We start from the raw sequence: 72,089 nt of genomic DNA on the forward strand, positions 1-72,089 counted from the left end.
CAAATGTTTTGTAAAATGAATATAATATAAAATATTTCATGGTAAAAAGCCTGATTTGTACGCTATATATAAAAAAATCAGTGTTACTGTAAATTATCGAAGTATGTTAATACCATGAACATGAATCATTTAGACAAAATTGCTTATAATAATTTGGAAATGAAGTAATTGGTGTGTAATTAATAATTTGTTTAATGTGGTTTAATTAGAGTAGATAAAAGAAGTAGTGTGATAGTATTTGTGTTGGTTTGGACTATTTGAAATGATCTGTTGGCAGTAATGCCTTAGTGATTTGATTCGCTTGTGTGTGATGCAAAGCGGTAGGTTAATTTTGTTAATAAAGTCCTATACCGGGTATACTGACTAATATTTACTTTACTAGAGTTAGTTGACATAAACAGACATAGCCATTGCGAAAGGTAAATTACAAAATTTCCACTCGAGAGGAATAAAAATGCTTCTTGTTGAGCATCAAAGCCGCACCGAATCTATATCCAATCATGTGGCAGCCACTTTAGTAATTGACTGCATCCTTTGCGAGTACCGCGAAAATAAGGGGTGGTAGTAGTGGTGGCGGCGGTGGTCGTTTAATCTTGCAGCAAATACGATTAAACGGAGAGTGGCGACCCCTGAGATTTTCCTATAATTTGTATTTTTTGGGGTAGGTAAATGAGTGTGAATCTCGTTTAGTTTTCGTGAGAGTCGTTTTACTTGTTCACCTTCGTTAACGAACGTGCAATTTTTCATTACGTGCCTGGATCAGGACGAAGACGTGATCAGATTTCAGGCGAGCCGATATTCGGGCGTCCAGGGCGTCCAGACTAGGGCCTAGTCATCATTTAGCCCCCTTCAGCCCATTATAATTTTTAAGCTCCAATCTTCACCATTATACATTTAGCTTTAGTTGAGAATCGCAATTTTTACCGCGACGGCACGTCTTAGCAGGCTCAGTGCCTCGCAAATGCTTAAATCAACACGAAAAATAAGTTATTCAAATTAAAAATGTAATTTCAGCGTGCAGCGAAGTTATTACATTTTAATCCTCGACCCCTGATACGGCGTCTAAATGCGAGACTGTTAAAAATATTAAGCAACCGGAACAAATCGACGGCCGCGAACCGGAATGCTTTCTGAATACATTAGACGATCAACGAAAGAGTTGCCGTTGCCGGATCCGAGTTGGAAGAATTACACAACCATTATACGAGGATTAAAGCGAAATCACGAGCGCGTCCTCGGCGCGTCCTCTCGTCCTTAGCTCCGGCATTGTCTCGGACCGAGTCGTTTGGAAAAACGAATAAATATTCCCGAGATACCAAGATACTTCTGCCATGCCGACTAATTCCACGCGATGTGCCATAAGACTATTAAAACTCTAAACGCAATGCGAGCCGAGCTTTCATTATTTGTAATCTAACGGGACTTATGGAAAAAGTTTCCATTTATTTTTAATTCCTTATATTCCACCCTTTTATTGAAAGACTAAGAATACGCCTTACCTTAGACCCCAACGTAAACCTCGATACAACGAATTTATATCTTTTTAAGTGCGCGACACTGCGCAAATTTAAAACAACCAAATTACTTCTTTCACCCGTAATTTCACACCAAATCCTCCTCACTTCTACACCAAATCTTCACCACCACATACTTTACGTTAAATTCAACATTTTTAACGATTGGAAAATGCTACTACTTTTGTACGAGTTGAGCTCAATAAAGTTAATTAAACAACAACACCCCGTCTTTTTCTTAATAAAATCAACCAAATAAAGAGTTTAATTACAATTCAAGTTAACTAAGTTTCAAAGCGTTGTATAAATAGACGAAAAGCTGAAAATAATTGAATAATGAAAGTACGTTTCTTACGTCTTTGGCTGCACGATAGAGGCAGCGCAGCGTTGCTGATTGACCACAATGTTGATGAATGAATAGACCCTAAACTAGCGAACTACTTAATGCATTAGTGTGTTCAAATAGTGTTGTTTGTATGTAAACGTTCCAGATTCACCAACATGTTGAGAAAACTATTACTATAAGAAAATTGTAGTAATTGCAAAGGTTAGTATAATGTTGACAATTAAATATGCACGCAATTAATAATTCGTAAAGTTAATGTATAATAACTAATTTTCACTACGCTCGTTGTTTTTATTATTGTAGATGTCACTTGATAGACGATAGGAAACTCAGTAATGTTATAAATTGGGTGCATAGTCCTTAACTGTTAAAGATTCAAGTGATATTTTAAGAAACATTGTCTATTTAGCCAAGAATGGAATCAAATCATCGAAAAATATCGTCTAAAACAAATCATAAACGCACTTATGATGTTAGATTAACCGAGGACACCACTTGTGGTATTTGGTTTTTGAAAGGACCTTGGCTCCAAAGATTCGCAAATAAGAAAGCTTATGTCTTCTTGTATGGATTACTAGGATGTGTATTTTCAGCAGCATATGCCTATTTTAATGGTACTATTACAACACTGGAAAAAAGATTTAAAATACCAAGCAGAACAACAGGTAAATTTAATGCGTCTCTTGTGCAAGTTGCTTTTCCCACACTAAAATTTAATGTGCTTAATGTTTCAATTACGATCACACCATTCCAGTGGGATGTCTATTTTTTCGAACAAATAATGAAACTGTCAAATTTACACACAGAAAACCAAATGTTTTATCAAAATCTCCTTAAAGTATTTAATGTTTCACCATGAGCCGACCGCTAATTCTATTATTAAAGAGACGTTTTGCTTTTGGTGTAATTCGAGGCGAAATATCGAATTCCTTCATTCATTTTTCTATGTTATAGGCATAATTACCGTTGGAAATGACTTAAGTCAGTTATTTGTCTCCGTAATTCTGAGTTACTACGCCGGGAGAGGGCATAGACCGAGGTGGATGGCTCTTGGGATGTATACTGTGGTCCTTTTTTGTCTTTTAACGGCATTGCCTCACTTTCTTTGTGGAGCTGGATCCGACGCTCTCACACTCACGGTGGAATACCGAACCCACGATCGCAATTCCACCATTGACGCTCTAGATCGTGTGCAAAAGAAAGCTTTATGTCACCGAAAAAATTCGACCACATCTGATTGCGAGATGGAAGGAGGGAATTACTCGCCTCAGTTAATTCTCTTTATTGCACAGTTTATATCTGGAATTGGAGGATCACTCTACTACACTCTTGGTGTCTCCTACATGGATGACAACATCAAGAAATCCAAAACACCAGCTTTGTTCAGTAAGAAACACAACGCACTCTGAAGATTTTTAATTATTTTGAAGGTTTTTCGTATTTTATTCGAATGTTGGGTCCTGCGGTTGGGTATGGTTTGGCTTCGTTTTGTCTAAAATTGTACATTTCGCCAAGTTTGACACCAACTATAGACAATAATGACCCTCGATGGTTAGGTGCTTGGTGGCTTGGTTGGATAATTTTAGCTATAGTGATTTTCATTTTTGCATCTTTGCTCGCCTTGTTTCCTAAAACTCTTCCACGAGCAGCTGTACGAAAAGAGTTACTCAAAAAACAAATATCTAAAGTTAATGAAAAATTTGAACCGGAACCAGAATTACCAACATCGTTTAAAGGTGATGTCTAGATTTTTAACAAAATGCAATTTTTATATTTCAGATATGTTGGTGACTTTTAAACGTCTAATTTACAATCCGACTCTAATGTTGAATAATTTTGCGGCAATTTTCTATTTCTTGGGATACATGCCGTATTGGATTTTTTTACCGAAGTACATAGAAACGCAATATCGTCAATCAGCTTCTGCATCTAGTTTGATAACAGGAAGTGCCGGTCTCGTATTTTCAGCAATTGGTATTCTACTATCAGGACTTATTATTTCCAAGTATAAGCCACGTGCACGATACTTAGCGGCTTGGAACGTAATTGTGGGAGCGATTTCAGTTCTTGGTATTGTTTCATATGCTTACTTAGGATGTGCTGAAAATGACAACAGAGCTCCTTTACTACCAAACGGAGAGTAAGGAACAATAATTATTAATAGTTTTCATCATTCACTAATGACAAGCTTTAATTCATTTTAAATCATCAATTTGAACAATTTTCTGAGTAAATTAAGCACTCTGAGAGCATGGTTTACACATAAGACAACTTAGCGAGCTTTACCCTGCGTTACTAATTACTGTTAATGCACAAACTTTGGAATGCCAAGTGGCGTTAGTGCAAATATTTAAATTATTCATTTCAATCAATTTAGATTTTGAGTAGTGTGTGRACTGGGTGGAAAATAATCCGTTATTTATCTAACAAATTCAAGTTCGCACCCGATTATCTGTTAATTAGCGATAATTTATAGCATGCTAGTAAATAAAGAGCATTTGTTTTAGATTAAATCCAGTAACTGAATGTAATTCGCATTGCTTTTGTGATTATGTAAAATACAATCCTGTGTGTTCGCAAGATGGGACGACGACTTTTATATCAGCGTGTCATGCTGGTTGTAGACAGTCAAGGAAAATCAATGGGACCGAGATCTTTTCCGATTGTTCTTGCATCCTAACGAATCAAACTTATTTGGTGGATTTTAATCACACATTTCACGAAGGCGGGTTTGCGACGCCGGGAAATTGCTCCGTGGATTGTTTATCGAAATTTTACATTTTTCTAATTGTTGTCTGTCTTTTGAAGTTTAGTGGGGCYACTGGACGGGCGTCGAATTTTTTAGTTACAGTGAGGTGATTATTAATAAACAAAATTGGTTTTGATTTTTTATTACAAATTCTACTACAGATCTCATTGATTAAGTTTTTAGGTGCGTGGAGGAGAAGGATAAACCCGTAGCAATGGGTTTCGGTTTGATGCTAATGAGTCTTTGTGCTTTCGTTCCCTCACCCATCCTTTTCGGAATAATCTTAGGTAAGACAAATAATAGAGAGCGATATAGAACGTTGTCACTTTAAGAATTCTTTCCAGATAAGGCCTGTCTGGTGTGGGGAAAGACTTGTACCGGAAATGGAAACTGTTGGTTATATAATGGAAAAACCTTAAGATACACAATGAATTTCACAGCGGCGACATTCGTTCTGATTGGAACACTCTTCGATGCTGGCGTCTGGTTTTTTGTCAAAGGATTAAAAATATTTGACGAAGAAATTGAACTTGAACTAGAAGATTTAGCTAGTTAACAAGTGCCCAGTTATGTTTTCTCCTCTCAAATCTTTAGATTAGACCTTGTAAATAAATCACAAATTGCTCTCTAGTATCCTATTTTGTTTTAATCGCTCTTGTGTCTCATCTAAATAAGGAGCCGAATCGATCGAATCATGATCATCACCAACATTTTCCATATCTAAAAGTGACTCAGGCATACTGTTAACTGAATTTGCTGAACCAGTTTTCCGATGTACACCTGAATCAACCTCATCTTGTCCCTCTTCACTCATTAATCTTTCTCCCTCAACTGGTCTATGCACCTCTTCAAGTTCAACAGGAACATCATCTTCATCTTCCTCCTTATAATCCAAAGGTTTCAATTTTAAAAGAATTAAAACAACAATTGCCAAGAGTAAAGAAAGAATCATAAAACCCATCGAACACAGAGATAAAAACGTCGCATAGCTTTTCGAGTATAGCTTACACACATTATTTTCACGATAAATACAGTAGTGTTCTAAAAAAGTAAGATACAACAAGAAATCATATTTTTTTACAATACCTGCCACAGCTCCGTAAATTGCTTTCACAGGTAAATAAGGAACTAGACTAGAAAAAGTCGCTTCAAGACCTAACGCCATTGCTTTATCCCTTGGTAAAATACATCTCATATTTATTATTATGTTTGTTACAATTGTCGATGCAAGTAGCGCTGTTGTAATGACTCGATTTGCTTGAGACAAGGCGTAAAATAAGTCACAATTTGTTTGATCACAAGGACCTTCAGCAGCTTCCAATCCCAAGAAACAATTAGTATAAACCTAGAAAAAAATTAGCATTCCATAGCAAAAAATTAGCATTACCTTTCTAGAGTTTTTAGTTGTGACACTCTGACAACCAGCACAACACGGCGAATAATATGTTTTTGTTTTGATACAAACTGGTTCAAAATTATTAAATGTGCAATTACACCTTTTACACATATTTTTATCAAGAAGATCCTCATATTTGGTTGTAGGATCACACTTTAAAAACGCTGTACTTCCAAAAAATATGACAACAAGTATTATTGCAGCGATGTTCCATTTGGCCAAAGATTTTGAAGTTGAAGCTTTGGCAGTTAGCAATCCGGAAGCAATCATTGACAATGCCACTAAAGGTTGTTTCAAAACATTTGTTGTAATCTGAGTATATGATGTATCGTTGTCGTACGAAATTTGAAAACGAGATTGATTGAAATATTTTTCGAAAATATTGAAATTGATAAGTCCCGACTCCATTATCATTATYCTYGAGATGTTGACCATTAAAATAGGATTTTTTAATAGACGAAARAAWGTTTTGAAAAACCCATCAATGATTGGTTTTTGACGCACAGTTTGATGCCCAGATGCAAGATCAACAATCGATGCCGACATTGCTCGTATCAAAGTTGAAGGCATATATTTTGGAAACATTGAAATTAAGACACCTGAAATAAAAGTCACAGAAGCTATAGAAAGCCAAACTAAAAAAACACAAAATAGTTAAKAGTAATTAATTATAGAAATAAAACCTGGGTGAATAAAAATTTGACTAATCGTTGAAACGGTAGGAATCCATGATAGATATAGTCCGACTTGTTGGCCTAATTCCTTACAAGATAATGCAATTGCTGATAAAAGAGTTAATTGACGTTGTTTTACTTATTTTTATTTTGATATAATTACCTATATATCGTGGACTACTCCGGTGTGATGTGTTATCATCCAAATATGTTATACCGTGTGATATAAATGAAACAGAAACCATAGCAAAAAACATTTGAAAAATACACAAAACAACCAATGCTATGTAATTGACTTCAAATTCATTATCAGTTATTCCTCTTGTATTTTCTTTTGAACACAAAGCGGGTCCTAAAATTTGAAATAAAATTCTCTGTTATTGACAATAATCAATCCACCTGGCATTTCTTTCGTTTCYTTGTAATTTTTCCGATAAATTTCTGGTATCACTAAAATCCCAGATGAAACGGCTTGGAAAATCGTCAAACCGCCAATCCATGATATTCTGTGTATCCTGTTACCATAATAGGCCACTAACAAGGCACAGAGTCCGACAAAAAATTCATTGGTATAAATTAGCCATTCTAAAATTGGTTATTATGACAATGAATTTTTTTATTATTGTACTTACCAATGTTATTTTGTGAAATATTGTAATGCTCTCCCCAGAATTTCGACGTTTCACGGAAATACTTAATTGTGATCCCTTGTAAAAGTCCTACAAGTGATAAAAATACTAGAAACACTTTTGGTGTGGCTAATCTTTCTAAATTGCAACATCGTTTTAAAATTGGTAAATTTGTTAAACCGCAGTCTAACTGGTTTTCGTCTACTGCGTTTCGCGGAGCGGAAAAGGTTCTTTCCTCGATTGAATTTGTTCGAAATAATTCACTCGGATGCACCATTGTAAACGCGAACCTGTTGACGTACTAGGTGTGACTTAAATATTTTCATTTGAGAGATAATGTGAGATAAGTTTATCAAAGACGAGATATCGGGTAAACTCATTTGCTTTCACCGAGTATGAATAACCTAATAATTTGTTTTACTAGTGATGAAATACCGAAGTTAGGTTTGAGATGATGCAAATTGGAAGATGGAAGGATTATTATCTTGCTGTTTACTTTTTCTAGACAACCCTAAAGTGGAAATGAAATGAGCGAAATCCTTTTATCTCAAATTCTATCCTATCGTGGGGTGCATCGGCAGATAATAAGGGGTGCTTCTCCATTTTCACCCATATTACATCCTATTAAAACTATCGAATCTCACTTTTCACCAAATTTTGCGTTAAAAATGTATAGTGACACAAAAGTTACGGGAATAAGTAGTCTCAATGCTTTCAGAGGCTTCAAAAGGAAGGTATTGAGACGAAAGAGTTACATTATAATAATCGTCCGGAAGATGGTCTTTCGATATACCCCTGATTGAAGGGTTAATTTTATTAGTAAAACTCAATTTGCTGAGATCTATCAGGTCTCTTATTTAAGAGTTTCCTGTTACTTTGAAGTGATTATTAAAAATAAGCTGCTGATGAATAATATTTCAGCCAAGTATTTTATTCTCAGTAAAAGATCTTAGAAGCCGATTTCTTTTAAATTGCAATTCAACTACAAATGAAACATTTTTAAAGACAGCAAATATCATTACTTAATAAAAATATCTTTTAAATTCACTGCTATTTTAATTCCTCGGGTAATTTGTGCACGAAACCTTCGTATTCATCTTTATGCAACGTCTAATATTTATTTCCGATATTCGAAAACGTGAGAGACTAGAGTTTGTTCTCTTTTCTTAATTATTTTCTCTTTATTTAAGTCAACAAAAACAAACATAGTTAATTAAAACAAATTATTTCAATGCTTAGACAGAAGATTCTAATAATAGATAATTGAATTTTGAATGGTGTTACTTTCACGTGTGTGGTGTATTGATTTTTAGAGGGCAGCACAATACGATTCTCTGCTTTTCGCTGCGCTTTCACAACTGTGCTTAAGCTTCGTTAGATGGCGATATATAACACCTTCAATTTCTAAAATCATAAACGCCTTTTTTAGATAATTAGCATGAGGGTAGCAATTAAAAAATACCCACATAATTGTCACTTTCTCTTGTGAATAATAAATAGAAATACTTCAGTCACAGATTTGTAACGATGAAAGATTCACCAGTATTTAATTCGTCCGCGAACAATAGTAGTAGATGTGAGTATAGCTAATTTTGAAAAAAGAAGTAAGAAAAAAATTTTAGTGCCGGTAAAATTCGATAGTATGGTGGAAACACAAGGTCGCACTTTTGGACCTTTGTTGGGACTGTTTTTGGTAAATTTATTTGCGAAAGTTGTGACTGCGAAATATGAGTCTTATCTTCCGTTTCATTTAACATACGATCCAAGCCCTTGGTTGCCCTCTTATAACAAACCTTTAGCAAATTACAACTATCATTCGTATTATCCTCATTGGTACCCGGTCAAAAACCCTTACAATTATGCACCTCCCTCGTATCATACGTACCCTACATTAACAACAACAGCTGCTCCCTTTGTAAGTAGTGAGCAATTACCGGCAGGTTATGATAATGATTATTATCGTGAGGATTACWCTTATCCAACTCAGGATCCTAACAATTACGAAAATCTAATTCCTGCTGAATCTAATAACGTGCATAAGCAATCAAAAGAAACAACTACTGTTATTCCTYAAATTAGTACCCTTCTTCTTGAAACAACTGTGGTAACTGAAGAACCGGAAACTGCGGAATCTAATCGTAAAACAAATAGAAAACCTACTCAAAGAAGTAGAAGGAGAGGACCTACAAGACGTAATAAGTACCCTCAAAGACGTAGAAGAACAACAACCCCGCCTCCTGAGTACTATGATAGTTACGAGGACTATACTGAAAGGTACCAACCCAACAGAAGAAGACGTCCACAAATAAACAGACATTCTTCTGAACAGTATTATGACGATGACGACGAATATTACGATTCGTTTGAAACAAGTACAAGGTTTATTAAAAGGCCGAAACGTCCCACAAGACGAGTAACCAAAGTACCAAGTTCTATAGAAATTGACACAAGTACTGAAGGAATTAACCCAAATACTGAAATTGTGATAGTCAGGCAAGCTACAACAACTACTACTAGTACCACAACTGAGCCATCTACAATTATCACCAATACTACAACCCCTTTGCCAACAACTGAGGCTTCCAATACGACCTATGGTAAAATCGTAACTTGCACCATTTAAAACCGAAATTTGTAGTAATAATTTTAGGCTATGGCCCATCGAATGGCAACAACGACCATGTGTCGTTCACTTATGGTCCACCCGTTGGACCCAACAAGTACCAGTACCAAGTGCCTTTTTTCGATTGGTACACTCATGAAGCCACCAAAAACGCAATTGTGAAACGAGTCCGTGACATTGTCAACACAACGTGAAAAATATAAATTATTTATTTGTAGAAATTTTGGTGTAGGGTGTTTTTGTACAATAAACTTTTTCTGTTTATGATTGTGTTCCCAGATTCCCGCTGACAAAAAAAAAACGTTATTTATTGAATGTGTGGAAACCAAAGTATTATCTTTAGCGACAGATTTGTGCCAAGAGACGGAATTAATATACCGTGTGCCTACGCAGTCTTTTAAAAATTTCAAGCACTAACTTAATTTTTTCCGACATTTACTGCGACGTCAAAGGCGTCAAGCCACGGAAAAATTCGGACGATTTATCAATATTTATTTTTAAAATAAGTTATTCTGTAATGTAAATCGATGAATTAAATAAAAAGAAATGGTAGAGCTCATTAAAAGTGCGATAGAAAATACGGGTAGGTAATAGATAGGAGATTAGCATTAAATTGTTGGATTGAATTTGTCCTTCATACTATATCCTCGTAATGTCCTATATTATCTATATATTTAATCGAATACCGAGCACGAAATGTTAAAACAGAAAAATGTTCTACATTACTTCACTTCCATCTACTGGTCATTATACTAGACTCATTTTATTCCCCACTTAATAAAACTTTAATTCACATTGAAAAGCTTCGATTCTAGTAACAATTTTTTTGTTACAATCTGATAAGTCGTAAGCACTTTCAAATTATTGATGATATTTATAAAAAAGTCTGTCCAACTTAATCACATTTCCAGCAAGGGTAAGCGTTAAAAAAACGCCCACTTCTCCCCTAAATTTATGTTTTTTTCATGTAGTGCGTGTGAATTGTAAGGGTCGGAACTTGATTATTTCCGAAAACTATAGGTCGTTTCCTGACAACTTGTTATCTTTATAAGGAAATTAAAAGCACACTTAAACAAGCGCTTTAATTACTTTACTAACAATAAGACACTTTCCGGGGAGGGGACCTTTAAACTTGCGCTTTTTTGCATTTTTATGAATCCGAACTTTTCGAAAATTACGTGAAAACGTTGAATTCCCGGGAATTAACCAAATTTTACTGTGGCTTTTGTGTTTTTGCATTCCGTGGAATCACTCCAGCTTTCCAAAATCTGGCGCTTTTGACTTTTGCAACGTTTGATTTTGGTGTTTGTGTGGCCTAGGTGGCAAATCAAGTCTTAATTTGATCGTCAACTACCGCTAATCTCGATTTATAAAACTGATGAACGTCCAACAGCTGGATCTATTAACCGTGGTTTTACGAAAATAGAATTTTCAACTCTTTTTACTCGGGAGATAATTAGAAACGAGAGAGTACATCTGCCCCCATATTCCGACGTCTCGACGCCGCTTGCGCTAAACACAATTCTTACTTCCTCCTCCGAACCAAAATAACGTCCCGAACGTCATCGTGTTAACAACGACTCAAACTGAAACGGCTGATTTGAAGAATCGGGAATTTTTATTAAATTAAATTAAATTTATAAATATAGGCTTAAAGGTTATTGCACTCAAGTGTGAAATACTGAAAGCAAATGGCACAGCCGCATATAAATATATCAGGGGCGTCTCACGCCTTGAAAGATTACTGATTAGATAGTAGTAATCCGTCAATTAACACTAAACTTCAATAAACTAGGAAAAACTAACATTTTCTCAAGAAGTAAACTTAATAAACACTTAAACTCTGTTTTGATACCCACCATTGAGCCATCGTCAAATTTGTTGGCCGTATTTGAGTACTTGTGGCCTTCTGAAAATAACTCATAGCCTTTCCCGCTGAAAACTCTCCAAAAGTTACATTTCATTCCACCAAGGACGCAAATTATATACTTCAGTTTCAATTTTACTATTTATGTACCTAAGTTTGGCTCAGAAACATCCTCTTCCTTATCTACAGATCATTAGTGTCGCAAATGCGCATCTTTGAACTAATTTGGCACACAAAGTACAAGTTCTTTTGTACTTTGTCCAATATAAATAGCTACGAAATATTTTTGGGCTGCTCTCAAGGAACAAAAACTACAATTGTAAATTTTGCAATATCTACTAAGTAAAAAAACAGTTGCAAAAGTCAGTAGTATTTTTTTAATTGGAAACTTCTTAGACCAAATCAGATAGGATGAACCACTTATCTTTCGGTTCCGTCAACAAAATGTTTGTCAAGTTCTCAAATTTTGATTTCGTTGGGTTAATGTAATAGTCATGTTTAAAAATTTTGACTGATGTGACAACTGGTTGCGATGTTGATCTACACATTTGGCATCRTCACAAATTCTATTTACCAACTTCCAATTTGCGATGTCATTTTTCTATTATTTTAACGCCACGTTCTCCGGTGACYTGGTTACAGTTAATTTGCTTTTGAAATTTGGGTCTGTCACTCCTCACTTTATAAAAAAATCGAAATATGTACACAGTAAATGTGACAATAGTATAGCGGTAGGTTGACTACCGTCATAAACAACTAATGAAAGTTTCAAATACTCTTTCTAGGCCTAGTAAAATATAACAGCTTCATAAATCAGAATGTCTTTATAACGAAAATTTTTCAGACAACAAACGTTTTTCAAATTAGAAATAAAACATTTTATTTGATTTAATACCACATAAGCATTACTATAGCAAACAAGAAAAAAAATGATTTTAATGCCCTGTTTAAAATCTTTGTTCCTGTTAAAACGTGTCAGTGGAATACCAATCAAAAAACATGTTTACTTGTGTTACATTTTGTTTGTGGTATGAAATGACTATTGATTAAAATTGAAATGGCGGTAATTTATTTATTTAACAATGCCTCATTATTCTTCTTTAAATATCGATAAGCACGGTTTTATTATTATTATAGTTCGAAGTGATTGATGTTGCGATTTTAGCGATTTGGTGTGTAATTAAAACTCCATTTCCAGGTAGCTGCTGTAGCATTTTAGTATAAAGTTATAATATAAATGTTTGTTTTGTCACGAAGATCATAAAGTGAAAAATAAATAAATAAAGCAAGAAACAGTTGTTATTGACTCACATTAATCACTTAAAACTTGTGATTAAGAAAATGAAACAAACAAATGAAACAATAATAATTTTAATTATGGTAAGCTAGTGACGATGAAACACAAGTAGATATACCAAGAGTCAAGTTCAAAAAATAGCTCATATAAAACACATGTTTCATACTGTAGGGAGCTGGTTTTTTGTACATTTCATTTTCAAGTCTTGCTAATGATATGTAGAGTTTATTTTGAGTCACACTGAAATACGTTACTTTACTAAATTAGACTTTCTTTGTTGATTGAAATTTCACCTATTAGCTTATCATAACAACATAAACAAATTGTCAGTTATTTCGAGTTAAAATAACAAATACTGGAATAGAATTTAATTGATTTTTTTGACACACGAGTAATAAGAAAATTTTTATTTGATTCGCCCTAATGGTAGAAAAGGGGAAAAGTGAGGAGACGACCCTGAAGGACAATGGCGTAACATAATACAACTTCCCGTTAACAATACCTGGTTTAGGGATGGCCGAAGCCATGAACATTACGCACTAATCTATATTTAAATTTCACAATTTCTTTATCCTTAATGATCCGAACTTTTCTACTCTAGTAAATTCCTAACGATTGATTTTAGTTAATGCACGAAATTTTCTCTTCTGGGTAGTGTAAAAGAAACGCAGCTGTTGACAATCATATGTTACCAGTACCAAAATCCCGATTATTCCTTCAATAAAACTGACAAACTCGAGATAAACGCTCGAAATAATAACGGCGTTATCTCAAATAAGAAGGGTGCTAGACCAGGTGTGCGAAGCTCAGTATTGCAGCACTCGTCAAGTGGAACAACGGTGAACAGTAATGTGGGGTGGCCCTCAAACACGCGCAGATGAAGAATAACGCACAGCACGCGTTCCTTCCAGGACCGGATCCGAAAACTCAAATCGCAATTTTGTTATTAATAATGCCAGTTTTAAAATAATAGGGTGACCCAGGTTCCGGTGAACATCTGTCGGAAACGGTCACAAATCACGGCTCTAAAGTTAGCTATTTCGAAAATAACTGTTGACTTATTGATGAGATTGTAAAATAATAATCAAAACATTGATGGTTCACTAGTGTTGCATTTTATCATCCTCTTAACGGGAAACATCAATAAGCCGGATTTTATAGAACGAAAATTAAAGTACACTATGAAAACGATTACTAAAAATCAGATGGTTTATTACTAAAGCTCGGATTATATGCAAAATGCATATTTTTTATTAAGAGGTATATCAACAAAATGTTTTTTGATTAAAAATGCATATTTTGGCAACTTCGTGCATATTTTAGCAAATATTGCATATTTGTGCATGTTTTCTTCAAATCACAAATTTCTGATTAAAAATTTCAGTTCAAGTTAAAAATTAGACAGTTTAAGAAAAAAGATCCAATTACAAAATGTCTTAAAGAGAAAACAACCGGTAATTCGTAAGCCGGACTCAAAAAATTAGTATCCTGCTCAGTGTTTCCTTTTTGAATTCGTTTTATACAGGGTGAATATAAAGTATGGAACTAAGCGTTTTTTTTTTTAAATCATTTGCCTCTAGAAAATAATACTTAATATTAATTAAAGTAATATACAAATGTGATCTTATTTTGAGAAAAAAAAATTTGTTTTTGAGATGCATTTTTTTTGTCAAAATTGCAATATATGTAAAAAATACTAAAAAAAAAGAATATAAACTAGATAGTTGTAATATTTAGATCATAACCTTAATGAAAAAAATGTTTTTTTGCCTTACAAAGCCCGTTATTTAATATACTATTTTTTTAGGGTAATACAACTTATTATACATTTCATTATTTTAATTTAACTGAAGTGTTTTANATAACCTTAATGAAAAAAATGTTGTTTTAATGGGTTGTCATTTAAAAAAAATATTTTTCTAGAACTTGAAAACAAAAGAATATTTTGAAAAAAATTATTTTTGATAAAACATCACATTTTTATAGTACTTTATCATTCATTAATTAGTTCTTCTAAAAAATATATAGTTTAAGCAAAAAACGTTTGGTTGCATACTTTTTATTTACCTGGTATGGCTATAATCCTTCCATTCGGATAAGTAGTTGTGTGCAAGTGAATTTTTGTGAAATATTTTAAAGTGATGTGATCTGAAAGTAGAGATTTCTTAGAAAAGGTTAATTACTAGGTTATTAAAATGAGGCAATTTATTGTTAAAAGTCAATGCATATTTGGCATATATTGGAGCATATTTCTTAATATCTTGCGTGCATATTTTTGCGAAAATACGTGCATATATAATCCGAGTCTTATTTATCACACTTCTACCAACGGCAGATTCAATATTTTCGAAAGAATTTACCCCGAAACGGGACAAAAATCGTTTTCAAAAATTTTACAAATTACTTTTGTATTCACTGTTTCGTATCTATGCAATAGAAACTTTTGCCTAATAAATTCAGAAGCGATTAAATTTTGACATTTGCAAATAATCGCTGTAAAATGGCTTGTCTGAGGCAAAACCAATTTATTTATTTTGTTTCGTTCAAGATGCCGAAAATAGAAAGTCGGGAATCAAAATGTATCACAACTTTGATTTTTTATTGTTAAAAGTTTTGTAGATCAATGCATATCCTGTGCATCTATATGCGCATATTTTACGAATTTTTCGTGCATATAATCCGAGTCTTAATTATTACCTTTATTACCAAAAAAATAACTTGTTTATCGAAACAAAATTAGTGTTGGATTTAAAGCAACAAAGCAATTATTCCAAACACCGTATAATTAATGAGTAATCAATTTTGTTGTAAAAAATATTACTGTCGCTTGAAATAACATGGCTGCTGAAGCACAATCGATACTGAATAAGGGTTAATAAAAAATTGTGTACCACCACGTGGAATTTTTAACGCCTACCAGATGGTAAATGACTAAATTAGTGTAATTTATCCCTTGGTGACGGTATATTTAAGTTTGCGGTGTTTGTCTTGAGGTTGATCTATTTTGGCAATGCCCATAGTAAAGTGAAGAAAAGTTGTTGGTACGTCTATGTCGTAGTAAAATGTCGTAATAGAGTTTGAAATGGAATAGGTGCGTCCCCACCACAATTTGACCAATCCAGGGGGCGCATTTCAGCGCTTTAGTTTTATTCGTGTCAGAGCGTTAGTAGTAGTCATATGTGTTGAATATTCAGCGTTGTCGTTAGTTTTGAGTGAACCCTTAGCTCCCTTCAGTGCGATTCTCATCCAGCCGTCTGGTTCATCAACACAGCTGCAATACCGCAAAGCTAAATTTAGTGCAACTCCTCACACGTGCTTTCGCCGCGAAGTTGGTGGTGTGAAAACGCGTTTAACGGAACTTTATGTGCAAAACGGCCGGACCTGCATACCTATGCGAGATCGGCGGAGTACCTTCACCAAAGAGTATATAAACAACGTTGTTAATCCCCTCGGAAACCGTCCCAGCAGACCAACGGAAAATCACAACAGCACCTCCCGGAACGAGGAGCGCGCCGCAGCTTCTGATCCCTCCGAAGATCAGAGTGCGATAATGCTGATGCCCAGCGCTGGACTTCCGGCCTCCAACGAGGCCGATAGTCTTGGACTCGGAGGCCTGGGCACTTTGGCCAACACCAATTCGAATGCGAACACCAACAATGGAGTGCAACATAAGGACACCACGTGGACGAAATTGTTCGTGGGAGGATTGCCCTATCACACTACGGATCAGTCTCTAAGAGAACATTTCTCGGTTTATGGAGAAATCGAAGAAGCAGTGGTCATCACTGATAGACAAACGGGGAAAAGTCGAGGATATGGATTTGTAAGTTGAGTTTTTTGAAAGTCGTTAATATTCACCGTACAAAATAGGGAGCTTACACCCCACGGCAGCTGCTAAAATGGGGTCGGAATACTTTCACACCGAATTTACCCTATTAAATTATAGATATAGCCCGGAATAAATGAAACCAAGAGCCCGGCGCTATCTTTAAGCCAAATTGACAATCTATCGGAACAAACACTATAAAAGTGTGTTGATGTCAATAAAAAATTCATTTTCCTGTCATACGTTGGCATTGAACTCTCAATATCAAACACAATAAACAGATTTCAATGGCGTAATGATTTTATAATTTCGTGCCCATCATTTTGCAAGAGAATTTCGAAATTGTCCAATTGTCCAACAAAGCAAACTCGTAAATAAAATAATATGTTAATCGGTATGAGTGATTCGTCCCCGCGGAAATTACAAATTCATTACAAAGTCGGCCTAATAAATCGTTCAGTTCGTGGCTGAAATYGTYGCAGTTAGGGTGTTAAGAAATAATGTTTCTTCCAGGTAATTATGGGAGATAAGTCGTCATCAGATAGAGCATGTAAAGACGCTAACCCTATTATTGATGGGCGAAAAGCTAATGTGAATTTAGCGATTCTGGGAGCAAAACCGAGAGGAAATGCGCAAACCGGTGAGTTGAGTTTTTTGATAAGCATGACTTTCGGCTTAGATGGGTACAGAGATAGTAAGTAGTTATTGGTTTGTAAAACGCGGATTCTAAACCACCCTCCGGACTTCCGGCACACCCGGACGTCCGCACATGTCGCACGACCACCGAACCAACAATCCGTTTAGTAATTAATCCATTGATCCTAGACTATATGAAAATTACGACGAATTGATATAAAAATAGTTGTRAGATTTATGTTTAAAAATAAATAAAACTACCGCAGATCCGCATTTCATGATTGCATACTAATCCAAAACTCCATAAAACTGTTGGTTTCAATTCGTGTGAAATTGTCTAAATGAGCTTTTTTCATATCAAGAGCAACGAACTCCAAAAACAAAGTGCGCATATCTGCCATCAAATACCATAAGTGTATCTTGAGCCTAGTTAAGAAGCCATGTAAATTTTATTATAACATTCAAAATCAATGTTTTATAAGGTTACAATGTGGCTAAAAATGAGTTCTTTAATGAAAATAATGAGCCATCCTTCAGATAGTCAAAATTTTACTCTTAAAAAACTAACATGGTTCATAAAAAGTTATACAATTTTTGACCTGACTTGATCTGTTTTGTTTTGGGGCACCTACAATATTTTTTTTGTATTTTTGAATAAAAGTCAATTTTTATGGTTTAACTTTGAAATAATTTGTTTTTCTTTACAAAACCTCGTTTAAAAAAAAACTAAGAATCCTAAAAAAATAAGGTTTTCATTACATCAAAAAAGAAAATACAAATTTTTGGGCTACAATATTTTTTCATTTTTGTTAGCAAATTTTTAAAAAAATGAAGAAGTTTGTAGAAAGTAAAACACGTTTTGTTTTTGAAAATATGCATATTTGCTAGGCATCCGTTGAAATTTTTCTCAGAGAGGGCAACATAAGAATTAAAAGTTTACTTGTTTTTTAAGACAGTGTTTTTTTAGTTATTACATTTTGTTTATTACATATTTAAGTTGAAACATCAAATTTAGAACAAAAGACAAAAATATTTTTAAGTCATTTATATTAAAAAAAACTGCAACTATCATCCAAGATGTTAGATTTCCTTTTATATCAACAAAATTGTAAGTTTTTTATGCATATCTAAGGTTTTTTGATTAAAATTAAAATAAGATAAATAAAAAATGCATATTTTGCATATTTTGGCAACTTCGTGTATATTTTAGGAAATATTTTCTTCAAATCACAAATTTCCGATTAAAAATTTTAGTTTAAGATAAAAATTGGACAGTTTAAGAAAAATGATCCAATTACAAAATATTTTAAAGAGAAAACAACCGTAATTCATAAGCCAGACTCAAAAAATTAGTATCCTGCTGTCTTTTCTTTTAAATTTGTTTTATACACGGTAAATATAAAATATCGAACTAAGCGTTTTTTTTTAATCATTTGTTTCCAAAAAATAATAATTAATATAAATTAAAGTATGTAATATAAAAAAATCATCTTATTTTGAGACCAAAATTTTGTTTTGTTTTTGAGGTATTTGATTTTTGTTGTCAAAATTGCAATTACTATAAAAAAAATTAATTTAATGTAAAGTAGAAAGTTGTAATCCCTTAGATCATGACCTTCATGAGAAAAATGTTTTTTTGATAGGTTGCCATTTAAAAAGAACTCAACTCAAATAACAATTTCGAAAATTTTTATTTTTGATTAAACATCACATTTTTGTAGTACTTTATAATTCATCAATTTGTTTTTTCTAAAAATAAATACTTTAAGCAAAAAACGGTTGGTTCCATACTTTCTTATCACCTGGTATAAAACGAATAAATCCTTCTATATGCGAATAAGTAGTTGCCTGCAAATGAATTTTAGCAAAATTGTTTAAAGTGATGTGATCTAAAAAGTACAGATTTCTTAGAAAGGCTTAATTACTAGGTTATTAAAATGGCTTGTCTGAGGCAAAACCAATTCATTTATTTTCTTTTGTTCATCGTGTCCAGTTCAAGATGCCGAAAATACAAAGTTTAGTGTACTCGAGGATACAAATTTATCCCAACTTTGATTTTTTATTGTTAAAATTTTGCATATTAATGCATATTTTGGCATATATTGGGGCATATTTCTTAATATTTTGTGCATATTTGTGTAAAAATACGAATATGTATGCTCATATTTTACTAATTTTTCGTGCATATAATCCAAGCCTTAGTTATTAGGTATAATAGAAAGCATTTTAGAAGCTATTAAAGTTTTCTCCCAATTTTTTGTCTTTCAGACAAGACTCAATAGAAAATTTTTTGGTATTTAAAGAAATCTTRCAATAGTGTTTCGAAATTATTTTATCTTTTGTGATTAACTTTATTTTCTACCGCCTCTTTAGTGGTTTTATTCTTTTGGTGTAAATAAATCGGAAACTAGTTGGTAACGCATATTGTCAATACAAAATGTTTGACTTCTTTGATCAGATTTCAAATTATCAGATTGTGTAAAAATGTGTAGATTTGTATCGACAGTTTTATGGAGTTGTGATTTATGAATGTTTTTTCACTGAGTTAAATTTTATTTTTAACATTTTGAATGCGCTAGTTTGTAAACAGCATTAAACTAATTGAAGCATTATGCGTTTTCCGAGGAGAAATTTACATAAAATTCATAGACGAGAAAAAGGAAAAGTGAGTGAATTGCACCCTCGTGATGTATTTGGTCATTTTGTGTTTCCTGTGAATAATAAAGTTGTTAGGAGGCAACAAGTATATGATGTTGATAATGGCATTTTTGCAGGCTTCCCGTTTCAAGGAATCCGGGCTGGTTACCCTACACTTCTTCCGGGCCAGTACGGGTAAGTAGAAATGATCAGACAAGCCACAAGCGCACGCGAAGTGCACTTTTATAAATGTGCATCACCAAGTCTGTCGTAATCAATATTTCGTATTTTCTAGCTACATAAGTCATGAAGGCAGTTGGTGATTCGTTATTCCATATGATTTGCAGATTAGAATTTGGCTGACAATGAGACGTATCCCGAACCCATCGTTCGTAACGCCTCAAACATACAAATGTAAAGAGTTAGTTTCCTTCGATGAGTGTTTGTGAGTGTGCGTGTGGATTTTATTTGATTAGTATTGAGTTCCACTTATTAAACATTTTTGCTGTCACTCGCGAGCCCGCCGTTTGAGCCCCAGGTGGGACCGCCAGAGACACATTTTGCACGAGTCCGTCTCCCTGTTTGGTCGTGTCCGCTTCGCACTATCATATTCTACTGATAAGGACGATTTATTCATTTCTACTTTATACGTAAACATGCGATTTTTACTTTAGTCCACACAACAAACAGCGACCTCCAAACTAACGCCACCAATCACCAATCTCCACACCCTTTTCGACAAACAAACTCATTCACTCTGCATAGTARAAGTAGACTATTCAGGTTTAGGTTTTGAAAACAGAAAACAGAACTGACATATTTGCAGAAAAAAAGAAGTACTCAAAATAGTCAAAATTTTTGTTAATTAAGTCTTTTATGATATGGCTACATTATAGCCTGTCGAGAAAAAATGGATGAAAACTGGTGTCCCAGGTTTTAGGGACGGCGCAAAAATGCTTAAATTTAAAAAACGTCAATTAAGACATCGTGCAAAAGACAGTGGAGGAGATTAAAGAAGTGTTTAAAAATACATATTTAGATTTGCAAAAAGAAACGTTTAAAAATTCCTTAAATACAAATCCTCAAATTTAAAAAAGTAAAGTGACACTTTTCAAAATATCGTGTTACAAAAGACAGTTGGGGAAATTAAGAAAATGTCAAGAAATACCAGCTTAAAAATTTCTATACTTGCAAAAAAATATTTAAAAATTTCTTTGAGAAATGCCTAAATTTAAAAAATGTAAATTGAGACTTTTCAAAATATCGTGTTACAAAAGACAGATGGAGAGATAAAGAAAATGCCAAGAAATACCAGCTTAAAAAATTTCTAGACTTGCAAAAAAACATTTAAAAATTTCTTAGAGAAATGCTTAAATTAAAAAAAATGTCAATTAAGACTTGCAAAAGACAGTGGGGGAGACTAAGYAAGTGCCTAAAAATACCGGTTTCAATAATATCTAGATTTGCAAAAAAAACGTTTAAAAATTTCTTAAATTTAAAAAATGTAGATTGAGACTTTTCAAAATATCATGTTACAAAAGACGGTTGAGGAGACTAAAAAAATGTCAAGGAATACCGGCTTAAAAAATTTCTAGACTTGCAAAAATAATTTGAAAATTTCTTAAAGAAATGCTTAAATTTAAAAAACGTCAATTGAGACTTTTTTAAAACATCGTGTTGCAAAAGACAGTGGYGGAGACTAAGGAAGTGCCTAGAAATACCGGTTTCAATAATATCTAGATTTGCAAAAAAAAACGTTTAAAAATTTCTTAAATAGAAATACTCAAATTTAAAAAATGTAAATTGAGACTTTTCAAAACTTCGTGCTGTCGATTTGACTAAGAGTTACATTTTTATTTAGCAAAGTGTCTTTTAGGCTGTGTAAAATAATGTTTGGGTCACTTCAGCTTATTCTTAAGTCTGAAGAGTTTTTATGAGACTTCTCTATGCCTAAATTTTACCGTTTTTGAAATATTTAGACTTTTTTTAGATTTTTTTTTAATTTGCATCTTCCTTTCCAAAAATCGATAACTTTACATTTTTAATTATGTTGAAATCGTATTTGGGCATATGAAAAAGAAAGGTTGCTTCTTTTTTTTGTGTATTCATAATTGGAAAAATAATTAACAAACCTCCAAAATTTAAGGTTTCGTTTAGGAAACTTCAAATATCCACAACTGAAGGCTCCAATTTTTTCTTCACTAAATGAAAGAGAATTTAATTCTGCATCGATCTGTATTAACATTCCCTATACTAAATTTAATGATTTCCACGTTGTTTTGACTTTTTTTTACTTTACAGTGGAAGAAATTCATTACTATTCATGGTAGTTTTCGCATAGTTTGCCATGGAAATATTTCTAACTGAAAAAACGCCAAGTTTTTTTTTCACAATTGTGTTATTCTTTTCGTAAATACTAATTAAATTTATTTAATCTAAATTTGAATAACTTTGATATTCTATTTTTTTCACAACCTATACTAAAGTAGCTATGGCTAATGAATTTCTCACAATATCAAAAGAAGTTACTATAATAATTTTAAAACTATCAAACATAGGTATAGGGAATGTTAATACAGATCGAAGCAGAACTAAATTCGCCTCCAGTTAGTGAAGAAAAAATTGGGGTGTTTTATTTAGAAAAATTGAGTTAAGGGTATTTGAAGTTTCCTAAACGTAACCTTACATTTTGGAGGTTTGTTAATTATTTTTTCAATTATGAATACATCAAGGCAAAGATCTAACCGTTCTCTCTCGTATACTCAAATATGGTTTCAGCATAATAAAAAATGGTAGAGTTATCAATTTTCGAATAGGAAGATTCAAATCCAAAATTGTTTAAAAAGGTCTACATATTTCAAAAACGGTTAAACTTAGGTAACTCTCACAAAATCACTTGAGTAATCCAAAAACGCAATAACTTTCRGTTTAAAATAACGAAGTTGATATCCACTTCCGGTGTAACKGGAAMTGCCGCCATCTTACRGATTYTGACTATAAATAAAATTTTYGATAAKTATCATTGTTAGAACTCCCAATACTTCTAATGTGAGGTTTAGCCAGAACAGCGTGTATATGTATAATAAAATTCCTTGATTTTTTCTAATGGTAATTGTAAAAATTGAATAATGTAAAAGTTGATAGATTTTGAGTAATTAACATTTTATTATTGAAAATTCTGGTAATTTATGGCCAAATTTGGGATGATTGACATTGACAATAGAGCCCGGGTACGTCATAAATGTGATTGCGGATCTTTTTTTATCAAGAATTTATGGCCTGATCACCAATTATTGCAAACCCCCCCATAAATTATTTCAAGTTTCAGATTTTCAATATTAAAATGTTAATTATTCAAAACCTATCAACTTTATCATTATTCTATTTTCACAAATACCAGAGAAAAAAATCAAAGAATTTTATCATGTAGAAAATATTCCAGTTAATTTTTCAAATTTAATTTTTAAAAATTTTGTACAATTAATATCAAAACATCAAATTTTTGCGTTGGCCGTAAAACTTGGGACACTCTGTACAATTATCTACCTGTGTTTCATTTAGTAGTCTTATCGTAGCTGAGTTCAATGGCTCACATGTCATTACTATAGCGTAAAAAAATAATATCTACCCATACTTACTTAAAGTTGAAAAGATAAGCTATAACTTTAGTCTTATCAAAGTGAAACAACATTTTAAATTTATGTGGTGAATGAAATTACTTAACAGTTTGACTAAATAAAGATATTTTTTTAATTGCGAAAACAATAATGAAAAAATAATGAATGGTTGTGGATTGTGCCGATGTTTGGGGACCGCTGGTTTGGGAAAACCGGCAAGTGCAGTTTATCGAAACCCTTGAGTGAGTGTAAAGGGCAGTCAGGGCGTCGTTTTTGGCTGTGCTACTAAGTAATTTGGCATGTTTATTAGCCGTTTAGCATAATGGTTAGGTACGGAGAGAAATCCGGGGGACACACGGACGGGTGGCGACGGACGCCCATCTTACTGTTTGCTGTGAGGTTTTCGTTTTCTTTTGGGCTGACTATTTTGATGTTCGTTACTTTTTTTCTGTAACTCACGACTGCAATGTAACACTAACGCGACACTAACAGGATGTCGATGTGCTTGGTTGTCATTAACCTGGGGCGTGTTACAGTGCAGCCGGTGGTGGCGGCGTAGTAGCGAGTGAATGTGTGCCTGGCTTGCGCGGCGGCGGCGGCGGCGGCGGCGCGAATCTCGCGGCGGCGGTCTCGCCATTGCTAATCCGTAGACTTGGTCTTTGCTGTGGTTAGCAAACTCATTATACTACAATTAGACTACACTCTCAACCAAATCAGATTACCATCATCACCATCTCTTAAGACTAAGTGTCCAGAAAAGATTGGTTGGGTTTGCATCTAATTGCATTACACACCTCCGAATCGACACAACTATTGTTCATTCTTCGATTTGGCATGGAGTGGCCTAGTTTGTAGCTCTTTTACTCTATGCATTCTATATTTAACCGTCTTCATACAGATAATAGTGCACATACACGTTTCAAAGTAGTTGGAGTGCAACACGTGCCTATGTGGTTTGCGCACAAATGGTTGGGGAAAAACGTTTCCACAAAAAGCTACTCTGATCCTAAAATTATCAAAAAATCGCAAAAACCTTGAATTTTATTTTTTATTAATTCTAAGCAATTGTTTTTAGTCAAGAGAAAAGTTATTTATTTTATTTTGTTGCTCTCTTGAAGTGATTGTTTATTGTTTCACCCTATATTTAATAAATACATATTTAAAAAATCAAATAAAGTCGACTACAGCTTGTCAAGAATAAGAAACGTCCCTAGATGCAAGAGCGGACCCAGGGGGCCAGGCCCCCCCAAACTTGCCACCAAAAGCTTCAATTTTTTATTTTTAAATTTTAATTTAAAAATCTTATAACCTAAAGTTTTTTTTTTAATAAAACATTAGAATTCTTTTTAAATTACACTTATTAATACAAAGACACACATATACCGAGAGATCAAAATAATTTGTAATCGAGTAATTTTTTTTTCGAGTATGTCTGTTTTTGAACTAACTGTCAAATAAAATGATAAGTCGAAAGGTAAAACGGCAAAATGGGCTGGAATTAGTTGCCGATGTATAATAATAGGACAGTTCTTTTTTGAAAGAAAAAAAAAGTATGTACTGAATCATCAATTGTAACTTTTTTGTTTAAATTAAATTAAATTTGTATCTGTTTGAATAATGAACTATGCCAGCTCGGTAGGACACCTTATCTAGTGAGCGGCACAATACTATGGAATAACCCTACCAAAACTGAAAATAGTTATATAGGTCAATTTTCTTTTTAAAAAATACACAATTTTTAACTTAATTTAAAATTTTCCACTTTTTGGTTTTTGAGTAATGAGTAACCCTTAATTTTTTTAGCGAATTTGATCGATCGATCAAAATATTATCAAGTATATAAAGTTTTTCAAAAAAAAAAGCATCCAAAAAGTGAAATAATATCAATAAAAAACTAAGATGCAATTTTAAATCAATTTTTTAAAAAACAAATCGACCTGTTTGAGCATTTTTGCCAAAACAAAATATTTTCAGTTTTAATGAATAACATTATTCCATATTTTGTTGCTCACTGTATATAAAGTATGTCCCTGGATTGAGTTTACAAGAGGAAAAAAATATATCTTTGATTGTACCTCAAAACTGCAAAGGAAAAACATTTTTTGCTTTACCTAAAACGAGCAAATTTGAAATTATTAAAACTTCATTATTCTAATTCAAAGAAAAATTCATTTTTCTCTTGAAGTCCGCAATCAAGAGAAAACTTAACTTTTCTTTCCACTGAATTAGAATAATGAAGTTTTAATTACAGATTTGCTCGTTTCAGGTGAAGCAAAAAAATGTTTCTCTTATAAATTCAATCCGGGGGCCATACTGTATACAGGGTGCGCCAGAACTCGCGCCCCAGAGAAAATTTTCAAGTAAGGTAAGATACCAGGAACATGAAAAAAATTTATTTTTTGACATTTGACATTTTTTTATATCTATTTAAGAATACTGATGATCTTGTATATGTTTTTTTACAATTATTTAGTAAAGGGACAAAATTTTTGCCAATAAAAGCCACAAATTACATTGAACAGAGTTAAAATTTAGGATACAGCTTCGTTGTTTCCTCTTTTAATAGCCTATAGAAAAAAAACTTGGAAATTTATTTTTCCAAGAGAAATAAATAGAGTCAAAGTGCAAACTTTAAACCCTCATAACTTCGAGATTTTTATAGATAAAATTTTTTTAACATTTTTTCCATGTTCCTGGTGTCTTACCCTATATGGCATTTTTCTCTGGGGCGCGAGTTCTGGCGCACCCTGTATACTAAAGTAAATGTTTCATCTTACACCTAGCCATCATCATTCTAAAAAAATTTAGAAAGCCCCCCCCAGAATTAATTTCTGGAACCGCCCCTGGCTAGATGTGCAGAAGATAGAAAGAGTGAATCTCTGTAAGAGAGTGATGGATTTATTCTTGACAATCTGTAGTCATCTAAGAATCATTTTTGTCATGCAAGGTCCGGTAATTTGATTCACCCTGTGTATTAAACAGCTACAATTCTGATACATAAAAGTAGCGATAACATCGTTTCCGGTTACTGTGTAATACATTTTTAACATTTCTGTTACATTTATTTTTAATAAATTTTATATATCCAAGGTAAAACCGCTTAGTGTGGGTTCGACTTCTTTAAGGTGACATTTCAAAAAATTTCTTTAGAATAAAAATATCATGCAGGGAAAGGTCATTGCCCTGCTCGCTTTTATTTTGGATTTCTGAACGAAAAGGCAAAATATTGTCACAGCAACACTTTTAAAGCTATTCATTCTTTGAGAATTATTTTAGTCTTTGATTTTATGATTTCTGTTGAATTTTTTTGGAACGGTAGAATCGATACAGTTGGAACGAGTGTCGGTCATTAGGAAATTTGTGATACTTGTAACACAAATCCAGGGTCAGTGGTTATTATTTTTATCTGTTGATCGTTAGTGTAAATTCTGTGAAGTATGAGTCACGTAAATGCGAATGATTGAACAAAACTCGTAGGTTTATTGATCTAAAATATTGACAGTTGAGTTGTCCMATGTAAAACGATAATTGAAAAGGCGGAACATGCTGTGTAACGGTGTCTTGAATTCTGACGCCAAATCCATGCGTCACACTTGGCCGTGTTTGTAAATTATATATCACCCGAAAATAACTCGAAAATTAATTACTGAAGATTTCCCTTTCTCCGCAGTCTCCGGTCTCTTTGACACCGTACTTTAAATATAGATACGTTTTATCACAAGTCGCCTTTATATTTACTAGTTTTAAGCAGCTGTTAAGCATTCTTCGTCTCCCGTGTTTGACATTTGGAACACATCGAACACCTACGTCGGTGATTATCGCAAAAACCGAAATAATAACTAAATCGAACATATTTCAGATCGATAACCGCACACACTTTTCTAGAATGTTGAAAACGAGTGGCGGATTTGTTGAGAAGGCGGTCTCTAGGCGGATAACATATTTCTATTGGATAATCTCGTTCAAGCTTCGCACAAATCCGGACTTACTTGCTAGCTAATGACGTTTGCGCGCCTGCCGCCGACTCCGGAATCCGGATTCCGGAGGCACTATTGACCTGTGGGCGCTACCCATGTGCGATCTTTTCTTCCATCCAATCTCAGCTATTCGCGGATATCGCTCTCATTGCAATATTTGCACACACCTACACAATCGCCACCCAACATGTCACACCAGGAAACATTCAAATCAACCATTTTCAGGACCAATTTACCACAATTAAATCAAATGTTTAGCGTGAATGACAGTCATCTATTTTACAAATTATTTCAAATGTATTACATGTTCTATTTTTGCCGTGAAAGGCGCTAATCGATAAAATACAGAGTGTTCTGGCTAAACCCCACATTACAAGTATTGGGAGTTCTAACAACGATATTTATCTAAAATTTTGTTTATAGCTATAATCGATTAGGTTCTGCGGAATGCAATTATTTTAAAGATTACACCGGAAGTAGATATCAACTTCGTTATTTTAAATAGAACGTTATGATTTTTATTACGTTTTTGGATTACTCAAGTGATTTTGAGAGCGTTTTTATTAGCCTTCCCTATACCTAAGTTTAACCGTTTTCCAATTTTTAGGCCTTTTTAATTTTTTTCCATTTGAATCTTCCTATTCAAAAATCGATAACTCTACGAGAGAGAAAGGCTAGATCTTTCCTTTGGTGTATTCATAATTGGAAAAATAATTAACAAACCCTTTACTTCACTCTATTTTTATTATTAGCCATAACTACTTTAGCACAGGTTGTGAAAAAAAATAGAATATCAAAGTTATTCAAATTTAGATTAGATAAATTTAATTTGTATTTACGAAAAGAATAACACAATTGTGAAAAATAGTTAGAAATATTTCCATGGCAAACTTTGCGAAAACTACCATGAATTTCTTCAAAAAGTAAAAAAAAAGTCAAAATAACTTGGAAATCATTAAATTTAGGTATAGGGAATGTTAATACAGATCGATGCAGAATTAAATTCTCTTTTATTTAGTGAAGAAAAAATTAGAGCATTCAGTTGTGGATATTTGAAGTTTCCTAAACGAAACCTTAAATTCTGGAGGTTTGTTAATTACTTTTCCAATAATGAATACACAAAAAAAAAGATGTAACCTTTCTTTTTCATATGCCCAAACACGATTTCAACATAATTAAAAATGTAAAGTTATCGATTTTTGGAAAGGAAGATGCAAATTAAAAAAAAATCTTAAAAAAGTCTAAATATTTCAAAAACGGTAAAATTTAGGTATAGAGAAGTCTGATAAAAACTCTTCAAACTTAAAATAAGCTGAAGTGACCCAAACATTATTTTACACAGTCTAAAAGACACTTTGCTAAATAAAAATCTAACTCTTAGTCAAATCCGACAGGATTTGACCACATCAGCTAGCACGAAGTTTTGAAAAGTCTCAATTTACATTTTTTAAATTTGAGTATTTCTATTTAAGAAATTTTTAAACGTTTTTTTTGCAAATCTAGATATTATTGAAACCGATATTTCTAGGCACTTCCTTAGTCTCCCCCACTGTCTTTTGCAATACGATGTTTTGAAAAAGTCTTAATTGACATTTTTTAAATTTAAGCATTTCTTTAAGAAATTTTCAAATGATTTTTGCAAGTCTAGAAATTTTTTAAGCCGGTATTTCTTGACATTTTTTTAGTCTCCCCAACTGTCTTTTGTAACACGATATTTTGAAAAGTCTCAATCTACATTTTTTAAATTCAGGCATTACTTTAAGAAATTTTTAAATGTTTTTTTTTTGCAAATCTAGATATTGTTGAAACCGGTATTTTTAGACACTGTCTTTTGCAACACGATGTTTTAAAAAAGTCTTGATTGATGTTTTTTAAATTTAAGCATCTCTTTAAGAAATTTTTAAATGGTGTAGAAACTTGGCCTTTTTTAGTTAGAAATATTTCCATGCGAAAACTACCATGAATAGTAATGAATTTCTTCCATTGTAAAGTAAAAAAAAGTCAAAATAACTTGGAAATCATTAAATTTAGCTATAGGGAATGTTAATACAGATCAATGCAGAATTAAATTCTCTTTCATTTAGTGAAGAAAAAATTGGGGCCTTCAGTTGCGGGAATTTGAAGTTTCCTAAACGAAACCTTAAATTTTGGAGGTTTGTTAATTATTTTTCCAATTATGAATACACAAAAAAAAAGATGTAACCTTTCTTTTTCATATACCCAAACAGGATTTTAAAATAAGTAAAAATGGTAAAGTTATAGATTTTTGGAGAGGAAGATGCAAATTAAAAAAAATAAAAAAGTCTAAACAATTCAAAAATGCTGAAATTTAAGTATAGAGAAATCTGATAAAAACTCTCTCAAAATCACTTGACTTTCTATTTAAATAACGAAGTTGATAGCCTGTATAACACAATTTTATAAACGTGTAGCAAATCTTTGAAATTATCAATTATACAGCAGTTTCAAATCTCAATCTTTTTGATAACTATATTTAAGAAGGGATTCCTTTTTTCCGTTGGTCCGAGACAAATCAAATTTTAAATCGTTAACAAACTTTGAAAAAAATCCGTCTAAGGCAAGCCAAAATTCTTGTTCGTTTTGCCTCATATGTGTAAACGAGTACGTTCTTAAATTCAAGATTAAATTAATCGGATTACAGCAATTGTAGCAATTAACTGAGACTGCTGTTTAGTGAAATCAGGAACAATAAGAAAATGAATTGTTTGTTTTTCCAGGAGACAAAATCGATGCTGATTCTTTCCGGTCCATATAAGTGTTATAGTAATTAGGTAAAAGCAGTTTTAAGTGAGATAATAAATCAGAAATGAAATTATTGCGGGTTGAATTAGGTAGTAGTTTAATAATGGATTGTTTGTTTGTCGGGAGCCATTGGGTGTAATTAAATTGGTGTGTGTAATGCATGGCACAAGTGACCTTATTTGAAAAATGTTTGAGAGGCGCAATCATCTTAAGGGTGGTTTTTATTCGATTTTTGTCCACTTAGTAACAATTGTGAACTTGGCACACTCTAAATAATTGAAGTGTGCATAATAAATGACGTGTTTATCAATGTTAGTAAAATAAATGAGAAATGCGGCAATAATAAATTGGGATTGGTAGAATAAAGCGATGTTTGTGGGTTTTAGAACCCTTAACTGGTGGGTAAATATACACAATTTCCCGTGTAATGTAAACGAAAAACTCTATAACGTGAAGTTTCTGTGTAATAAGGCGACAGCAACTTTTTAATTATGCACATCGGTATTCAGCGGGTTTGTATCGAACGCGGTTATCGCAAGTTCTTCGTTTTTATCAGCCAATTCCTCGTTTACCAACCGTTAAAATAAGTTTATCGCCCGACATAAATTAATACAGCGTTGCTTCACTTCATAAATTCGAGACGTAAAGCGAAAACCTCCAAAATCCTCATTTAAAATCTGCACACACTCATCGAATTTTCGAAAATTAAGCCAATTTTACTGCAAGCTATTGCCATATTCTTTGATAATAATTACTAACTTTGACTGGAACTTTTCCTGAAAATATCAACCATCTATAAATATTATCGGTCGCTTCGTAAATATGTATCATTCAAGGCTATTTACTGATTCAGACGTCGCAAAATGTAAAACTTGCCAAAATACCAACAATACATTTCCAACTTCCATATTTTTGGTACAGGGTCAAAATTCGAAAATTTTCAGCTGTCTAACCAGGCAATGTGACAACTGTCATTTTTGAGAAAATTTCAATCTGGCACATTGCTTATCGCGGCTAATTATTACCCACAWCATAACAAAATCAATTTTCTTGTTTTTCTTGGCCAATCATGGATTCGAGAAACTTGAATTTTACGTTTAACTGATTATAAAGGCTCAGATTATATGCAAAATACATATTGTTATTAAGAGGTATATCAAAAAAATTATGTTTTTTAATTAAAGTAAACTAATTAAAAAATGCATATTTTGGCATATTTTACGAAATATTACATAATTGTGCATATTTTCTTAAAATCACAAATTTCCGATTAAAAATTTCAGTTCAACTTAAGAAAAATGATCCGATTAGAAAATATGTTAAAGAGAAATAACCGAAGAATTAATATCCTGCTGAGTGTTTTCTTTTTAAATTCCTTTTATACGGGGTGAATATAAAGTATGGAACTAAGCAGTGTAGAAAATAATAATTAATATAAATTACACTAAAACAAAAAGTGATTGTATTTTGGGAACGAAATTTTGTTTTGTTTTTGAGTTATGCGATTTTTTTTGTCAAAATTGCAGTTTATGTATTTTTTTTTTTTTATTTAATATAAAGTAGATAGTTGTAATCCTTATGGATTATTAGTGGGTTGCCATTTAAAATAAAACATTTTTGTAGAAAAACAAAATTTTTATTCTTTATAAAACATCGTATTTTATCATCCATCAATTAGTTTTTCCATAAAATACATAGTTTAAGCAAAAAACATTTGGTTCCATACTTTTTATTCACCTGGTTTGGCTATACATAGCCATATTCTTATAGGTACCTGCAAATTTTAGCCAAATTGTTTAAAGTGATGTGATCTGAAAAGTAGAGATTTTTAAAAAAGGCCTAATTACTAGGTTATTAAAATGGGTTGTCTGTCGCAAAACCAATTTATTTATTCTCTTTTGTTCAAGATGCCAAAAATACAAAGTTGGAAATAAAAATTTATCCCAACTTTGATTTTTTTATTGAAAGTTTTACATATCAATGCATATTTGGCAAATATTGGAACATATTTCTTAATATCTTGCGCATATTTTTGTGAAAATACGTGCATATATATGCACATATTTGACGAATTTTTCGTGCATATTTGTTATTAAGAGGTATATCAACAAAATTATAAGTTTTCTATCGTATCTTGATTAAATAGGCCAATAAAAAAATGCATATTTGTGCATGTTTTCTTCAAATCACAAATTTCTGATTAAAAATTTCAGTTCAAGTTAAAAAGTAGACAGTTTAAGAAAAAAGATCCAATTACAAAATATGTTAAAGAGAAAACAACCGGTAATTCGTAAAACGGACTCAAAAAATTAGTATCCTGCTGAGTGTTGCCTTTTTGAATTCGTTTTATACAGAGTGAATATAAAGTATGGAACTAAGCGTTTTTTTTAAATCATTTGCCTCTAGAAAATAATACTTAAAGTAATATAAAAATGTGATCGTATTTTGAGAAAAAAAAATGTTTTGTTTTTGAGTTATGCATTTTTTTGTCAAAATCGCAATATATGTAAAATAATACTAAAAAAATGAATATAATATAGATAGTTGTAATTTTTAGATCATAACCTTAATGAAAAAAATGTTTTCTAGTAGGTTGTCATTTAAAAAAAATATTTTTGTAGAACTTAAAAACAAAAGAAGATTTTGAAAAACTTTATTTTTGATAAAACACATTTTTATAGTACTTTATCATTCATTAATTAGTTCTTCCAAAAGCAAAAAACGTTTGGTTCTATACTTTATGGCTATAATCCTTCCATTCGTATAAATAGTTGCCTGCAAGTGAATTTTAGCGAAATATTTTAAAATGATGTGATCTGAAAAGTAGAGATTTCTTAGAAAAGGTTAATTACTAGGTTATTAAAATGGCTTGGCTGAGGCAAAACCAATTTATTTATTCTCTTTTGTTCATTGTGTGCAGTTCTAGATGTCGAAATTACAAAGTTTAGTGTACTCGAAGATAAAAATTTATCCCAACTGTGATTTTTTATTGTTAAAAGTGCATATTTACGAATTTTTTGTGCATATAATCCAAGCCTTTCGAGTGATTATAAAATAAATTGTTTTGTAATAAATCGATCATCATCGATTCAAAAGTGAAATGTTCGTTGTATTGCCTAGAAGTAATGTTTTTCGAATCGATGTTCGGCGTGTCCGGTAAACCTAGATTTCAATATTCCATTATTTGTACGGTAATCCGTAGCTGTCACACGACTTTTTCCCGAAAAATCAATTTTCTGTCATGCAAATGGCATAAAGGGATTTGACGTGTTGGTCCAACATTTCCAGAGTGGTCATTTGTTAAATTACTCCACGACCCTCACATATTGACTATCTAAGTAGCAACTCTTGTCAACAAAAATCGAAAATGGCGGTAATTTCGTCCGCATGCACTCAAACACTTTATCAATAATTCAGTGAATATTGGAATGATGGGAACCGGTAATATCCCGCTAAAATTTAAAAATCGCTTCAGTTAAAAATAATGTGTTAGTCAAAACGCGCAAACAATGTTAAATAGGGCGACAGAAATAGACTTGGCAGTCTTGGCAGTGTCTCTCGTCCCAGCAAATGTCTTCTTATAATGGCTAGGTCCTTGATGTCCTACTGTTTTAGCTTTGCTACTGGATTTATCAGGTGCAATAAATACTCTCTGCCAGCTGAAACAAAAACCCACAATGCTTTATATTGCGTAAAAGCCATAAAATACGCGATTTGAATCTGTCCAAAAATAAACATTTAAATAAACTTCGATTTCACTACACTAGCGCGTCATTGTCATGCAAGAAAATAAATTCGGGAAAAACTTCATCATTGAATTTGCGTCATTGTGGCACACTAAATAATGAATAACGGAAAACCATTATCAATTTGAGAAATAGAAGACTTAAATTGAAGTATTTTTATTTATTTTAGTTGATTTAACGAAGAAGTTGTGGGCATTWTGGCACCTTTGGCCGATCTGGAGCTTGATATGCTAAAAGTATGACTTGGTGTCTTTTGAACCGTACTTAGTTGCTATAATGTTTAGAAGGTCGCCCTGTAACGTGTTTTACTTTTAATTTTAGTGCATCAGAGGTGTTTTTTCTTTTTTTGGTATTTTATTTCTCTGGTGTTGCTTGCTGTGTTTGCTATTTAACCCTTGATTTTGAACTAAATTGAGTATATTTCCAGAATGCCTCCTGGTTACGTGTACCAATCTCCGTATTTAACCGCTGCCGCCCCCGGGAGTCTTGTGCCCCTTCCAGCGACTCAACTGACCCATGCGGCCGCTGTTGCCGCCGCCACGTCGCAGTTTTACGAGTATCAAAATGCCGCCGCCGTTGCAGCTGCAGCTGCCGCCCCCTATACCGGCCAATATGCGAATGGATTCGATGCATATACTCCGTATACGGGAGCTGCAGGTTTGTCGATTGTTAACATTTGAAATTTTTGCATTGATGGGGTTTTCAGGGGCAGCAGGATATTTGCCGTATACTTATACACTTCCTCAGACACCTGGACTCCCAGCAGCAACAGCAGGAGCTTTTCCTGCTATTCCTTATCAAACAGCAGCTCAAGCACAGACATTACAAGAAGCAAGATTGCAATAAATTAGATTAATTAGCACATCCGCTTCGAAATCGACTGTTTCACCGCATTTTAGAAAGTCAGGCGCCATCTGTTGATTAAATTCTGTATAGGATGTGCTTTGGCGCTACGTTCGTCGAATATTTACTCATTTTTGAAACTGAGATCTAATTTAATTAGATCTGACTTTATTTATTAAGACAAATTTATTTTAAATTATTATTCCAGTTAGTTACCATTTTATGAGTTAAGTAATAATGCTCAATGAATATGACAGACTTTGATTGCTCCTACTTTTGCAGAAAGTTTTTGTTGTTACTGCAAAAGAAAGTGCAATAAATTTCAAGAATAAGAGGTAGATAGCTAATTACTTTATAGTCTAGTCCTTTACATAATATAATAAATATTATATCTACTTAAATATTACTTTAATATTAGTTGATAGTTTAGTTATAGACTTTTATTGAAGTGATGTGCATTTCAGAAAAATATCACAGAACTTTTTATACTGTTTTTAAATTAGCGCTCTCTATTAACGTCAAAAAAATCACAACTGAAAAGCACGTCGTAATTAATGAGAAAAGCAGTGAAAGGGAAATATTTTGTGATACAAAATTTCTGAATCACATTCTAGTTCGTTTTGTAATATAGTAGCGCTGTTAAGTGTATATATTAAGCACAAGAAAAATTCTGTGTAATAGGTTACCTACTTAAAAACCTGTATAAACTTCTCTTCCAAAAGCACAATTAAACTAGTGATTGTATGGAACTTGCCTATATACATTTTCACTAATTTCACTCATTTAGTTTAGAATGTAATTAAAAGTCCCTAATTTTGTATCACCATAAAATTTCATTATTCTGGTCAGTAGCAATTAAGTTATTTAACAAATGCAAATGTAGGGATTTTTATAAATTATGTTCCTTCTATGGGTATTAGCAGACAGTAAAGATTTTAACAACAATTAGTGCCTTTTTTAATACTTCTTGTGATAGAAATAGTACTGTCTAGTCAATTTTTTACAGATATGTTCCGTCCAACTGACTAGTGCCCTAATTATAATTGTCATGCCTTTAAAGTTAGTGCAAACTTTTGTGGAAATGTACATAAATAAACATACAACAGAGCTGAATAAAGTTTACAACATGGCGACGATTGTAAATCATTTCATTTCTTTTTTCTTTATCGCACTAAAGTTACATCGCTTGTGATAATCTCAAAAATCGTAAAATAAGTTTTTTTTTATTATTTCTTAAAGCTCTTATTATTTATTTGCTGAGTTAGAACCCCGAATCTACCTGCCTCTGCGCCATCATGTCCCCGGCTGATGTCTGTGCTTAAATCCAATAAAATCATTCAAACACAATATTTATTTTTGCGTTTCTTATACATTTTATGCACTTTTGGAGCTCACGGTGCAGTCTATTACTAATGATTCCGGAATTTAAATTTAATTTTCTTTTACAAAATAAAAATACGACTATAATTCCTCAGAACATTTTACATGTCTACTGTAATTTACAAAATAAAAAAAGTAAAAATTTGTTAACACCATTTTAGTTTTTCGTAAAAAACAGACATATCTCGAAAACTATGAGTCCCAGGTCAAAACGGTTTATACAGGCGTATTCTCCGCTTAATTTTACAGCACTAGTTTTTCATAAGAATAAAAAAAATGACCGTTTGGTCAAAACCTGATATAGTGCTTATACTTCTAGCCTTATTCTTAATTTTATTACTCATTATCTCAAAAATTATGCATCGTAGAGTATTTTAACTTGTTGCATCGTGTTCAGCGTGTAATTTTACGTCTAGAAAACCATATTTCAAGTGTATTTACGACTTAAGGTAAATTGACTATTTTTACGATTTTACTACCGCTCATCTTCAAAAAATTCAAAATTTTTGAAACTTGACCCAATAACATTTTATGCACTTATTTGAGCCTTTAAGACCTCTAGTAATGTAAAAAACGTTAAATGGATCAATTTTAATGTTAACATTTTTTTGGAATTTTGTCGAGATTTTGGTCGATTTTTGGCACCCGAAGCGCTCTATTGCCAATAACTCCGGACTTATTGGTAACAACCTCTTATGTTTGGTACCGTTGGAAAGCAAATTTAATTTTCTATCATATAAAAAAAGATCAGAGTTCTACGATAAATAGTTATCGAGAAAATTTGTGATAAAGTATGGAAAATATAAATCCGACTTCAAAACTATTATGAATTTTGCAGTTTTTTTGACGCCAATCAATTCCCCGGAACATTTTACATAGGTTTAGGTCAAAGTATTATATCATTGAGGCACAGTTTTGCCGCAATTTACAAAACAAAAAAAAGTAAAAAATTGTCAACACCCCCCCGCGTTAAAAACTAGTTTTTTTTTGAAGATGTCTCAGATTCGATTTAAACCTATCTTATCCGATAGATTTTGACGCGCTGATTACGAATTTATCCAGCACTTTGGGCTATCTCCTTTAGTTTCGCCGTAATCGGCGTTTAAAAATTCAATTTTTTTTTGCGAGATATCGACTTGGCTTTGGCCTCAGTCGATAGATTTTCTTARGCTGATTACGATGGAGTTAAACTTTGTGCTCTAAGTCTTATAGTTTGGCCATAATCACCGTTCAAAAAGTAAAAATTGTCAAATTTTAAACGCATTTTTCGACGAAACTATAAGACTTAGAGCAAAAAGCTGAAAACCATTAAAATTAGCTTGAAATTATCTATTTACTGGCGCAAACCGGATGTTGCTCCGGGTTATGGTTCCGGGTGCAAAATAAAAAAAAATCATATCTCAAAAACTATGAGTCCTAGGTCAAAACGGTTTGCACAGCCGCGTTTTCCGGTTAATAGTACTAGTATTTTAGTATTAGTTTTTCATATGAATCATAAAAATGTTGACTTTTTGCTCAAAATTGTATGCTAGCATTTTTCACTCAATATCTCAAAAACTATGCATCGTAGAGTATTTTAACTTGTTGCATCGTGTCTAGAAAACTATATTTTAAGTGAAACAATTTTAAAGTGGATTTTTTTTTGTCGAGATTTTAGGCGATTTAGACCCAAGTGGGCTATCGCCAATTACTCCGGAATTATTTGCAATAGCTCTTTATGTTCAGTACCGTTAGAAAACACTTTTAATTTTCTATCACATAAAAAATAATCATTGTTATATAATTATGAAGAAAATTGCTAATAGAGTTAAAAATGTTTGAAATATATATTCGACTATAAACTATTACACATTTTGTCGTTTTCTGAACGCTAGTCGACTCCTCGGAACATTTTACATTCGCATGAATTAAATCATTAACCATTCAATATAGTCTTAGCCAAATTGACAAAATACGTAAAAGCAACTAACACCCGTTGTAATCGGTGTTTCAAAATTTATTTTTTTGAGAAATACTGAAAAAACATCTTATCTGGATCTCAAATTTTACTAAAATCTAGTCTAGTACGTTACGGAGTTGTGATATATGCCACCAGCAAAACAGCGTGAGGTATCTGACAGAAATAACCGAAGGTTGGTAATGCTGGGTCGCTACATTATTCAAACACAATTCTAAAGAATTTTATTTACTATCTATCACTAAATCAATTGATTTTAACATTTTTCAAATTTTTTAAAAATAAAAAATTAATCATTACCTAGTGGTAACAAACCAGCAATCTAAAGCAGGTTTTGTTTGTATCAAATTGTGATATCAAAAAATAAAAGCGAAATGATAACTTTTCATGAAATTATGACTTTCTATGAACAATTACATTTTCCTTTGTTTTATATCATTATTTAATTGTTAACTAAACAAGTGGTACAAGTAGTTTTTCTTTGTAAAAAAAGAAACTACAAAATTATGATTTTTCTTTTATTAATTTGAATTCAACAATTTATACATATTACAATAATTTTAAAACCGTAGGAAGAAAAATGGAATCAATTATATAATACATTCAATAATTTTTGTTGTATGTACAAAAAGTCGAAATTTTAGAGTTTGCCGAGTTTAGCAATTAAAAAAGGGTAAAGAAATAAGAAAACACTGTGTTCTAACATTCTATATTTTATACGAGCCACAAAAGAAATTATTAAAATCATATTGTTGGTATAAAGTAGAGCCACAAGTTATCAACGTTCATATAAACTTGTAGGTTGCTTGTGGTTTAAAGAAGAGTTAAGCAGTCGATCAATTTTTACTTGAGATCAACAACAAAGCAAATTTATACAACGATTAAATCACAACTTTACGTTAAAATTCCTTCAGGTCCCCATATTGAACGTGCCAAATATATTTGTTTATATAAAAAAAAGACTGCGAATTAAATATTTTAACGTTCAACATGCGAACATTACTATATACAAACAAAAAGAGCAAGRTTTAAAAAATAGCAATAATAAATTTGGCGTTAAGAATGATGCGTGTTCCAAACAATTGTAAATGCGGTGAAAGGCTGTTAGATTATTTACACCTCAATTATCATTTTACATTGTTCAGTAAGAATCATCCCTTATCAAACATACTAAAACTCGGCCTTACTCGCAAAAATCAACATGTTCTCCTTTCATAGATAAAAATTATATGTTAAATGTTTACTAGAACACACACTACACTAAGTCAAATAATTCATACAACGTAGTATTTGGTAAACAATAAATACGACAAACTAGGTAAGATTAAAAATACAAATGGAAAAAAGTACAGAACCGAGGACGAGTAAGGCTTCCGTAGACGTTCACAGATATGGTATGACTTATACTAACTTATATTTAAATTAAGGCTAACCTAAATTAGCTATTTAAATAGTACAACGTAACAAGTCGACAGAAGTCTTCATTTAAACATAGTCAATTAAGTGTTGCAGCACTACTATGTCCACACGGCAACAGTGTGAGATGTTGGTCTGTCTCGCTGTATTGTAGTCATTTAGTGCGTACACCTTTCTTCTTCTTTCTCTTAAAGAAACAGCAGCACCTAAAAGATAACCACACACAAATTCGTTTTCTTAAAAAAGAAAAACAATAAATATACTGTGCATTACAACACGACATTTATACTCACTTTGTTTCATCAAGAAGTTCAATTTCCTGAGGTTGAGTTATAGGTGTGTTGCTGTGTCCAGCTGTGGGGTCATCGGCGTTTAATTCGCCATTGGTCGAACTAACAACCTGTACAGAACCGTGACGGTCAGCTGGTGTCAAGTTGCCCAATGTACTCTGCTTCGAAGCTTCAGGCCATGCATTTGCTTTGCTAGTTGTCTACAAAGGATTCTTCATTTAGCACTTTTTTGTTATTCCACACATACAAGCCAAAGCGGGAAACACAACAGCCAACACACACACACACACACACCATCAGACACACTCAATATTTCTATCATTTGCTTATCTCTTGCCCTTTGTAATGTAAAATCAAAATACTGTGCGATCAAAAAAATAAATAAATTAGAGTAGGCGGTGATTAAAGTCCTTCAGATGGCAATCCTGATTTTTGACATCAAATGTCAACGGAAACTGCCAAGTTTTATTCCTTTTGAGTGAAATAATGTTCAGTTTAGAGCAAAAATTTTTTATCGCTGCACAAGAGGTGGATGGTCATTTTCACTTTCAGTTTGTGTGAAAAATTTCCAGKCCAGATTCCCAGCCAATGTGTTGCCAACTGTAGAATTTAATCGACGCCTACTCTAATTTATTTTTTATTTGATCGCACAGTAGTTATTTGTATTCTCAGGCTAGGGAATTCATTTTTCTTCTATTGGTAGCACTTACTCCACGGTGTAATGATTTAAATACAAAATAATTTTATGACATTTGTAAAGTAATTAAGACTTTTGAGAAGAAAATTCAATTGCATTCGTTGAAAATGGATACACAAGATATTCAAAATGTGGCAGAAGCTGCAATTCAGAATTTATTGCCAGAAAAGTCGTCCAATCGTTATTGGAAAGAATATGATTTGTTGAAGAAATGGGCTTTTGAAAATTTTCTAAAAATTCGATTCATTCTGATTCGACTTTTCGGTGTGTAGTGAAATGGTGTAGAAATTCGACGAGATTTAGGCCCGAAGAAATCACCGGTTAGTCATTCATCATGGTTTGAGGTTATGTTTATGTGAAACAAATGGTTTTTGCAGACTTCCAAAAGGTCATTTGTTGGCTGTGGCCAGAATTTGTAAGTACAAAACAGATTTGACATTTCAGTGTCACTCAGTGCTACCAATACAAAAACTTTCATTTAAAAATCCTGTTTTTATTTTCTTGCCAAGACAGGCAAATGGGTGTTTTCAAGACGATTTGAACGATTGGAAAATCACTAATTTTAGACGGAGGCCGAAAAAACTACTTTTATAATACATCTAGAAAGTAGACAGCTTGCAATGAGTTTATTATCAAATACCATGCGTGATTATCATTCAACTCTTATCACAATTAGTAAAATGCAAGATTACTATAAACCTACTAATTTAAGATAGTTAATCGATTACAATACATACCTTATTTGTAATATGTCTTTCCCTATTTGGAGAAACTACTACTTCATGTGCTGTTGTTTGTAGAGAACCGACGGGGGTACTCTAAAAATACATTATTCTTGTTAAAGTGATCATTTAATAAATACGTTACGCATCAACGTCATAAATAAATATCGTGTCAAAGATCAATAATATGTTGATTTACTTAAGTGAGACATTGTCTAAGGTCAGTAGCCAATAATACATATTATGACCATAAACATAAAAAAGCGGTGTCCGTGACAGCTAAGGAAATAAAAAGAAAGCAAGAAGTTTTTCTATTACATTAATTTATATGATTAAGAATAATTACTAATTATTTATTCAATAAGAACGACAGTTTTTAGCCTACTTTAATCAAATTGCATACAGCTTTTTTCGCAAAGACGAGTCCTTAATTAATTCAGTCATATCAAAAAAATGACATGAATCGATCAAAGAATCACCTTCTATTGGTCATGACAAGGCAATAATCGGTCAGGGTATTTCAATTTTTAAACAACGAAAATTCCGGGTATTTAGCAATACGTAAAGTTACCTTTGCCGACTTTGTTTTGATAATGTTAGAAGGTGGGGCGTGCCGCATTTGTTGCAGTACATATAAATTCGGTGGCTTGAATATTTTCATTTTTTTAAATGTGTAATTAGAGGAGAGAGAAAATATACTAACCATTGTCTTTCCCGACCAGTCAAATTCATTATCGTCTGGATAACCTTTGCGGTTGAATAAATTTTGGAACAGATTCCTTAAATATTCATAATCTGGCGTTTCAAAAAAATCCAACCGTCGCACGTATTTAAGATAAGTTGCCATTTCTTCTGGATGTCCTTCACAGAGAACTTCAATTGGTGTGGCACGTTTTGTGTCACCAATTTTTTGATATCGCTCTTTTAACGTGTCGGCTTTGAGTCCTTGCCAAGGGAGTGACCCTCGCAAAAAATACATAAACATATGACCCAAAGCTTCTAAATCATCACGACGAGATTGCTCTTTGCCAAGATGAGTGTTGATCGACATGTATCGTGCTGTTCCTGTCAGCGATTTGTGTTCTCTATACGGAATATGTTTATTTGTTTCCATTTCCACGTATTCTTTTGCTAAACCAAAATCTAAAAATCGGTGAGTAAAACACTGGTTTTTTTTACATTTCCACAAATCAAGTACCTATAATGTGAATTATTTTTTCGCGTTTTGTACTACTTCGTCCAATAAGGAAGTTCTCAGGTTTAACATCCCGATAAATAAGGTGACGACTATGTACATACTCAATCCTGTGTAACTATAACAAGAGAAATTAACCAATTTCTAGTTTTCCAACTACATGACTTACGAGTTGGATCGCTATTTGTAAAACAGTCTTTAAAGAAAATTTCCGGTCGCACATGTCGAAAAGATCCTCTAAACTAGGGCCGAGTAATTCCATCACCAGAGCATTATATTTCCCACAAGGACCGAAATAATAAACATCTGGTATTCCTTCATGACTACCCAAAAACTTGTAAAATCTATACTCAAGATGTAATTGTGGAGCTTTCGATTTCATGGGTTCCATTTTAATGGCCACATGTTCGTTATTATAAAGATTTTTTCCTAGGCGTAATTCGCCGAAATTTCCACAGCCTATTTTCTTCCCCACACGAAAATTTGGACCCACCATTAAAACCCCAGAACTGGAGTTGGAAATATGGCGCGTCCCATGAGACTCGTTAGCACCTATAATCACAAATTTATAAAAACAAAAACAAACAAACAAATTTTAACCAACCATGGCGTTTTGAATTCTTTTTCTGATCGGTTTTGTCCATGGTTATACCTAAAAAAAATAATGAGTCAATAGTCTTATTATTCGAGTCACGTGTCGACGCAATAATAAGGGTGTTCATACAAAATCACGTCACGGGTTACGTTACAATGACGGTTTTCCTTCACAAAGGTTGCAGTCAAAACTGAACATTTTATCTTATCAATTATGACTTATGATAATGTAATGATGTTTGCAAAACATTAAGATGATTTAAGTCACGTTTTAAGTTGGAGGTGCACGTTAAAATTATTATTGATTTCTAAGAAACGAATCAAGGTTATGCAACGTCTGAAATCTGATTTATGGATCATTTTAGGGCTTCTGATTGTATTTTGGCTAGTTCAGAAACCATAGTAACTAAAGATGTTGAAAGAATTCAAATTCGGTTTTATTCAGTCAGAGAAAAATAATTTATTTTGTGGTCAAGGTGGGAATGAAAAATCAATTGGACCCTGCTATTTACGTTGGTGGGTGTCTGGGGTTTAATGCGGAACCTTGAATTAGTAAAACTTGTATTAATTTGAGGTTTTCTGAGACGTAAAGGCAATGACCTCCGCCCTGACAATCGATGCCCTTTTCTAACACGCGCATTTTTTATCGCTCATCCCACAATTAATATAGGTCAGATTTATTGGCGAAGAATTATGTTCAAGAACGAATTATTGGAATTTTATCGCGCTAGCTATATAAGTTATTGAGATAAGATTGGGATAAATAATGAATTGGCATTTGCCCGTATTTGGGTTGGGATGGCCATAATTAAAAAGATAAGGAGGCCTCAGAAATAACGGAAATTGTGAAGTACAAGGTCCTGGCTTTGTTTGATTTCTCGTTAGCGCACATTCTAAATAAACATGAAATGACAGGTAGGAACATGTATCCATAGTGTGGAACTATGACAAAGAACATAACCCAACTTTTCTTTTTTCGCAAATTACTGGCTAATGAATAATGAATCATGCAGAATGTACGTTTTAATCTAGTAATTTACGAGTTGTTGGGGATGTGGATTGTCACTAATTGGTAAATTTGGCCGTGGGGTGGTAACTGGTGGCATATTGCTGTCAAACCCGACTTACCCTTAAAATAACAGTTTCGTTATGAGTCGTGCGTCCAGGAGCACTGCATAGAAATGTTTTCGGGGCCAAGATGCACTTTTATAAATTCATTTCAGTCGTTTTATATCACATTTTGTTAGTATCACAGTGTATTACACAAATTTCCGTAAGCCTAGCGAATGCGTCGCGACGTACAATTGCACTAACAATTAATTTGTTTTCTTTGAATCCTCCCGAGTTGGGATGTTGTGAAATGTCATTTCAATATCTTCTGCCGTGGTTAGGTCTGTGAACGGCAAACGCCATTACTGACTCAGACCCGGTCAACGTCATTTAGTGAATTTGATTATTTGGGCCACTCAAACACTTACCGAAGCACACCATACAACGTTTATTATGGTTCACTACATGTATCAGTCTAGACTTTGGTTCGGAACCTAGGAATTCACCATTTTCACGCACTCGTCCCGGAGACGGAGAGTGTGCCGTACCATTGACTTCAGGTCATATCTTAGATGCGCATGCGCGGATTTTACACTCATTTTACACTAAATACCCCAACTGTTTTACATTTTTTTAACTTCGGTGCTACCCTTTAGTCTTAATACAACCCAAATGCCCGATTTCCAACCCCTTACGTTTTTTTTTCAACCAGAAATTTCAAATAATTACTATTTTCGAGGCGTGGTAAATCATATGTTCCGTTACTATAACAACGGAATTATAGCGTGTTTTTGAATTTACCCGCGAGAAAATAATAATGTTTTGACAGGTGGAGATTTTACAAATGTTTACTTAACATTGTGCAGATAATCTATTTAAACAAAAATATTGTATTGTGGTAGCACCATTATCGTGACTTTTTTATGTTTGTGCGTGTTGACAAAACACGTAATAAAATACTCGTAAAACAACGTGTTGTTCTTGTCCTTATTCCAATTGAATGAAACCAAAATATTTTTTGTTATGTATTTTATAACAACGTCATTACATTATAGGTAATCTGACTCACGGTATCACATTTCCAAACTGTGTAATTTTTTTATCAATATGACAAGTAAAAGAATGACTTGTATAATATTAAATTTCTTATTATTACACAATTAAAATCATATCGAAAGAAAAAATCATCTTTGATTTTTATGTTAATTTAGCTCAATAAGTCTATATCGAGTAGTAGGAATGACAGACGAGTGATAATAAATTTTAAAATTAGAGAAAAAAAATTGATAAATACTCGATCGAAAATACAGTAACAATTAATTGTAGCCATTAATAAAGCAATCTGTAACTACATTTGTGATTATACTACTCCTCCATAGAGAGCGCCATCAAGCAAACTCTTAAATTCGATAATGATTTATAGGGTTATTCATAAAATGAAGCAACCTTTGAGGTACAGTTTTTCCGCTATTTACAAAAGAAAAAAAAATGAAAAAAAAAATTGCAAGTTAAATTTCCTATTTTATAAAAAGCTTATTATAAAAGTATAAAAGCTTATTAAAATAGTCCAAATTTATACTCCAGTATAATTTATAATTTATAAACTATCAATAAGTCTTCAAAACCGTTAAAAGTCCAAGAATGTAGTGCAATGAACGTGTTTTTATCAGATTATGAAAACTCCCGATTTTTCGAAAAAAATTAAAGTAAAAGTAAATTGCTTCGAAAAATTACTTAAAAAAATATTTAATTATTTTGATTTATCTTAGAAAAATATAAAAAATTGTGTTTACGATAAAAGAGATGCTCTTATGCCTTTTCTCTTTCTTATACTTATAGCTTTTCTTATTTGCTCTTATGTATTTGTGCGCTGTCTGTCTTATTTTAGTTAATCGCTAGCTAAAATCTCTATTCTACTATTGAGAATTTTGCAGTTTTTATGCCCCCAATCGATTTCTCAAAGCATTCTACATATCTAAACTTCAAAACATAACCTTTGAGGTACAGTTTTTCCGCCATTTACACAAGAAAAAAAAATGAAATGCCAATTGAATTTCCTATTTTATAAAAAGCTTATTATTTTGCGACAAACAATTGAGAAAATTGCTAGTACCTACAGGCAAAAATAATCAAAATCTATACCCAGTATAACTTATAATTTATAAACTATCAAAAAGTCTTCAAAATCGTTAAACCCTTTAGAGTTGGCGAATATGTAAAGGGACCAACGCTTACTGGATATAGTGGAGGAATTTGAGCAGTGGCGTAATACAGTAAAAAAGAATTTTTTTAGTTACAGTTTTTATTATTTTTTGTATATTCATAGGTTGCGATATTAAATAAACAAAAATAAAATATACTGTTTTTCTTGTTCTTCTTCTTTTTCTAAAAAATGATTTCTTATAACTTCCCCAGATACTCAGTGCGTTTTGCAATTTATAAAAGAATATTAAAAATGTCATTCATTACCAAAGTAAATAAGTAAATTTACAAAATATTAGTGCTGTATTTTTAGAAATTWTAAACAAACTTTACACACGTTTTCGTGTTCTTCTACATGCGGTGTATTTCTGCAAAACGTGATATAAACTAGCTTTTGAGCTCTCGGCTAAACTAGCTTTTTTTCACTTCTCTAAAATTACGTGTAATTATCGGAGTTCGGATTATCAAGGTTCCACTGTATTGAAAAATAAAACCGAAGCCAGTGTGTGCATTTCTCATAAAACAACACAAAAAGATTTATTGTTATAGTTGTAGAATTAATAATTATGTTGCATTGTTCTTGGCAAAGTCGTTTTGTTCGTTCAAAAGTAGAAACTTTGTATGCAGCTGTATTTCGTCTTTTATACTTTATTTCCTAGGAAAGTATATTACCCCAGCACCACAGTGTGTGTTAAAATTTGTAAATAACGGATAAATCAAAAAATAGCGTTAATTTCGTTCGAGTTTCGGGAATTCACAAATGCAACCAACGCACATTTCAATAATTCGCAGGCAAAGCGCGGAATGCGATGAAAGCTTTGCTTCAACGTATTCAATTTGAAGCTTTCACAATAGACAATCTCTAAAGCGGTCGATTCGTTGGATGATGATGGGATGATACCACTTCAAGAGGCATTATCGCTGAGAAGATCCCGCTGTCGTACTTTAAACACTTCACTTACAATTCTATGTCATAGTACAGGAAGAATATTATTCTCTTCACCGATGCCTCCAAATCGACTTTTTTCATTTCTTTCATTTGTTTACTTTGCAAGATTACACACGCTAACGCAAGGGACATGTAATTAACTGATTTATTTCTACTTTTCATCATTAAATGAGTACCCACATTTTTCAATTGAATACATAATTCAAAATAATTAAAAAAAACTTTGTGTGTGGTTTAATCAAAGTTTTAATTTTGTGTGATGCTAAAGTTTGTGAGGCTGAAATCGAGGAATTCGAGCGAGCACATATCCCATCTATATCAGTGTCCGTACTGGGCACTAGAGGTCCCTAGAGGAAACTACTCCACTTTATCTCCCAATGTTTTATGTTGCGGTTGACAGCAGATAAAAATATTCCGGTGACGGATAGCCCCGAATTGCCAGGGAAAGCGGTTTTTTATTCCACTACTATCTTTTTAATAAACAACTATTAGTTATGTTTTTTTTCGTTTTTGGTCCGATTATCGGCAAAGGTTTTGTTTCTCTAATTTYAAACGATTTATCCAGTTAAAAACTTGTGGCAGGTGTTTATAAGGTTTTGATTGAGAGCGGGTTTAATTAGGTGTGGGGTGTTATTATCCCTCCTTTCGCTTATTAGTGTTTAGAGGCTATATCGTCTCTGGTTTAGCATCGACCGTCGTGGCGGATTCGATTACAAACCCGGCGGCCTGCAAGAGTATCCTGTTTGCGGAAATTCTAGACTGTGGTTAATGAGACCGATGGTTAAATATGTTTTTCAATGCACTGAAGCTTCAATGGAGTCCATTTCAAAAGCACGCTTTCAATGCCAAAGCTCGTTTGATCTTAATATGCGAAGCAGTCGCTCAGATAAAAGCTTGTTCTCCATACTGATTTACCACCTAATGGAGCGACTCTCGACACTATGAACCACTACTTTTGATCTCATACTTTCCGCTTTGTGTATTACTCTTGACAGGTAATTTCATCTCCGCGAAACTTCCGATATTAAAAATTCGCCACTTTAATTTAACCACTCCTCACCTTCAAACATGCCCAACTAATCCGACTTAAAAGATTAAAGGATTAATACCATATCCATCTCTAGCCCACAAAACAATATGCGCAAATATCAAAAAAGGAAATCAACGCAAACTCTCATTGAGAAAAAAAGAAGCTAACTCTATTTTGTATTTAATAGAAAGTATAAAATATGCATTTCCGAAGATTACATATAAAAAAAACAACTTCATATTTTTTTGTACGATTTTTAATAATTCATACACTTTTTCAGTCTCTAGGACCTCTAGAAATGATATGATTCAATTTTAAAGTTGTAGAGTTTTTTATTTTTTAGTCGATTTTCGATACCCGGAGCGGTCTTTAGCCAACAAATCTAGAATTATTGGTGGTATAGCCACACAATTTAAATAATAAAATGCATCGGTTAAATAAAATTAAATTTCTTGTCTTATAAAAATCTTATAAAACGATAAAAAGAGAGGCTCTTATGCCCTTTCTCTTTCTTATGCTTAGCTTCTCTTATGCATTTGTGCGCTGTCTCTGTCTAATTTTAGTTAATCGCTAGCCAAAATCTGTATTCTGCAATCGATTTCTCGGAACATTCTACATATCTAAACTTCAAAACATTATAACCTTTGAGGTACAGTTTTTCCGAAAAAAAAATGAAATGCAAGTTAAATTTCCTATTTTATAAAAAAGCTTATTATTTTGTGACAAACAATTCAGAAAATTGCTAGTACCAAAAGCAAAAATAGTCAATTTATAAACTATCAAGAAGTCTTCAAAACCGTTGAAAGTTCAAGAAAAAGTGCAATGTACGTATTTTTATTAAATTTTAAAAACTCCCGATTTTTCGAAAAAAATTAAAGTAAAAATAAATTTCTTAGAAAAATTTCTTGAAAAAATATTTATTTATTTTGATTTATCTTCGAAAAATAAAAAAAATCGTGTTTACGATAAAAAGAGATGCTCTTATGCCCTTTCTCTTTCTTATGCTTAGCTTCTCTTATTTGCTCTTATTGCTCATTTGTGGTACAGTTTTTCCGCCATTTACAAAAGAAAAAAAATGAAATGCAAATTAGGTTTTTTATTTTATAAAAAGCTTATTATTTCGCGACAAACAACTGAGAAAATTGCTAGTACCTAAAGGCAAAAATAGTGAAAATCTATACTCCAGTATAACTTATAATTTATAAAGTATCAAAAAGTCTTTAAAACCGTTAAAAGTGCAAGAATGTGCAATGTACGTGTTTTTATCAGATTATAAAAACTCCCGATTTTTCGAAAAAAATTAAAGTAAAAGTAAATTGCTTTGAAAAATTTCTTGAAAAAATATTTATTTATTTTGATTTATCTTGGAAAAATAAGTTTAAGATAATGCCTTTTTTCTTCCTTATGCTTAACTTCTCTTATTTGCTCTTATCCATTTGTGCGCTGTCTCTGTCTTATTTTAGTTAATCGCTAGCCAAAATCTGTTTTCTACTATTGAGAATTTTCTATTTTCTATTCTAAATTTCCTATTTTATAAAAAGCTTATTATTTTGCGACAAACAATTGAAAAAACTGCTAGTACCTAAAGGCAAAAATAGTCAAAATCTATACTCCAGTATAACTTATAATTTATAAACTATCAAAAAGTCTTTAAAACCGTTAAAAGTTAAAAAACTCCCGATTTTTCGAAAAAAAAAAATAGTTTTAAAAAATGTTTTGAAAAAATATTTATTTATTTTGATTTATCTTAAAAAAATAAAAAAATTCACGTTTAAGAAAAAAAAGGCTCTTATGCTCTTGCTCTTTCTTATGCTTACCTTTTCTTATTTGCTGTTATGCTCTTTCTCTTTCTTAAAGTTTGCTCTCTTATTTGTGCGCTCTCTTTCTCTTATTATTTTTATTAGAACATGTGCACATGTTTTAACGCTTTTAAAATGCGCTCACTTTTGACATTTATTTGACATGTTTGTATTTGAATTTGAATTAGAGAAAAATTGCTGACRTTTTCGGGATTCAARCTGCTGCTAAGCCACCACGCACACAAAATATTTTCACATTTCTGAAACGTTTTATGCACTTTTTTTGTCTCTTTGACCTCTGGAAATAGATTTGGTTTGATTTTGAAGTTTTAACTCTTTTCGATTTTTGTCAAAATTTTTGTCGATTTAATAACTTTGAAATTATCCTCGATAACTATTATAAATCTTATAAAAAAAATCATAGTTTTGCAATAAACAGTTATTGAGAAAATCCCTGGTTTAATTTTGAAATTTTCAGTTTATTCGATTTTTGTCAAAATTTAGCTAATGTTTGGTACCTTTGAAAAGCACTTTTAATCTTCTATAAGAAAGATCATTGTCCTACATCGAAAAAATCGTCAAACAGTCAAAAATTTTTGAACATGTGAATGTAAAAAACGTTTTTGGTTCAATTTTTTATGATTTAGGAATTACAACTATCTAAAGAAAATTCATTTTTAGTCAAAATATAATATTGAAGAACTGAAACTTTTTGTTCACCTGTAGGTATGCAAAACGTTTTGAATTCATTAGAAACATACATTATTGATTTAAAAAACAATAAACGATTTGAATTCAAAACGTTTGTTTAGCGTTTTTGTGGCAAATGACAAGCAGAATCAATTTTTAGTCTATATACACCTACATCCCAATGTGAAGTAAATCGTGAAGTTTAATGTTGCGGAAATTATAAATAGCTTAATTCCCAGTAAAGCTTAAAAAAATATCATAGATATAGTGCGGTCAACGCTTCGAAGCAATTCGAGTATATTATCGAAAGCAAAATTTTTCGAATCAATCGCAAGATTAATGAAAATGCGACACACAGTGATGTATAGAGAGAGCCATCTCTTTTACAGCGGTATAGGATGCATATTCTAATTACTTGGTTGTGTAATTGATTTGGGTATCTCCTCCCAAGAGACATCCCAGGATGGATAGGTCCCGAGGGAGCAAATGGCATCGTTATCGAAACACCGTCATATTTATTTAGTTCACTTTGCATCACTGCAGCCARTTGGTCTTTTCAATCATCATCTTCTAAGCTTTCATCTTTTTATTTAATTGCAACGATCTTCCATCGATTTATTCCAACCTCCAGGAGAGGCCGAGCTAAAAGTCATGACCCTTGAAGAGTCTTAGGCACGCGCTGAAGTTGTCACTGATTACTAATTACCACTAATAGCGGCAACATGTGCGTGTTATGAGAGTTTACAACTCACTTCGGAGCATCTACTCTCTTGCTTACAACCCAAACGATTACGTCATAACTGGGGTTATGCTGTTTAATCTCCATTCGGCCACCTCAAACCACAATCACAACATTATCTACATCATCAGAAGGAAAAAGTCCCTCATCCTTGGGTGAAACATTGCGGGGGTTGGATCACATGTGTGAGTGCAGGTTGAAGTGAAGGCAATAATTTATAGGATAATATTTCATAGGTGCGCGGGTATAAATCAAATTGGTGAATTAATAGCGGCTGTTCGGGAGCTTGTTTAAGACCATAAGCTCCAACATCCCTGTTCGACAATCGGACTCTCTTAGTCAAGAGCTTGCGTTTAATCACCGGATTTAAATTGTTACGGTGCTAGCGATGTCTTTTAAAGACTGTTCTCAACACTGCAATTGAATCGTTTGGCAACGACTTCTCTATAAATTTTCTAGCTAAGGGATGATACTTGGCGATTGACAAAACCAGATTCTAACTAATCAATGCTTTATTGACTGAATGAACAAAGAACATTTTTAGTTACTTTTTTATTTAGTTAATAAATAGTATACTTTAAAAGCTCGAATAGATTATATCAACTAGTAGAACTAGTAGAACTAGTTGTTTGTTGATTGTTCTATATTTAATAAAACACAACCGAACGAACTAAGAAAAACCGGTTTCTGTCATATAGACAGAGAGAAAAACCGGTCTAAAAACAGAAACCGGTTTTTCTCAAATATTTGAAATTTTTTTTTTCAAAACTAGACTCACTGACGTAAAGCTTAATCATTTCCAATTTTTTATTTGGTCTTTAAGACTTTTAGAAATGTGAAAAATGTAAAAAAATGGATCAATTTTAAAGATGACTTTTTTAAAAAAATTTTCGAGATTTTTACGATTTTACTACCGCTGACGTTGAAAAACTCGAAAAATTCGTAATTTTTTAAACTTGACCCAATAACGTTTTATGCACCTTTTTGAGTCTTTAAAACCTCTAGAAATGTAAAAAACGTTAAATGGATCAATTTTAAAGTTGAAAATTATTTTGATTTTTTCGAGATTTTTACCGTTGACGCTGAAAAACTCGAAAAATTTGTAATTTTTTAAACTTGACCCAATAATGTTTTATGAACTTTTTTGAGTCTTTAAGACCTCTAGAAATGTTTTGTGAACTGTGAAATAAATGAAAAAATAGATAAAATTAAAAGTATCGAACAAATATGCGAGCGCTTAAGAACAAAATTATTACATATCTTTAAAAAATCCAGAAATAGGAAAAACTAATGTGTCAACAGTCAACATAATTAGAAAAAAAAAAATTCTGATGGTCTAAAAGAGGTAGGATAACGTTCCACATAGACGGACTTTGGGTATTTAAATATCCATATCGTCATTTTTGTTTCAAATAATATACATTGTATTGAAGAAATAAAATGTTTTTTTTTTACAACAGTCTATGTGGTACTAGAAGTTACAATGGTAATGTTAGCTTGTTAAAAAACAAAAAAATGTTATTATAAGTCCACAATAATTTGATGTAAGAATTATTTTGCATTTTTTTATTACTTAGTGTCTTCATTAGTGACACTTGTTAAATAATATAGTTTAAATTCTTTTAGTTCAAGATGCAACATTTTTTCATGTCCAACTGCGAACTAAAATCAAAGATAATTTTTTGCTAAAAACGTATTATAATATTCTGGTACAAATATATATTTTTATATAAGAAAAATACAAGCTTTTTAAAAATATCATAATTCCCATTTAAAAAATAACTGAAAAAAATTTAATAACATTATTAAATTCGACGTAAAAAAGTGCCTCTACAATGTCTTTATTTCAAATCCGTATCTATAATAACAAAGATATAATTTTTTTTTAGATTTCGCTAAAATATCATAATTCCCATTTAAAAAATAACTGAAAAAAAGTTAATAACATTATTAAATTCGACGTAAAAAAGTGCCTCTACAATGTCTTTATTTCAAATCCGTATCTATAATAACAAAGATATAATTTTTTTTTAGATTTCGCTAAAATGTCAAATTTTGTCTACAAGTCGAAAACCAAAGATAATATCGGGTTGCAGTTTTAACTATTATTATTTTCTCAAAAAATGAGTCCCAGAATCTATCACTCGTTTTTGGGTAAACGTTTTAGTTTCAGATATTCCCTATTCAGACATCCAAAATGCAGCACCTTGTAGTGACCAAATAAAAAATTGGAGATGATTAAGCTTTACGTCAACAAACCTAGTTTTGAAAAAAAAAATATTTAAAATATTTGAGAAAAAGCGGTTTCTGTTTTTAGACCGGTTCTTCTCTCTGTCTATATGACAGAAACCAGTTTTTCTTAGTTCGATCGGTTATGTTTTATTTAATATAGAATAAAAACAGGTTTCTAATTCTACTAGTTACTATAATCTATTTGAGCTTATGTTAGGTATTGTTGTAACTTGTAACTAAATAAAAAAAGTAACTAAAAATGTTCTTTGCTCATTCTTTTTATTTTTATTCACAATAAAGCATTGATTAGTTAGAATTTGGTTTTGTCAATTGCCAAGTATCATATCTTAAATAGAAAAGTTATTGAGATGAAAAAAAATGTTAACAACATTATTAAATTCTACGTAAAAAAATGCCGGTATAATGTTTTTATTTCAAATCCGTATCTTCTATGTTAACTCAAATGTCAACTTTTGTCTACAAGTCGAAAACCAAAGATCATATTGGGTTGCAGTTTTAACCACTATTCTTTTCTCAAAAAATAAGTCCCAGAATGTAAACCTTTTAGTTTTAGATATACCCTCTTCAGACATCCAAAATGCAGCACCCTGTAGTTTAGTAGTGACCAAATAAAAAATTGGAGACGATTAAGCTTTACGTTAACAAGCCTGGTTTTGAAAAAAATATATTGAAAATGTTTGAGAAAAACCAGTTTCTGTTTTTAGACCGGTTCTGACAGAAACCGGTTTTTCTTAGTTCGATCGGTTGTGTTTTATTAAATATAGAATAAAAACCGGTTTATAGTTTTACTAGTTACTATAATCTATTTGAGCTTGTTAGGTATTGTTGTAACTTGTAACTAAATAAAAAAAGTAACTAAAAATGTTCTTTATTCATTTTTTTTATTTTTATTTACAATAAAGCATTGATTAGCTAGAATCGCCAAGTATCATCTCTTAGATAGAAAATTTATTGAGATGAAAAAAATTGTTAACAACATTATTAAATTCTACGTAAAAAAGTGCCTGTATAATGTTTTTATTTCAAATCCGTATCTTCTATAATAACGAAGATATGATTTTTTTAGATTTCGGTAAAATGTCAACTTTTGTCTACAAGTCGAAAACCAAAGATCATATCGGGATGCAGTTTTAACCAATATTATTTTCTCAAAAAATGAGTCCCAGAATGTATCATCGTTTCTTAGTTTCAGACATAGTTATAATGTTTATTGGCAAAGTCTTTGCTTTTGCTTGCAAATGTTTGATATATGTGCAAAGAGGTGAACAAGTAATATGCTGTTAAACAAATCTGCATAAATATTAAGTATGCATATTTACTAATAAAAAACTGTGTTCTACACTTAACGGCTATGTATTAACTTATTTGTACAAATATTGATTTTGCATTTTTTGGGTAGAATGAGTTTTTTTCAAGATTCGTTTTGGTCGTTAGGTGTGAGTAGGTGATGTGGTTATATTCAGATTTGGAAAGAAGGGTTGTTGGGTTATCGCCCGATGTCCTAATGCGATAGTTGTGTTCGAGGCATAGCAATGGTAATAGAAGTGCACTCCATAAGATTTCGCATCGTCCGGAACTCCAACGTGGCTGAATTAGTGTTGGATTTAGGTTTAGGGTTGGCGTTGGATCTGATATGCAGATTCTTGCCGTTATCGGTGTCTACGAACAAATGGGTTGCTATCAGGTTCGAGGCTATCGGAGTCCCGCAATGTATAAAGCTTAAGTCAGGAGTTGAATCCGGAGAATGTTAACAGCGGTTAAGCCGGTGGTGGCGTGGGTGAATTGCGACCTCCTTGGACAGGTGCTTGCGTGTTGTTACGCTCCAATAACAACCATCTGACTTGAAAATGTTGTGATTTAACAATGTTTCACCCCTTGGAAGTCATGGAACGTTGATCTTCATTGTTTCGCTTCCGTTTATTCGCCGCTTAAAACATTGTTACCCACTAACCGGCGGAAATCACTGGGACGGCTGACGAAAACAACCCTGATTTGTTTAAAAATACACACTCTGATTAAAAACCTGTCATTATTGTCTATTTTGGCCGTTACAGCCATGTGAACTCATGACCACAATATCTTAAATTGGAGGGTGGCTTCTAATTGCATAGATCCCCGTTGGTGTAGTTGTTTGTTGAGGTAATTGTAATTAAGGAATGGAGGATACAGTTCGCACTTAACCCTCATCGTGGTAAAGATGAGTTATGAGATTTATGAGGGTGAGTGTGTGGTCAGACTGTCTCCGAGTTAATCGCGAGGGTGACAGTAGCCCACGCGTACCAATATCCATCGAAAGTTCCCCCGAAAAGAAAAGAATTGCTATTACGTTCAGCGCTTCAACTGAAAGTTTTTTATCAAGTGTATGACAAGTAGTATCTCGATGAAATTATCAAGTGTTATCTAAAATGTGCATTGGGGAATTGTGATTTTCCCAATTGGGTTGATCATTTTTTGGGTTGACGATGATCGGGATGGGTTTGTTGTTGACGTAATCGCACTGTATTACTTGAGAGTTTTTTAGTTTGTCTGATTTAATTTGGGAAATGGACTAGCAAGTGACACCATAAACACGAGTAGAGTGTAATCCACTAAGCCTGCGGTAACGTGACGACTAGTCCATCTAAAAGCTTTCTATCGTCATTTTTTAAAAGGTTTTTATGTAAGAAGTTGGGAAATTTAGGGATTTTGCCATTCAAATACATAATACAAAACGAGGAGAGTGATTTGCAATGCTGCATAATCTGTGTCGAGTACTGGGAATCAGATGGTTCGAGTTAATCGCATGGAAATTAAATATCTAAGTAATATCCGACCGGTTGAAATGGAAACGCGATAAAAATATCATCATGCCATTTCTATTCGTAGCACTATTGGTTTTATATCGAGTCCAATTTTTCTTACCAATAAACATGACTGACAGTTGGACGTATATGATTAAATCATATTCATGTACGTTTGAGATTTTATGTATAACATTGAATCAATTTATTTCACACTGCGACATTTCTTGATTTTTGACCTTTAAATCAATTATTAATCGAATCCGTATTCGTGTTGATTAAGAAATTGAAATGAATTTTGAATGGTGTTGGGGCTTTGCGGTGGAGGGTGGAAGGTTATAATAGTTCCCCTCATGTGTGTGGTCTGGTGTTTGGAGTTGTCGAGTTGCGAGGATATAGGTTTGTTAGTGGTCACGAGTAATTTAGGGGAAATTGAATGGCTTTGCCATTACACAATCACTTTCCTCTCTCCTCCCTGATTAAGATATTTGAAAAATCAATGTTCTTGTAGAAAATTTATGTAAAACATAAACCATAGTATAAAGCCCGGTATCATAAGGGCAGATTTAAAAGCAACAACCCTCATCTTTTATAGCAGAGAATATAAAATAATAGCATCTTTGTGACATTTTCTAAAAACACAAAAATACATTTACTGAAACTATATTCGTTTCGCGTCATTTACTTTATGAAATAGCTTTAAAAAATGAGATTTAGGCTTTTTATATCCATAGTAAGTACTTTAGAAACATGTGTCTGTTGAGGGAAGGAAGCACAGGCATAAATATCGACTTTATGGATCCGCAAACTTAGAGATGTATAATTGTTAGTTGTTGTGGGACTCCGGGGGTAAGACCCGGAACTCAATCATCAGCATCGAGCAATAATCTGAGTGATCCTGTGCAGATCATTGAAAGGATTGAGATCGAAATTGCCACGCCTCCAGATCTCGACCACTCCCAACTCTGAGTGAATGCCACTCACTAAACGGGAGCTTTATTTATCCTGGCGTTCCTGCAACAGCCGTTCAATCGTGACGGCTTATACCGCACCGAAAGATTACCTACTCAAAGTTTGTGGAGATTTTCAGTTATGTGGGATTAGGTTATTTATCACTCGTTTTTTACTAAAGCTGAAAAGAATTAATCTGAGCCTAATTAAAAATGAGACGTCAAGACCTATTGGCAAGTTTGTAGGGGCGGAAGACATCAAACCTTCCACCCTCTTGTATTTTAAAAATAAGCTGAACATCGCTGGCAAACAATTGAAATTTCTGCTAAATTAGGAGAATGTTACATTTTACATCTGGAACGTTGTAGAGAGGACAAAAACATTGAGGTTTTTTATTTGACAAATGGACTGGGGTAGTGCAGACAGTACTGCGAGCGTCTGAATTTAAAAATAGTTTTRCTCGAACATAAATCTGAAATTTCCTTCTGTATTACTTACCCTGACGGCTTTATTATAATTCCAAGACAATAATTAATTTCTTAAGCATCATCAAAAAGAAATTAAAACTGTTATAAAGCCGTAAAGAAAAATTATTGTCTGTAAGGGTAGGTATGTTTTTTTATCGTCCGCAATTTCCATTTTAATTACCAAATTACGATCTCCGAGTTTTCTATTAGCATGGTAATCTCGAAAGAAACACCAAATTATTGATTCACTACCGGACTCTTACCTTTATCTCGCTTCTCCGAGTCGCCCTTCGCGCAAATTTTTATATTRCTAATTTAAAATAACACCTGGCTAGTTGCCTCGGTGCCAAATTAGCATACGTAGAAGGGCATATGCAAATCAAGTGAAAAGAGGATATTGTCACCCATTGTGTTTTTCATAAATTATCGAGTACCCATTGTTTAATTTTTTCCCAAATGGTGCTGAAGACTTTGACCAGAGTTAAAAATCGACATTATCATAAATTCCAAGATTTATGTAGATAATGTAAAAGCTATGTTAATACCAGTCATCATTTTCGTCAACTGATAAACCAACACGACGTTTCGGMTCTCAATAGGAAAAGGAAGACGAAATTAATGCTCGTGATGAGATAAAAGATAAAACATAGAAAACGATAAAACCCTGGATAGATAAAATTTGGCGTCCCCTTGTCTTGATGTCCCATGATGTCACAGTCGCGGTTTTCCTGGTAACGTTGTGTACATTATCTCGATATAAATTACCCGCTTTAATTACTAACGAAGATGGAGATGCTAAGAACACGGTCTTGTTTAATTAGGTACATAGCGAATCAAATTATAAATCATACGCTTGTCGGCACAACTCGTAAACTCTACAACCACTTAGCATGCTGGATACTTTTTCACGCGCACACATATTTCATACCACAGGACAAATAAAACTGACCACAATTACCAACATTAGACAACATATTATAACGTATTGGGACTACAGACACTGCATTTAACCCAAATACCCAAAACTGTAATAACACACATAATAAAACTTTTGWTTGTTGTATCCTGCTATAAACGCCTGTGAAAAAGGCTAGTAATAAAYTACRWAGTAAATAATACTGATTTGCTAAGTAAAATATTCCAAATGCTAAGTAGCATTAAAATAAYATTTGATATTTGTAAAAAAAGTAGAACGATTTATATTTTAAAGCAGAACCGTAACCAGGATTTTATTTCGGAGGGGGGTTTCTTGTTGGTCCATGAAAATGAAATGAAAAAAGCAAAAAAAGCATTGGTCATCCTCTAACTCTAAGTACACATTTTTATTTTAAATTGAAATAAGAGATCCTAATTAAATAAATACAAATTAACTCACAAAAGTAACAAAAAAAAAATTTTTAATACTTTTTATTGTTACAAATTTAAACAGGAGGTAGAATATTCATTTTTAAAACAAAAATTTTCTGTGAACATATATCGAAAAATGCTACGCAAGAGGTGCGTCTTTTCCAATATTTACGAAATCATTTAAAAAAAAATCCAAATTTGGTACAGATGATACCTAAACAAGTACAAAAATAAAATGTTGAAATTTTTATTTAGGGGCTTCCTAAACTGGATGGGTTTAGGGTAAAAAGTACTCTAACTATTTTGCCTGTGGTTTCTTGCCAGTTTCAGTAATAAAATTTCATAATTTTTCATAAAAAAAAGGTCTTTTGTTTTTCCGATACAATTTACGGATTTTTAGTAAAAATCGGTTTAAAAATTTATGTTACAGACCATAAACAGCATAAAAATTGAAAATTAAATTTGTTTTACCGTTTAAGACGCCCCTGATTAAAAATTTTATTATTTGATATATGTTTAGGTGTACATGTAAAGGTTATCAGCTGTACCACATTTTGTAATTTTATCTATTCTGAAATGTTAGGAAAAACCCTTTAAAAAAGTACCTTTTTTCGGGCGTGTAGCTGCCTTTCATAGCCCTGTTTTAAGGCATTACAATAATTGGAAGTTATACATTTTTTATATTGTTAGTGCAATAAAAACACATCATTTTATAGGTTAAATGATTGTTCATGCCTGTACATTCCCCAGCAATGGCAACAATTTTTTTTACAATTTACTTTTGTTTTTGTTTAGTAACAGTTTTTTTATAATAAAATTTAATTATCTTTAGTTAGCTTTTAGTATTTTTACATAGCGTTTAATTTTTTCCCGTGAAAAAATTAAGAATTACAAAAATAATCATTTTATTTCAGTACATTAAATTTTATAAATATTTTCTCTAACTTTAAATAAAATTCTGGTTATTCCTCCCTGTAAAAACTGTACTGGTGAATGAAACATTTAATTTAAGAGAATCGCGTTTATAGACCATTATAATCTTAATTAATAATTTATGTTGAACATTAAATCCTGTTTTTCTTAAGATTTAACAATTATCGTGAAATGTCAATGACATTTCCATATATTCCACACATAATAAAATGTAATTTAATGTAACATTAATTAGTACTATAAAAGGTAGAGTTTCTAATAAGTAATAATTTGTGGCGATAGTTTACAACTTAAGCAGATTCTTATATAAGTAGTATACAAGATGAGTTATAATTAGGTGCAAATGTTTTTACAAGACCAAAACAAAGCAATTATTCTTGTTSTTTGTTATAGTTTTCAATTTGTAAAACATTATGGTGAGTTTTATGTTTTCATCGTCGTTTCGGTAACAATTTATGTTGATGAAATGGTATTGAAGGTGATATTAATGATGGGCCAATTTTGTGTTACGTATCCGGTTGATATAATTTAGTTAAATATGTAAGGAAATCTCATGCATATATGCATAACTATAAGCCCTGTAACATCGAAATAAAAATTTTATGTTAATATGATTGCTGAATATGTTTTATAAATGAAACATTTTAGAGGCATTTCGGATAAAATCGCTATTTGCATAATTTTATTGTGACGGGAAATCGTTACTCGCGATATCGGTTTAACAAAATATTTTATTCAAAAATTCGGTAATATCGTGAAAAATGCAACAATGTTTGAGCCAACTTTTTATTTTTGTGATGTGTAATAGAATTTTTAACTTGACGGCCATAAACTCCGTCGTAAATTTCGGAAAAAATTTACTGGAGAATGTAGAAGGTAGTTTCGATGTTGTTCCTTTATCAAAAAGATTTCACCTTCAGCGGTGAGGGAGGGTCGAAAAACGGTTTACCCGTTAAGTGCTAATTGGAGCAACATTTTCTTTGGTCAACCGGCAAGCTTCCAGACAACCGCTTTAACCCCGACAAATTTATTTCCGAGCAAGCAACACAGCCGTTTGTATTTTCATCACGTAACTTCTTAAGTTGTTTCCATACGTAAACCTGATGTTTTCTAGATTACATGAATATTCTCGTCCATATTCAAAACGCTTTCGGTGCTTGTCCTCTTATGCAACGTGTGTCTCGCCTTCGATATCAAACTCTCAAGACTGTCGTCGCCTAATTTGTTGCTTCATTTAATCAATTCTTGTCAACGTCATGATACTCATGATGTGTTTTAAAACCCAGAATGCGTCTATTCGGAAGAGGAAACGGCCCAAACCGTGAGAATCAGGAAGTTCGGCAAAAATATGAAGCATGTCTCGAGCATCTCGGGGTGTTTATGCGTTTTTGCATAAGAACCCTTGCGTGGGAACATCGCAAGGAAGCGGCCTAGACGCGTCTGCCTCGACTCATTTCCGGGATTCCCCACAGGGGATCACCAGGAACATGTGGTTGAATTCTTGTTAATTGACTAGGAAATTTCAATGTTCCAAAAATCAATCATATATCACGTTTCCGCTGCGATGTTGGTGGAAAAAAACAACCTAGATGTGGTGTAATTCCTTCACATGCAAGGGGCGCCCGAGACCACTCCACTACCTTCCGGGAAGGAAGCGTGAACTCAGACTCGGAGGGCAACCAGCAGACTTCGGGGCTACGAGGAGGCGCACACCTGAACCCCATAACTTAAGAAATCTTACAACAAGCGTGCGGCTCAGGTTTCCGTAAAAAATAAACACAATTTTGTAAAATACTAAAATATTCCTATAGAATAAAATTACATAAAATGTAAACAGTTTGTTCTGTAATAAATGTATAAAAAAACAATTTAAAAACTAATCGAAACCCCAACAAATTTTAATAACGTAATTTTGAACAGTAAATTACCCAATGAATTTCACGAATTCTCAAATCGTTTAATAAAATTAAAAATTTTCTAGTGCTCACTAGCCTTTCTGGGAGTTTTTTTTTACAGAAATTATTCTTCTTTGTTGATTTTTGTTTTGTGCCTCTAGATCACAATAATACTATGGTTGTAGTAGTTTTAAATAAACTATTGCAAAAAATTTTCTTAAATTTTTTAGGTATTTTTGAAAGTTTGAAGCCTTAAGTTTCTAGTTTTGAGATCTTTTGGCAAATATTTTATCTTAAAAGTAATAGCGCGAGAGAAAAAACTTTGTTTTTGTCTACAGACGTGAGGATTTTTTTTAAGTTAAGTCAATACATAGGCCGGATAGCATATTCGTTTACCTTTAATATACTTTTTTGACATTCTCTTTCAATTTGTCGTTGAAATATCTAAATTCAAATGAAAAAGGATRRTTTTGTCTTTGATCATCGATATCTCACCAACCAATTACCACATAAAGAATATAAGGGTAGTGTCAAAAACTAGAATAAATGTCTTATAAAATCCTTTTATGATTTTTTGGAAAATATTTTTTTAACATTGATTRAAAGAAAAGAGATAAAAGTGACCTTTTCCGTTGATTTAGTAAATCTGTCGCGTATTCACTAATATTGATGGAGAGACTATCATTTTTAGGTGTTTTTACAGCTTAATGTAGCCCTCAAAGCCCTGTAAATTTTTAAATCGATCCATCACACCAATTGAACAAAGTTTTACAAAAGAATTAAAGAAACAATTGTACATATTGTTTCTGAACATTGTCTAATTTTCATCAAAATGAGAAAAACAGTTTCTTTAGCTTCATTTTACAATTTTGCATTAGCTAAGATTAAAAGAAAACGAAAAAAATTCAAAAAAATATTTTTGATTTTGTTTTTCAAAAACTAATCAGTATTGTTTCTTAAATGTTTTTACAAATTTTCAAAAAAATTATCAAAAAACGAATTTTATTTAATTTTTTTTATTTTTAGCAAAAGTAANTTTTTATTTTTTTTAAATTAAGCAGTATTGTTTCTTGAATGTTTTTTACAAATTAAAAAAAAATCAAAAAACAATTTTTATTCAACTTTTTTTTATTTTTAGCAAATAACTAGTGCAAAATTGTAAAAAGTCGAAAAAAAACTTTATTTTGATGAAGATTAGGCAATGTTCAGAAATAATATATTCAATTGTTCCTTTAATTCTTTTGCAAAATTTGATTAATCGGTCCGAGAAAACGGTTTAATAGATCGATTTAAAAATTAGTAGGGCTGTGGGGGATACATTAAGCTGTAAAAACACCTAAAAGCATTAGTCGCCCCATTAACATACGGTAGATTTACTAAAACAACGCAAAGAGTAACTTTTTTTCTTTTCTTTAAATATCTGTTGGTTTGAAAAAAAAATTATTTCAAAAAGATATTATTCCAGTTTTTAACACTATCCTTATATTTTCTCTGTGGTCATTGGTATTGATGATCAAAGACAAAAGAATCTTTGCTTATTTAAAGTCAGATATCTCAACGCCAAATTGACGTAAAGAAGATATAAAAAAGCATCCTGCCTATGAATTGACTTAACTAAAAAAAAATTCTCGACGTCCGTGGACCAAAAACAAAAACAAGAAAATTTAGATTTTTTTTCTTGCGCTATTACTTAGGATTGTGTGATAACCGTAGCACAGAAAAAAAATTTGCCGAAAGATCTCAAAACTAGAAACTTAAAACTTCCAAATGCTTTTTTTAAATCTAGTTACGACAATTGCAGCCTTTCAAAAATCACCAAAAATTTAGGAAAAATTTTTCTTCCTTTAATTTTTTGAAGTAGTGTATTTCCCCAAAAAATCCCCAAAATAATTCCGATTATTCAATTCACCTCTCTTTTTTCAAATATTAACCAATAAAATGGCAGACATTTAGTGTCGTATCCTAGCAACAGCAAATTCAAGCAAATATTTCACTCGTGAAAATATAACTGAATATTCCACGAGTGGTTGCAGTGGATATTTTAATCAAGTAAAATGCAAATTTGCCATTTGGTTCATTAKATAGTCCGTTGAATACAACTCCTAATCAAAGATTGTCGAATATTTTTATGAATGGTCATTCACTTTATGAACACCATGAGTGCGCAGCATAACTACTCCTGGTATTACAAACGATAATTTCACATAATCTATAGATAATTTCTCGCTGGTTGTGGTTGGCGTGTGTGTGCGAATTGGTGTGCATGTGCACGACTTGTTGATCTGGTTAGGTATTGAACGAGTTGGGAAGTTGGGTAAAGTAATATGACATTTAGTCGGCATTCGTCTTCCGCATATAAGAAATTGTATTCAAAAATTTTCGCATGTGTGATACGTGGTCTGAATTTTGTGTCGAATAAGCCCTTGCGAAGTTAAAGCACTCTGTTCAATGAACCGAATAGACTGTAACGCGGTTTGTCAGCGATACTTTCGCGAATCGTGCGATATAGTTTCGGGTTGACAGCCGATAGGAAGGTGGAATTGGCTCTAATTCGTGAAATTTCGGGGAACAAGCGTTTAGTAATTGATCAGGGGGCAAGAGTGATTAGGGCGCTGTCACAGAAGATGACATCGAGTAGGCTGGGGAGGATGCCGCATCCCGGGAGGTGGTATTTGTACCGGGTGATGTTGTAATTACATGTGGGCATCAACCAAGGTTACTTAATTTCGTCGATCCCTTCGGGACGGACGCTGATTGAATGCTGTCCTTTCTGCTCCCCTTTCTGGTCCCATGATCACAATGGTGCTTGGTGAATTTCACCAGAAGCTGAAGGGTTACACTCTAGTTTGCAGAACTGTCATTTTTGTAAACCGATATTGGTTTTGTTATTTTAATGGATATACGATATCTCGCGCGTGCTGCTCTCCACATGCCTAATTAATCTCCACATGACGAATCCGGACACAAACAGCCTTTTCAACATCGAAATAATGCCTGATTTGGGTCGGGGTCGGCTTTTTGACTCGCCAAACTATAGATTTTCTGTCTTTAAGGCGCATCATTTTTTATGGAAGAGGGCAGTAGAATGTTTTGGGGATATTCTACATAACATATACAGTGGATTTAAGGCAAGAGATCTTCAATATCCTTCGAATGACCGCAGGCTTTTAGAATGCCAAAATATGTTAAAATATTCCTCGAAATAGGGGATAAGTAAAGTGACAAAATATGTTCGTTCCTTTTCCTAAGCGACCAAATTATCAAATAAATCAATTTTTGGGTTAAGATAATTCGGCTAAAATGGTAATAATCTTTCAAGGTACGATATATATTTGCTAGCTGAAATTTCTATAAAGCGTCTGCTGTCGCTTTTATGAGTTATTTATGCAAATTCGCAACTGCTGCTAGCCGATAAAGTATTAAGAACGAAAACTGTCTCGTTCCTAAGTAATTATACGACTTCTCCTGTTGACGCAATCTAATTAATATAGGTATTTATCTTAGAAATTAAGATGGTTCGCTTAGTAGTGCAAATACCGGCAAGTTCGATGATTAATTATATCCAAGGCACTAACCATCGCGTGTGGGTCTCCTCATTCATTGTGGGTTTTACAGATTGAGCATTGTGCTCCGGCTTTTTATCAGGCTTCCATTACCTTTCCAGCTAATTGTGTCTCACAAAAAATTCACTTTTTCTCATCTTTCAATAAAATATAACCCCCACAATCCTGCCACATATTGCAAGACAACCTCTTCATAAATTTTATACTAAAATTGTGGTTAGTATCACGATGCTTGTGATAAGGCGCAACATATGCTACACACAAATATTGAATTCTTTGTTCGTACACTTGCAACACATCACAAATTCTCTTTTACGACTCGTTTTTGGTTTTATTAAAATTAGCTTCATCACAACAAAATAAACAAACCACTGATGTGAATAAATTTTCACGTATTGGAAAGATTTCTTCGTTCCTTTTGTATTATTCACGAGTCACGACGTATCTGGTAAAATTTGTTTTAAATTGAAAGTTAACTTTAAACTCCGATTCACTTTTCCCTATTTGGACTCCTTGTGATTCACTAATTCCATTGTCAACTTTTGGGGAGACAGGTGAAGAATAATAATAACGCGTCGGGATGATTTTTTGATGGCTGTTTAAATTTAGATGTACTGATTTATTGCAAATGTGGTAGAAATAGTGATATAGGGGTACTGGTAGAGCGATAATCCCAAGTACTTTCCACTAATCTTTTTAGACGCACGCCAATATTTATGCCGGCTCTTTCTTCTGTCATTTTTATTGCCAACACAACAAGAAACAGACTTCCTTTATCATGTTGGCTTATTATTTGGACAAATTACAAGAGAAAAGATAAGTTATTTAAATAATTTACTGAGGGAGGGGGTTAATGAAWGAGAAAAATTAGCTACCTCTAAGTGGTCCGTTCATTTTGTAAATGGGGTGCAAAGGTCGCTGTAGTTATAATTGTTACGCAGCTGGTCTAAGATAAAAAGGTCATAAAGTCGATAAAAATGTTATCTTTYAAAGTCGAAAATAGAGCCAAAAATGTATTGGGATTTAGCTGTAGGGTACACGTATCTTGATATGGAAATGAGAGTTTAAAAAGAATTTAAAAGCGTGAACAATTTACAATGAGGTTAAAGCCGACGACACGAGAATCATGAGATTCCCCTAAACCGAGAAATGTCACTGTGGGTGAATACTTGAATAGTTAAATCAAAGAAACGTAATGAAATGTATTTGTACGGTTAGCAGCGGATATATAACGATGTTATCGAACCTACTGATTTGCTAGGGTGGAGACCCTTATTGCTTTGTTCTCACTTTTGAATCTGGGGTGGTCTACCGCTGATAACCGAAAGCCAGTATTACATTTCGGATACGTTACCCCTTCTCCCGTCTAATTTACATATGTCCTCCTATCTGTTGAGTCCTGTCACGTCACTCTTTTTTCACCAATACCAAATCACTTCATCCCGACCTAAACTTATCTCATTCATGGAATTCTAACTAAAAAATTTTCGAAAAAATCGATAGTTTTTTCTAGTTGTTGCGGTCTAGTGCCAAATCTGTGCTGTAATATGAGCCGACAAAGGGTAACTAATACGGTTTTTGCCGCCCCTTCGCCACTATTCAAATAGATAAGGGTAGATTCAAAGCTTCTCCTAATTATATTATATCAGAGGGGTCATATATCAAACTAAAATTAACCAAACGGTACTTCTGATATCGTCTTCACCTTGATCAAATTATTGAGTAAAACGTGTAAGACGCGTGAAATCTGTCATAATTACACCAACTCTTGTAATAAATGAATGTGAGTGATTGTAAATAAGCGTATTGTGACACATTATGCATTCAGTGGAAGATATAAATGACCGTTGTCCAAGGAATTTCAACTATTTGCTTAATTAAATTTGGGGTATTAATGTTAACGGAACTTTCAGGGCGCCCTTACACGAAAACAGTAGCAGGAAGATATCACTTAGGAGTTATGAATGTATAGTGTTGCGTTTGCGTATAGATTTGGTTTTGAAAGTGATTTTTCTGAATGTATGATAAGTTGACTAATAAAATAAAGCATCCCATCTGGGAGTTGGGCGATGATAACCCGAGCAATTGTTGACCGGAGGCTACAGGAAAGGGAGAACACTCTCCGACACCACCAATTACATTAGCCTCGCAATTCTACATCATCATCGCTCAGACGTAGCACTTTCCCGCCACGATCTAATTCACTGCAATTACGATACTCCTCTTCTTTCTCACCAAACACCTATGTTCAACAAATCAAAGGCCCCAAACGTCGATGTAGCAGGTGTTCGTTTTCGTGTAATTAAACAGTGACGTCACATTTTAATAATCATAGAATAGGCATTGTGAAAATACAATGGTCATTGACTGAGGGGAGTCGGCGAAAAAGTGCATGAAACGTGGCGACCGCGGACCGCAACAAAACCAAAGAGGGTGTGTGTGTCCTCCTGTATGGTTTAATAGAGATTTGCCATTAGATATTTCATATGCGCCGCATTGTTAGAAGATATCACCGTCCCTTTCCAGACGACCGCTCTTTTATCAACCTCATAAAAAGTCAATAACGGTCTCTTAGATCCCAACCATTCACTTTCGACAACTCTAATTACTACATCCTCTTTTTTATTTGCATCAAATCGGAAAATTTCTTCACTGGGGGTGATATGGTGGAGCTAATGTTTAATTTGGAAAGTGTCCAATGGGGCACAGATGGGCTTCTGTCACCGCTAAGAGTGCCTCATTGGTCATGGCGACAAATGACAATAGCAATCAACTAACCACGCTATAATTAGCAGACTCCTCCACAACCCTAATCGTATTACATCAATTTTTAACGTCTACTCTAATTGCTTTATGCAAATATCGACATTTTTGAATAAATCTGCAGCGCACCGTGAGATATATTTGGCTTTCTGTTGATAACCTCTCTTGGGTCATCAAAGTTGAGCGATAAGGAGCAATTTTGAGATGTAGTTTTTTCCTCCACTATCAGAAATCGATGTATAAACAAAAAATATATAAATGTCAGAGTCGGTTAGTTATGAATTATGATCAACGAGTAAATAGCCTGACCTTATAATTATCTTGTGGAGGGATATGACGGTGGAGAAATGAATTAAAAAGCAATAACAGAGCCAGCTGAGATCCCTAGAGTGATACTTGCAGACCATTTCTGCCTTCAGGGCTGTGACTGGTGATTTGTCATAGAGCTCAAATATAATTATGAGGCCTACATCATACATGCCCTAAACTTATTCTAATTTTTGTTAATTCAAACTTCGCTCGCTGTCTCGTCCAACCCTCGATAGCATATGGATCAAATGGAATAATTGATAGACCTACTATATCACACATGTCAGTTCATAACTCCATTATTGCCCACGCAATAATTGCATTTCTTCCAAAATTTTGTTAGAAACAATCCACACCACGGAAAAATCTTTGAATGAAAACAAATTGTGATTTGTGAAAGAGTAAACTTAATCAAATTTCAAGCTCTATTGACGTATTAGTGGAGATTTTCTGATAATCCGAAGCTTTGATGGTACAATATAAAAGCTTTTACAGTACGCTATTTTTTTTATTTTACTCTTAGTCGACTTGCATTTAATTGCCTACTAAATCAATATAGACTTTACATAAGACTATAAATCATGACACGAAAAGAAGTTAATTGAAATTTGATTTAAGTAACGTTCTCCGCCCTTTTCTTTATAATGAGTGTTTGTCTCTAAAACAGCCAATAATGTGGATTGCATAAGAAAGAGAACTAAACTGGCGGTTTTAAAGATACGCTATGTTTAAGTTCTCCAGATAATATCTCCAGCGTAAGACATATTGCCACTAGATAGCAGCACAATAGCATGTTATCTTCTGCATGTATATACGCTCGTATAACTTCGGCAGAGCTGTGTACTAAACTGAAAATTTATTCAATCCTCAAACTCACACCAATCATTTGTTCACTTTAAAATTTTCACTAGCTTGTACAACACTCAAATAAATATTTATACAATTTAAATAACTCGTTTTATATTTTTTTCAATATATTAAAAAATGTAATAACATACTTACCTATACCTTTGTTTTTCTTATTTTTGCTTTATTGTCTTTGTGACCAATGGACGCTATTCGCTAAATGTGAATAAATAAAATAGAAGTGAGAGAGTTTGAGAAACGGAACACAGCCACTATTCGGTAAGGCACATACTTTGAGTGTATTCCAGAAGAGTAGTCTAGATCTAAAGATCGTAAAACATACAAACGTATTGTTTAAATGCAAAGTATACATAGTGTTTCGGGCACAAAAGCATAAAGAATAAAACCAAAAACTGTTTATTGTTAAAAAAATCTTTTTATTAGCTGAAAGTAGCAAGTTGGTGGTTTTGTGTATCTCCCTCAACGCTATCTCATTATTTATTAATATCAAATTTCGGTTAAGTTCTTAAGCATTGTGGAAGAGGCCACAGCTAAATTGGACTGGTGCGCTGATTAGTAAGGTAATTAATGAGCCACGTGACACCGTCGTTGGTGTGTAGGGGCGATGTTAACGCAACTTTGTCATTTTCTAATTCCATCGATCAACCCGGAAACTCAACTTCTTGATTAATTTAAAAAATCGTAATTTTTTGTCAATTAAAATTCCATCGAGTAACAGGTGAATTCAGCAGTGGGTGAAATCGCGTAAAAAGGGAGTGTGAGCAACATCTTATAACGTTGAGGATAATTTTGTCATAAATTTAACGCTTTATGCTTTTCGGTCTTTGGCTCGTAAATATCTTGTCGAAATTCGAATGGGAAATTAAAAAAGTGCGAGATTAGATTCTCGTATGTCTGATTTGAGAATAAGGAAGTGGTAATAATGGGCGTAATTGAGTAAGTGGAAATAAACAAACTGGTGTAAATTGTACGTAATGCGTAACGCCATTTAAATTAGGAAACAGATTTAGCGAAGTTATTTATGTTTTTAAGTAATCTTATCATCTCTAACGAAACTAAACCGAGCATTAAATCTGGCGAGGAGACAAAATGAATTAAAATGAAGCAGAGAAGCACTGACGGCGAGTTAATTTTGCATTCAGTGCGAATATGATCTGGCGTCTTTTCTTCTTTACAAAATGAGGAAGGAAAGTTTCGGCTTATCTGGTCTTTTGTGTCGAGAACTTCCATCAGGAGCCCCACGAGGAAACAATACTTCATCGGGAAAAGCCTGGATGCGCCTAATTGGGAATCACTCGTTCAGAGTTCGACTTTCTACTTTAGAGGTGGCCGACTGATTTAGCATATCTAAAGCATAAATCTGGAAACATTTGGAGCTCGCSGGTTGACATGTGACACATGCATGCCACCGTGGGAACTCCTGACCGCTCAACTTCACCCTATGCACCACCAATCATGTCGGATCGCATTTCTCCACTCGAACACCCAATTCACCGAAACACCAACCCTTCATAAAACTAAAACAATTGTGCTAAAAAATAAAAACACATTCCTTGTGCAAGCTGACTGCCGTAAAAACTGCCATGAAACTTGAGAAATTGATATTTTTACACCTCCACTAGTAAGTGGCCGGCTTTTTAGAATTCCACTCAAGAGAAAGGGCCTATGGGTTATATGGGTTAACCATGTAGGGTGGTAATAAATTAGAAACGTGATACTTTTGACTGTTTATATTTGGTGGTTCTTTTTCTAAACTAGACCTGTCTGGGCACGATACTTGCCATTCAAATAAAATGCCAAATTGCCTAAAGGGTTTAAAAAACTAGTTGAATAACTTGATGGTCCAACTTTAATTCAATTTTACGATTCACTTAAACATAAAAATTAAATAGAGGCCAGATGTCAAACGTTTTGTATTGACCATAAATTTTTCAAATTACTAAAGTTAAATACCACGTTTAGTTTCCAGCAAAATATTGCAGAACATTTTCTAGGGAACCTTCCGGAAAAGTTGAACGTATTATTGAGAGATAATCGCAGTCGGGTAAAAGACCTAAGCTACTTACCATAATAGAGTTAGTGATGCACTCCAAACCACCCCCGTAGGAGTT

At 32.9% G+C, this 72,089-nt stretch overlaps 5 protein-coding genes across 12 annotated transcripts; 3 read left to right on the plus strand and 2 right to left on the minus strand.

Annotated features, from left to right (window-relative positions):
* The first annotated feature begins 1,945 nt into the window (after window positions 1–1,945).
* On the plus strand, window positions 1,946–5,236 carry LOC123006086 (solute carrier organic anion transporter family member 74D). Of its 2 annotated transcripts, none has more exons than XM_044400257.1 (8): window positions 1,946–2,061; window positions 2,270–2,525; window positions 2,815–3,246; window positions 3,291–3,596; window positions 3,640–4,000; window positions 4,368–4,715; window positions 4,793–4,896; window positions 4,954–5,236. In XM_044400257.1, the coding sequence occupies exons 2-8, from the start codon at window positions 2,276–2,278 to the stop codon at window positions 5,163–5,165; spliced, it is 2,013 nt and encodes a 670-aa protein (XP_044256192.1). In that variant the 5' UTR covers window positions 1,946–2,061; window positions 2,270–2,275; the 3' UTR covers window positions 5,166–5,236. The 2 variants fall into 2 exon arrangements, with proteins under 2 accessions (XP_044256192.1, XP_044256189.1); XM_044400254.1 differs by having other exon boundaries at window positions 1,950–2,061; window positions 2,164–2,525.
* LOC123006085 (solute carrier organic anion transporter family member 74D-like) lies at window positions 4,751–7,608 on the minus strand. Of its 2 annotated transcripts, XM_044400253.1 has the most exons (8): window positions 7,312–7,608; window positions 7,079–7,264; window positions 6,843–7,031; window positions 6,689–6,787; window positions 5,997–6,640; window positions 5,696–5,954; window positions 5,390–5,650; window positions 4,751–5,329 (listed from the first exon to the last, which is right to left on the minus strand). In XM_044400253.1, exons 1-8 carry the CDS (start codon window positions 7,583–7,585, stop codon window positions 5,223–5,225), a joined length of 2,019 nt encoding a protein of 672 aa, XP_044256188.1. In that variant the 5' UTR covers window positions 7,586–7,608; the 3' UTR covers window positions 4,751–5,222. The 2 variants fall into 2 exon arrangements, with proteins under 2 accessions (XP_044256188.1, XP_044256187.1); XM_044400252.1 differs by having other exon boundaries at window positions 4,751–5,650.
* Window positions 7,609–8,837: 1,229 nt separating this feature from the next.
* LOC123006584 lies at window positions 8,838–10,195 on the plus strand. 2 transcript variants are annotated; one of them, XM_044401173.1, is made up of 3 exons: window positions 8,838–8,884; window positions 8,931–9,905; window positions 9,959–10,195. In XM_044401173.1, exons 2-3 carry the CDS (start codon window positions 8,951–8,953, stop codon window positions 10,123–10,125), a joined length of 1,122 nt encoding a protein of 373 aa, XP_044257108.1. In that variant the 5' UTR covers window positions 8,838–8,884; window positions 8,931–8,950; the 3' UTR covers window positions 10,126–10,195. The 2 variants fall into 2 exon arrangements, with proteins under 2 accessions (XP_044257108.1, XP_044257107.1); XM_044401172.1 differs by having other exon boundaries at window positions 8,844–9,905; window positions 9,947–10,195.
* Window positions 10,196–16,256: 6,061 nt separating this feature from the next.
* LOC123006552 (RNA-binding protein 24-B-like) lies at window positions 16,257–36,270 on the plus strand. Its single transcript, XM_044401122.1, has 5 exons — window positions 16,257–16,918; window positions 17,435–17,561; window positions 20,332–20,389; window positions 34,725–34,954; window positions 35,004–36,270. Exons 1-5 carry the CDS (start codon window positions 16,487–16,489, stop codon window positions 35,141–35,143), a joined length of 987 nt encoding a protein of 328 aa, XP_044257057.1. The 5' UTR covers window positions 16,257–16,486; the 3' UTR covers window positions 35,144–36,270.
* Window positions 36,271–39,170: 2,900 nt separating this feature from the next.
* On the minus strand, window positions 39,171–45,131 carry LOC123006399 (casein kinase I-like). Of its 5 annotated transcripts, XM_044400847.1 has the most exons (9): window positions 44,870–45,116; window positions 44,520–44,784; window positions 43,402–43,449; window positions 42,967–43,349; window positions 42,801–42,915; window positions 42,306–42,745; window positions 41,618–41,698; window positions 40,187–40,383; window positions 39,171–40,129 (listed from the first exon to the last, which is right to left on the minus strand). In XM_044400847.1, exons 3-9 carry the CDS (start codon window positions 43,439–43,441, stop codon window positions 40,048–40,050), a joined length of 1,338 nt encoding a protein of 445 aa, XP_044256782.1. In that variant the 5' UTR covers window positions 43,442–43,449; window positions 44,520–44,784; window positions 44,870–45,116; the 3' UTR covers window positions 39,171–40,047. The 5 variants fall into 5 exon arrangements, with proteins under 5 accessions (XP_044256782.1, XP_044256784.1, XP_044256785.1 ...); XM_044400849.1 differs by having other exon boundaries at window positions 40,187–40,293; window positions 44,520–45,131; XM_044400850.1 differs by having other exon boundaries at window positions 39,171–40,099; window positions 40,187–40,293; window positions 44,520–45,120.
* Between the last annotated feature and the right edge of the window lie 26,958 nt (window positions 45,132–72,089).

This window comes from Tribolium madens, unplaced genomic scaffold, assembly GCF_015345945.1.
Source record: "Tribolium madens isolate multiple individuals breed KSU strain unplaced genomic scaffold, Tmad_KSU_1.1 Scaffold_2;HRSCAF=44;Tcas5.2_LGX, whole genome shotgun sequence".
Classification (NCBI taxonomy): domain Eukaryota; kingdom Metazoa; phylum Arthropoda; class Insecta; order Coleoptera; family Tenebrionidae; genus Tribolium; species Tribolium madens.

Bases quoted from the DNA above. Each gene is read 5' to 3' on its own strand.
- LOC123006552 (XM_044401122.1), top strand. From the start codon at position 16,487: ATGCGAGATCGGCGGAGTACCTTCACCAAAGAGTATATAAACAACGTT. The intron at 17,562-20,331 runs GTGAGTTGAGTT...GCATTTTTGCAG, and splicing joins GAGAGGAAATGCGCAAACCG to GCTTCCCGTTTCAAGGAATC. The intron at 34,955-35,003 runs GTTTGTCGATTG...TGGGGTTTTCAG, and splicing joins TCCGTATACGGGAGCTGCAG to GGGCAGCAGGATATTTGCCG.
- LOC123006399 (XM_044400847.1), bottom strand. From the start codon at position 43,441: ATGGACAAAACCGATCAGAAAAAGAATTCAAAACGCCATG. The intron at 40,384-41,617 runs GTATGTATTGTA...AATCCTTTGTAG, and splicing joins AAAGACATATTACAAATAAG to ACAACTAGCAAAGCAAATGC. The intron at 40,130-40,186 runs GTGAGTATAAAT...TTCTTTTTTAAG, and splicing joins GAACTTCTTGATGAAACAAA to AAAACGAATTTGTGTGTGGT.